We start from the raw sequence: 72,089 nt of genomic DNA on the forward strand, positions 1-72,089 counted from the left end.
AAAGGTAAGTGCCAAGCCAGTTGCTATATTACCAATGTCTATGAATAAATGTTGATATTTTCAGTCTCGGCCTAAGCAATAAAATGGATATGACAGTGTGCCACTTTGTAAGTTAGACTTAAGTTAGCCTTTACTATTTTTAGGGATCAGAATATAACACAGCCTTGGAAGTGATTCGACTATACATTTAAAAGTATATATATAACTAAACTTTCCTATCCATGTTTGGTGAATCCCAAAAGTGACAAATTAATGATAATTAAATAACTTTTTTGTTTGGGAACTGTTTGTGTAGATGCCTAATAAGAAAATTAAGATCCAATATTTTTATCCCGCCTTTCAACCAAATAAAGATCATTATTTTGGCTGTAATTTTATATATGCAAAAAACATGTAAGTGAATTTTCTTCTTACGTTGCGAAACAAAATATATTTCTTAATAATTTTTAATAACTGACTGACCTGCGAAAATGTGTTCCTTATTAGAGTTTCTATTCTAGACGTGCAGTTTTTAAATGAAACTTAGTTCAGGCCTGGCACACGACCGCCGTAATAACTTTTGTGTAAAAGAATTTACATGAAATATTTGGAAATAAAACTGAAAATTGCACCGTGGAACTTCCTTTTTGCTAGTATAAGATGCATGAGACTGAAAATTTGAGTCAAATTTAGCTGCGCAAATATTTGTATAGAAAGTGCCAAGTCGCTTGATTCATTGGGAACTCCTGTATGTGTATAGGTAGTAAGATGAATAATATAATGGAATCTAATAATGTAAAATGTATTGATTTGCTAAGATTTTTTTAGTTTTAAACTATACTTAGCTACTATGCTATGCCGTACTAGAGTTGTGATATGCCGTATTAGATATTTTTATCAACTGAGTTCCGATCTCAGTTGATAAAAATATCTAACGAACTTACCTGCTAAGTCTATTACGTTTGTTATTTTCAGAACCAAATAAACCTTTTATCTGTACTAATACTTATATAAAGATTACTAAACCGATTATGAAAATTCTTTAATAAATATAAAACTTTTCATGTTAGTCGAATTTGCAAAGTCAGTCGGAGAAAAAACGATCGAAGGAAACGCTTCTTACGAACGCTGCCTTTACGATGAGAGAAATACGATTGAGTTCTATCGAAAAGTTGTAGAGCTTGATAATGCTTACAAAAAAGTCGACAACATATGTATAACTTTTATATTTAAGTAGCATAAAGTAGTTTTTATATAAAAAATATATATTAAATCTCTAGGTCATGTTCGATTCCTTCCTATATAAATACTTTTCTTTGTTAGTGGTAGGAGCGGAGCCTAATGGATACCAAATTATATTTCAAACTTCAAAGACGGGCATCCATCCATTTACTCACCTGGGTCCACGTTGCTTACCTACCGCTATCGACTAGTATGTAGTGCTGTTGTTAAGGCACACTTTATTAATGCAGTCATTTGTTATAGAGAATTCAAAATATTTAAATAAGGCAAAAAGGGACTACGTCCTTGGGACGGACGTTAGTGTTTGACAATAGTTACGTCTTTGAAGGTTACAATAATTGGGTGATTAACGTCCTCAGTTCTTTCTTAAAATATGTTGAAATACTAAATGTACTGAATAATATACTGAATAATAGAGTTTGCATATTTGACACTTCCAGTTCGATTGAAAAAACAACGTTTGGTAGATGATTTACTGTGGTAGGTGCAGACTACGAAGCAGTACGCTGCGTCGTGTAATTTACCCCAGGGCACATCTAGTTAAATTAACTTATAGAACGCATTCGTTAACTCGTTTGATGTATAAAATAAATTTTCTTATTTTTTTAGCTTAGCCACTTCAAATCTATAGGTGCGATATATAAGAGCTGAGGCTGTGTGCTAGCCTCTGACCTCTATAATGACCACTGGTCAGGCTGCTGACATTTTTTGTTTGTCTCCAACTGTTTGGCTCTTCAAATAGAGACGAAATGTTCTATAGGGCCAACTAATCCAGTCTATCCTTACTATTATTATAAATGCAAAGGTGTGTATGTTTGTTTCTCCTGCCTTCACGCCTTAAATAAGCAGCCAACAAACTTGATTTCTGGCATAGAGTTAGTTAAAAGAGCGGAGATCACCATAAGCTACTTTGTATACTAGGGAAACTAATGTAAGTAACTATAAGGTGGAACATGATAACTGTGGAAATTCTTTCCCCTCTTTGCTGTCTTTTCGAGGTTATAACAACTAATCAAACATCTAGTAAAAGTAATATTAATGTATTTATTCAAATTATTTAATCAATTCAATTGATTATTCCATATAGGATACGCACTTAATGACGTAGTTAGCTGTATTTTGTCTGGATAAAAACTGTAGTTAAATATAGGTACCTATACAAATAGGAGAAAACTACCCCAAATCTCGTAAAATTCAATTTTGTTTTATTCTCAAAGGAAATACCACAAAAATCTGATACGAATAACTTCTATGCCGTTATACATTTTTCCTTATAAAGCCCACGCGTAGGTTAGCTGTCCCATTTCCCCTGATAAAGGTTTGACGTTATGTGTTGAGTCATATCATTAAAAATAATTCCGCTGAACTATTCGTTGAGATATGGATATAGATATCACATTGTGCCGTAAGTGATTTTTATTTGATGTATCCGCAATTTATTTTAAAAATTTACCAAAAAATTCAAAATTTAAAAAACCTCGACTCAATTTCTCCTTAAATTACATTGTTTAATATACAATACATTGTTTAATTAGTCAAGACCTTCACTTCACACCCATATTGAGGGATATGTGAAAAAAAATGTAACTCTCCCTTATGTGGTGGTATGATTTTAAAATAAAATGCTAATAAAGTCAAATCAGGAAATGCAAATCCGGGATACATTTCTAAATAATACCCTATAATCTGGTTTCTTACTGAAAATCAGCATTGCAGTATTTCTTAAAAAGAACTGAAGGGATGAGCTTTTAACTCAATTAACGGGATGCGAAATAGAATAGGCATGATGCTTATTTTGTCAAAGTTCCCTGTGATGGTCGGAAGGGTCTAGTATATACAAAAAATATCTTATTTTGAAGAAATTAAATGGTTTATTGATTAAAAAATATTTTTCGCGAAAACGCTTTCCGTGTCATGGCCGCACTCGTGACGTCATAGTAAATTTAGAGCTACATAGAAAGTCTCAGTATCATAAAGCTAAAGATTGATGACACAAAACTATTATAATAAAATACTATGTGAGCTCATTGGTGGACTCCACATACCTTTGAGAACATTATGTAGTAACTCTCAGGCATACCAGTTTCCTCACGATGTTTTCCTTCATCGTCGAAGCAAGTGATATTTTTAAAAATAATGTCTTATGTTACGAACATTTTGTGGTAGTCAGACTACCACAAAATGGCGCATTCTGATTTGCGTAGGACGGGGACAGTGACGGGTCAAAATGTCGTGATTTTACTTTGTGGAAATCTCTAAGCCATCTATCACTTTGGAATTAACAGCTATGCTTTCATTATATTTACTTTTTAATTTTTTTATCTAAATTATATTTTTAGTACAAAATTATCGCCTCCTTATATACAGGGATATACATATTATGCTCGGATATGTTATGGGATATACGCCCCTAAAAAGCATATATTTAATTTTATATATTCATTTTAAGGGTGTATATCCCTTGACGAATGTTAATATAATCTATATAAATAAAAATGTTATGTTGGTTTGTCTACGCTTCAAAAACTCAAAAAGTTCTGCACTGATCGAGCTGAAATTTTAGGATGATATATAATACGCATCAAGGATTGTTTTTATCTATTTTTCTGAACCATTCAATCACAATGTGCCTCAGCGAAACGTCACAGGGTAAAGCTAGTACGTTATAAATATGAAACACGGAATACCATCTAGAGCTTTTCGTCACTGTTTTATATACTTACTTAAAAAATTATGTTGATTATTCACTTACATACTCAAAACATATTTTGTATTCTTCCAAAGGGCCTCCTTTTCATAAATATATATCTGGAGCACATATACCACATGCGAGGCATCTATCCCGTAATGTACCTAATTTTATTTTCAACTCAAAATATATAATTTATTTAATGACTTGTCTATTAATCGCAGTAAGAAGTACATTAAATAAAGGGCCAAAGTTAAGGCACCTAAGACGAGCGTATTAATTGTATATTAGGAGGTATAAGTAAATAAAGAGGTTAGGTATATATCCCGGATTTACCCAATCAGCTAAAAGTAATAAAAATTCAGCCTTAAGGCTGGTAAAATAGGGGGTAATGGTTTTTGCTGTTTTTTTTCTTTATCAGGTCTACAAACCTGAAACTTCGAAAACTGGTTTCTTTTAATGCATATACAACAGTTCAGAAAAAAATATCAAAATCTTCCCCTAAAGGAAAAAATTTGATTTGGAAGTTTATATGAAAATCTTATGTTTTCGAGGTTAGAGACAAGGAAATTCGGAATTAGGTTAGGTATGGCTCCGTTTTTTTGGATATCATCTTTAAGGGTGGTAAAGTAGGGAAGGAAAGATTTTACTACATTTTTTAATTATTAAGTCTACAAATAGGTTTCATTTTAAGCATACAATCAGTTTTAACATATTTTATCCAAAACTAACCCTAAAGGGGTAAAACTGAGGTTGGAAGGCTAAATGAAAGTTACCTATGTTTTTGAAGTTAGAGACAACCTTCACATTTGCATTTAGATAACCATTTTTTAATACACAGAAGAAAAGTTTCAAATGCGATAACCGTCCCATTTGAAGTAGGAAAAGAGAGCGATGACTAACGATAGTAAACTTAGGACAGTAGCATACGGGACAAACACATTATTTAACACTTCCATCTAATTTACCGTATAGTATTGTATACCGTATATATTATCTACTGTTTACTATTTAACTGATATTAAGGACATTGTAATTTGACAGTAGCTTCATTTATGGAGAAAGGCATACGGCACGCGGGAGATCATCTCAAGGTCTCGAGAAATCAGGAATTCTACACAGACAGCATCCGCTTAAATTACCCTGACACTACTAATATATTTTTTTATATGCAGTGGTTTTTAACAGTATTTTTTTAAACTTCGCCTGTACAAGAATAGAGAGTTATAGAGAGTTTTAGAGCGAGCAGATTTCTTTTCATTTCGGGGCAAATGAAAATTTCATCGTGGACGACGTCGCGGGCAACTGCTACTATCTTTAGATAATGAGAATATTTTAGCGAGTCTTTGTTACTGTCATGATGCTTATTGAAAGTTCATTTTTGTATGAATTGTATTATTTTTGAAATTATTACACTTATACTATAATAATAAAGGAGCTGAGTTCACTTTTCTATTCCACAAGCGAAAATTTGCACTGCTGGCAACATTCTGCGTTTGCATTGCTTTACCAATTTACCTCACCTCGGTTCGTTGCCAGTGTTTTATCACAAATACAGAAAACGATTGGAGCAATTCCTACTAAAAGTTGGCATTTGCATATTAGCTGACCAGATTTACTCAATTCTAATATTAACCAAACAAGTAGGACCTGTCGAAAAGTATTTTTTGTAAGTAAAAATGCAGTTTAGGCGTTCGTCTTTGAAACATTTTATTAACATTGTGAGACGAAAAAACATCATCGTATATTTAATATATTTAAGTTTTTTTTTGTTTACATAACCAGGTTTGAATCTTTGAAAATTACCTATACTTTGTTACTTCAGTATCAAGACGCACGATAGTGTGTCGGCTAAGTTCCAGCCAAGAATAAAGCGAACCACGCGAACCATTGAGAGCCAATTTTGCCTTCTTAATAACTCAAATCTATTTACCATAAACACATGCAATTTTGTTTATTTATTGAAATCCTTTTACTAGATCTTCAAATTTCATCATTACTGCGCAAACGGTAATTGAGATATCAATTTAAAAATCAGCATTTTTCTATGAGTGACATATTCCGCAATCGCAAACCTTACCTGCTTCCAACGACCTAAAAAGTTGAAATTTGGCGTACAGTTGGTAGTTGTGTCAACAAATCATTAAAAAATCAATGAATTTTACGATTTAGATCTCAATTCTTTTGTCGGTGAAGCCGACAACATATTATTCTTGGCTTTAAATTTTTACATAAATTGTTTATGTATTTATACCCCGTGAAGACATCACATTTAAAGAATGTAACAACAAGTAATAATTACAACAAATTAAATTAAATTAAAACATAAAAATAAGCTATATAAAATTAAGAATTAAAATAAAAAAAACAAAACATTCAAACATATAAATAATATCTTAGATTACCTACTCTCTAATAACATTTTAATTTGCTTTTGGAGCTGAAGCGGCGGGGTGTGAAATATGTTATATATTGGTTAGCAAAGCTATGCTTTTTAATTAAATATTAACTAATTTACTCAGAAAAGGAAGAAACCAAGGGAACGCAGAAAAATTAAGAAGTTGCAAGAATTATACTAATATAACTCCTGCAATTTTACGAACGTCTGGCTTAAAGAATTATGTTTTGTTTATTTCCTATTTTGTTATTTATTATATTTTATTTTATTATTTATTGATCATATTATGTTTTTGAAGGGATCGATTATACAGTGAGATAAAAAAAAAAAAATGCGATGTATCTTCAATGTGCAGAATCAGACCTGGTACACCATTATTGTATGTAAATATATTTATTTTATCTATCGTTTAGCAATTTTTTAGCCTACTCAACTCGCCCATCGGTATTTGTGAAATTGTGCTTACCTTTCAGTATTAAATTTTACCACGGTGAAGTGAGCACTGTTTTAAACAAAGTTTTGCGAAACTATTTGTGTGCAATTTCAAGTACTTGGTACCTTGTTCTATGTTTATAAATAGTTGGACGTATAATATATAAACACACATATTATGTATATGGGGAATTTGTACTGTATGTTTGGCGATGAATAAGGTACCTGTTTACTTTCTGCATCACTGCTTGTAGCAGCTTTGACGTTAATAGCAAGACCATTGCAAACGGTTTAATAACATTAGAGTGTTTGGTATGTATTTATAATGTATGTATATATTTTAAAAATATTATTTTGTAAGTAGTTTACCTGTTTCATTAAACTAAAATTACTAACAAAGAAACCAAAACAGCAGTCTTTCTTATAGGTTTAGTCTATTTTTCTACTAATCTATATATATATAAGAGAAAGTGTGTTGGTATGTTCCGTATAGGCTCCGAAACGGCTAGACTGATTTCAATGAAACTTTCTGGGAATCTCCGGATTTACCTGGCGAGTAATCCTGTAAAGTTTGGTGACGATCGGAGCACTCCTATTTTTTAACTGTCAAACTGAAATACAGCTTTTATTTACTATGATGATGTTCTATTGTTGGGTGTACATGGGTGTAGATAATGATCTTCACCCGCTCGAGAAGAGAATGAATACGGATAGAAATAAATGAATTAATATATTATGAGACTTAAATCAAAAATTTAATGATCTTCTTCTTCTTCTTCTTCTTCTGGGCAGTTTCCGCACGTAAGCGCTTCGCTTGTTGTACGTGAAATTTCCCAATGTTGCTCGCTACTCCAGCCATCCAAGCTCGTTCCAGAATCCCAGCATGCCGCCCAGGTTGCTGAGGATTTCTGGGATAGTGGCTGGTGATCCCAGGTAGATCTCGCGTTGCTCTGTCACGCCCGTGCACTCCAGCATCACGTGCGTAGGTGTTTCATTCTTCTCCATGCATGCTCTGCAAAGAGGACTGTCGGTGACACCTATAATGGAAAGATGTCTGTTTAAGGAGCTATGTCCTGTTATGAGTCCCACCACCTTCCTAAGTTTGCTTCTATCCAGGCGGAGTAGTTTGTTAGTTAGGTGTTGGTTTAGGTTAGGGAAAGCTATTTTGGTTTGTTTACAATCTTTTGCATTGGCCCAAAGTAGGGAATGCTCCCTATGTGTTTGTTCATGTAGCCATGTTTTGTACTCACTGAACGGAATCGGTACGATCGGTTCTGGTCCTACTACCTTCAGTGTTGTGGCTTGGCGAGCTAGTGAGTCCGCCGCTTCGTTGCCTGGGTTCCCGTCATGCCCTTTGACCCACCTTAGGGTGATGTCATTAGAGGCAGCGAGTGTTTCCAGGGCGTTGTGGCAGTCGTATATGAGATTAGAGGTTGTGCTGCTGCTGGCCAGGGAACGGAGAACCGTTTGGCTGTCAGAGTTTATGATTATTTTATTGTTCATTACCTTTCTGTTTGTCATCGCTATGGCTGCGGTGGTGATGCCGACGCACTCTGCTTGGAAGACAGAATTGTTCTTACCAAGTGGGTAGCTGATCCTCATGTTTAGCTCCGGGCATACTATACCGGATCCGGATACCGGAAATTTAATGATGTAAGTTTATTGTTTAAATAAAATAAAGCAAAATCTAGCCCGGCGAAGCGTGCTGGGTACGCTAGTTTAATATAAATGTGAAAGTTTGTAAAATTGCATTGATGTATGGATGTTAACTACTCTTTAACGCTAAAATAAAAAAACTATTTTGATAACGCCATACAGTTATATACGGTACACATCATAATAACACATAGGCTATAATTTGTAATGATATTGTGTAAAAATTGGCCACCTGAGAAGTCTCTGCATAATATTAGTTACAGTTAGATGAAAATAATGTACCCACAAGGATTTTTACTCTTAAACTATTCTAAAAAATATGTGGCAGCACATATTTGTATTTTATGTTGTAGCCACTATAGCCAAAATAGTGAGCAATTAATATATTTAAATTGGCTACTCTTTAATCTATTTACAATGTACATTGTGAAAAGTCAAGTAAAAAGACAGTAAGCCAAGGCCGCTTATATTCATGTTTTGTCTGTACTTTGTCTGTACTTGTACTGTACTTGTGTACAAAAAGTAAGAAAAAAAACCCGAAAATTTGCTTAGCAATTTTTAACCAAGGCCTTGGTTAAAAATTGTTACCGTGAAATACATTGTTTAAATAACGGTATAATCAGTTAATTGGTGTATAAAATTTAATAAAACCAACTCAAACATTAATTCTTCAAAAAACCTTTATCGCTAGTGATATATTTTCTAGTACACTAACTTTGACTTTTAAACTAAGTTATTTGGACATAATATATTTAAATTTATCGATGGTGATCTTTCGCTTTAACCTGTCGGTTAACATAGAGACAGGAGGCGCACAATGCGATAAAAACATTTCTTAGTCAAGTAAGAAATCAGAAACCTAGTCCGGGCTAGTAGCTATTCTATAATATGTATGTACCTTTGCAGCATGATTATCAAAAAGAGATGTTAACGTAAATAATGTCGTCAAAATATTGTTGTCAATTTTCATTTAATTCATATTAATATGTATAATTAATTACAAGATTGGCATAATAGGTTATTTTATCAGGTAATTTTGAAAATTTATTTGTGTTTTAAAGAGTAAGGATCATTCATTAAAATATTTAAAAAAGACAGTACAACGTAAGATATACTCAAGGGGCAACGGATACATAACGACCCAACTAACAACACGGATGCCAATATTAAGCCAAGTGTAAAATTAAATTCAGGTTTGTGTTATCCTCTCGGATGTGTGTGACGGGAACAAAGCCGTGGTTGACGGCTTGGATTCCATGTTGAATAAAATAATTGTATAGGTTCCCCTGGATAAAATGTAGACATTTCATTTCTGCAATCCATTATGCGGTTTGGATGTTTTGGTCATACCACTATTACTTGGAGAACATGTAAGTCTTATTTCCTATTCTAATTCTAATTCTAAGTTTGGGTAAATGTATGAATCTCTCTTTAACATATGACGCCCAACGTACGTCCCTGTCACTTACGAGAGCCCCTGAAGAGTGTGACTGCCCCATATCAAAACCCAGAAAGAAATATTTTTTCGAAAATAGAATTTTTTGCATAGTCCTTATATTCAAATCAAGCACTATAGAATAGTAAAGATATATATACTTTTAAAGATAAAATATACCTAGTAAGTGTAACATATAAATTTCTCAAATCCAATAATATACCTAATCAGACGCTTTCAACATTTTAAAGTAAGTCCTAAATACTTCATAGTACTTAGACTTAAAGTCATTTTGCCTTACTAGGTGTTCGGTATCATCTATGAAGCAAACACTCAATACAGAATGTCAAAGGAGAATAAACGCCGTATGCAAAACAAATTCTAATTTTCTAACAAATTCGGAGTGATTAAATGGTAAAAAAACAGACATCGAACAAATATAAAGGATTACATGCACTACACTAAGAAACACAATAACCATCATCCTAAATAGCCAGATGAAAGACCGTAAGATCAAAAGGCAGAATGAAGGGAGAGGTCTCACTGACATTTATCAACTTTGGCAAAAACAAATAGCTAGACTAAGAACTCTTTCGCATACATAAAGCTATAATGGATCTCAATTCCACACCGCTGAATTTAAAAAGAAAGTTTTCATCGAAATCATCGCCATGACTCAGAGCAACCCCATATAAACACAGTTGCCTCAAATAATTGTCTAAAAATAAGAAATCTGTATCCGGAAACCAAAGGATTCATTATAGCCATACAAGATAAAATCATGAATACCAAAAACTACAGGAAATATAGCATCAAGGACTCAGCCATCACAAACGATAAATACATAAATACCACAGATGCCAATTTCAATCAGAATGTATTCAACACATTACAGGAGCATGCACAACACTTACTCAGACAGACAACTTTCACAGACATAACCAAGTCGCAAACTTCAATCATCGAAAATTGGCACTGCTCACACAAAATACTAACACACCTTACTATAAATATAGCCCTCAAACGATACTAGAAAATACCACATACGAACTTTATTATGACCGTGCTATTCTTACAAATAGGACCATAGATCGGAATAGACCGGATAAATTAAGAAAAACAACTTACCTCAAAGATATTGCAGTTCCTCATACCCATAATATACAGAAAACAGTAAGTGAATTAATTAGCAAATACACTGAACTTAAAAAACAAATTATGAGAATCTGGAAACAAGACAAAGTGTATGTGGTTTCTATCGTTATCTCTACCACAGCGATTATTCCCAATAGTTTTATAATCTTCTACGTAGTTTAAATCTCTGTACATCGGTTTACAAAAAACTGCCCTTTTAAATACATATTGAAAATACTAAGAACGTTTTGCAGGTTGACGAAAGGTCGGTTTAACATAAAAATACAAAATAAAAATGTTATAAATAAATACTTGGTCAAGTCCCGTAAATGCAGTTAAAACCAACCATGAGCTAAAAAAATACAAACACTTCCCAAATAATAATAAAAATAATATATACATAATATTTTTTTTTTTTTTTTAATTTTTAAGTGTTTTTTTTTTTCTTTTATAATATCACTGTAGAAAAAAAAATGATAGATATAATAATTATTAATTTAGAACAATTAAAACAGGTAACCAAAGCTTAACTATAAAATAAGCTAGAGGCCCTGATAACTAATGGATATAAAAGACCTACTCCGTTCGTTTACCAGATAGGTCTTATTACACTTGGCAAAGTAATCCTGATTATTGAATGATTTTTCAGTCTCTCTTGGTGTATTTACGAGGACACTCAGTTATGACGGGCTAAGTGGCAGATCTGGTAAGATATCTACACGGTTATCTTTCAACGACCCAATTAAAATAAGAGAATTGCCAACCGACCCAAATCAGAGAGTTACACCCAAGAACACTTATCTGTAAGATCCACAGCACAGTGCACTTCTGTGCTAGAGGGGTTACGTGGTATTTCATGTTCAACTACTTAGCTGTACCCAACTATATTTTCCTGTAGCTCATTAAATTTTTTGAGTGAGTACTTTACTATGATTCCAAATAGTTGTATATACATTAAAAGAATACTCTTTAAATATTGTGAAAAGGACACAAAAAATTCAGATATTTAGATTCAAACATGATATCTCTTGTTTTCTTCAAAATACTACGCAAACAACATTATAATTTTGTACTCTCCCGTTGTTATTCCGTCACACAATTGCTTATTATTCCAAACCGCAATACCACACTGGATCCTACTTAAAAAGCAATTTGCACGTACATTTCCTTTATAAATACAACATTGTATCGTAATTATTATATAAATCAACAAAATTTTAGTGTTTTTTCGGTGTTAAGTTTTAAGCTTTATATTGTTATTATTATTACTATTAAATTATTGTAATTTATCGGGAAAATAATATAATTTAATGTATTTATCTACCTGTTGTTGTTGTACTACAGTCATGATGAGTTATTTTTATAGAAATCTTTATCAACTCATTAGCCACTAAAGGGCAAGGGTATTTAAATGAGAGTTTTGGCTTACGTCTACCAAGCTGACCAAGTACGGATTAATAGACATAACACATCTTTGAGAACATTTGAGTGAAATCTCGAGTTTCGAGATTAGAAATTTTTGATTATCCTCACAATGTTTTTCTTCACCGCAAAGCAAATCTAAGTCAAAGTGGTCAGCATGTTCGACTGTATTGGGTTTTTCTTTCAAAAAAACGTTTGTACCAGCCCCGAATTTAGAAATTGTCAGTCACTCAGCCCCTACGATCGGAGAGCACGTAAAGTTTTTTTCCACTAAAAATACTACGTAAATAGGGTGTTCAGATAGTATGCATACACGTACAGATACCTGTATATACTCTGTAGAAAAAAGAATAGCTCACAAATAAAAGAAAAAGAAATAAAGTACAAATTTGGTTATCAAACTAGCAGGCAGTTTATTTCTCAGTGCCAAATAATCTGATGATTAAAAAATTCGATATTAAAATAAATAAATATACTACGAAAATACCGATATCGCCATCCAGCCCTAAAATAAGCGTAGCTTAATAATTATAATATACAGATAAACACCCAGACACTGAAAAACATTCATGTTTTTCACACAAACATGTTCCAGTTATGGGAATCGAAAGTAGGTTCGCTGCCCATTGCGCCAGTCGGCCGTCCAGTAACTTCTTATTTGTGGAGTAAATGCTATTGTATTACTTTCTGAGTATTGAAAACCAGTTTATATTTATATTGAAAATACTCTGTCCCAACGAAATCTTTTATTTCGTAGTTGTTAGAAAATTTTACTCCTATCTTTTCCCTGGCAAAACGTCGTTTAAGAATTTACGACACTACTATTTCACTCACTGAGAAAAGTGACAAGTGGAAACGTGAATGTTTTATGGCTTTGCAGATGCTTCTGACATTTTACTTTAGTCCGACACTTACACTTTACTCAGTTCAAAATTTTTCTCTTCTTGTTTTCATGTTCATCAATCATAACTGTTGTAGAATAAAATTCACCCCAGATAAATGACACATTTATTAAAGACATACTCTGCTTTCACATATTATTACATCACATAACGCCATATCAGCGAAATGGCTAACTCGAGTCTTTTTTAAGAACTTTATAAGAATGCCTAAAATGATAAAGGCTTTCAAAGCGTGTTTTAGTACTAAATTAAAATTATTAGTTATCAATCGTATCGAATCAATTGTAGAAAACATTTATTTCTTGTTATTTAAAGCAAAGTCATTTTTTTTTGACAAAAAATTTTTGTTTCTAGACTCGTATTACATTTATCAATTCAAAAAAATCTCTCCAACACTGTATATAGTTATAGACTAAATACAAAATAGAGTTCATGTATATATGATATAAAATTATTTTGTAATAAAAATTGGGTTTGTCAATCAAAATTATATTACGAAATATTTATGAAATTACCGTGCATTTTGACTTCAACAAAGCCCTTTTTTTAATTTCATTATGGAAACAACAAGGGGTTTATGATGATTGAAAAGGCATGTAGCCATCAATCACAGCCGTCGAACGTTACAATGTTCTGGGGTAGTTAAATCTAAATTAACATTACATTTAATGTTAGAAATGGCCGGTATGCTATTCAATCAATTACAGAGGATTGAGTCACGCAGTCCATTAGCCATTCTAATTTCTGCTCATCATCTGTAACGCTTAGTAAAACCCGTATCATAGGTTATTTTTTAAAATATCAGCATTAAAAATGATTAAAATGTTGTGTTTAGTTTATTCACATTTTAGTTAATAATTCACAATTTTCACGATGACCCTTGCAGAAACCATTCGGAATAAAAAATACGACAAATATTATTTAAAGCTAAGAAGAGAAGAGATCTAGCAGTTGAGCTAAAAAATATTGCGTACCTATCTGCACAGGTTGAGATTTTTTGAATTCAATCTCATTTCGAAGTCCCCCACCACACCGAAACCGGGAAAATTAAGAAATTATAAATTGCCTCTCCCGGAGATCGAACCCAGAATCTCCTTCATGCAAGGTAGGTAGTTAAAAAAGTACTTAATAGAGTCAACAATATCCAAAATAATAATATAAAGCTTTCATTACAAAATTACTTTGGTAAAAGAGAATGACCACTTTCAAAACAAAATTGTATTTTGAAAAAATATCAAAATATTATAGCTAAAATAAAAACATAATTTGTCATTTAGTTTCATGAGTAATTGTTTCGGGGTGCTTGTTTATGTAATATAAGTAATTTAAACTTCCGGATAATAAATACGCCATTTTATATATGAATGTCACGAGTGAAACTACTGAAGAGGGATGACTACTTTTTCGTAATGTTACTCCTGGAAGTGAAGAAGTGAACTCAATTGAGCATGGCCTTTGATGCGATGAGAAAATGTAAGAAATAGGCGCCTAAGCGGGTCATACCTTATTTGAAAAACAACTGTAAGTTGCTAATAATTTATGTATATTATCAACCTATATCTCCCTGCTTAACGCATCTGAATTCTGTTTGGCTCCCAGAATTACTTCTAAAACAGATCTTTAGCTGAACCTAACCTCAATATATTTATTTTATTTCGTTGATATTTTAGAAATACGAAAACCGATTTCGTGTAATTTTATCAAATGACTTTGATGTTGCCAATAAAATAATAAAACACGATTTCATTGTGATATTCATATGTTAAAGAATGTAAATTTGTTCTTACCAAGATGGGCAATGTCCTTTTAGTTTTATAAAACTAAAAGGAGAATATGATAAAAATATGAGATCCAAGTTATCATTACCCTACAATATCTTATAATATCATTTTGCTAGAGGGAAGTAGGTACTTTACTAACTGCTCAGTGTAATACCCGGCTCATAATCCGATAAGTGGTCTCAAACTAACAGCGAGGCATTTGCACGACTCTATGTCGCCTCCACTTAACTACTAAGTTTACTAAAAGAAAACAAATTTCTGGTAGCTTATGCGTCTTAATTATTATCACTTTTTAATAAACAGACATTGAAAAGTGATAATAATTAACGTGATCGATCTAACCGGGTAAGGGTTTTCAATTAGGATGCTTATTATTTTTCTACGTTACATTGTTGCATCGCTTGCATTTTTGTCGAAAGGGGTTTTTACCGAAAACTTATCCCATTAAATTTCATATACATCTAATGATGAATTTCAGAGATAGATAACGGAATTATTCAAAAACCGACAGCATATAAACCGCGAAGTCCGTCACTGCGTTGGTAAAGTCATCAAAAATGCCTATGCCCTGCAGTATTTAAAGACCATTTTCTGGGTTAAGTGATTGGAATTTGAAAATATCTTCGTATTTTTTTCAAACAAATACTTTCTATTTCAAGTGTCTATAGCAGTCGATGTATTTTCAAAGTGTATAACGTAGTCACTGGGAAGTCAGGATTCCTTGTAAACAGGCTTTGGTCTCGTATGCATTGTTCGAACTGCCACTAACTACTACACACAATATTCACTATTATTAGTTTAAAAAGTATAAAGTATGAGTAAGTGTACATGTGAACATTTATCCGGCAAATTGGCCTTTACCGATGAGAGCAAGAAAGCTGCGTCTTGTTAATAATTTAAAGCGTTGACTTCACCCGACGTGTGAGTGTTACAGGTCACACAGAACAGTCTTTGTAAAAGTAAAACCTAATGTCAACTGAAAAAAACCTTGGCCCAGACTTTCTATTACATTACACATACACACATATTTCACAAGAATAAGATACTAGGTAATGCCGAAGAACACTTCAACAAGAAGTATCTGCATAACGTTGCCCGTTTGTTGTGATACCAGTATGAGTATTTTCCATTGGTTAGATTAGTGGTACGACTAAATAACTGAACGGGAATTTGTTTACAGAGAGTATGGTTAGTTTTCAGGATAAAAATTTCATGTGTTCCAAGACGTAACATGACTTAATATTTCATAAAATTCAAGGTATTCTTGTAAGTAATTGTTCAGAATTGCATTTTAGGTATCCCTACCTTATAGAAACCGTGCATTTTCCGGGATAATGTCTCTATCAATATCACTCCCCATTCAATAAACTATCTCAATGCAAAAATTACTCTGTACTGCATAATCAAAAGAAAAACCAACAAACCAAACTAACACTTTACTATAATTTCAAATAATAGAGATTTATAAAAATTCGGGAAAATATTTGGCTAAAACTCAAGATCATAAGTAGTTTAACTATATACGAGTATATACCTACTAAAGTTGGGAGACTGTATAAAATATTACTCGCTTGTTCGTGAAAAATATACCGACCGAAAACTTCTTATAAATTTTAAAGAGAGCTTGCTGTTTTGTATTCAAGTATCCGAGGTAAGTATAACTTTTTATCCTACACACATTTACATATACATCTGTTTGTTATTAACTGCGTACAAAGTTCTAATTTGAATTTAAAAAAAAATCTGGTACGAGAGTATTGATTTTATTGTCAGAATCAATCAGCATATTTATTATATTACTGTTAGGCACTGACATCCTCACTCTTGATTTAGAGCTTAAGCCTATCATGCTTGTCTGAGACAGCTTTAACGATTATTGTCACGTGTGGTTTTAATCCACATAAAAAAGCTTTATAATGCCATTATATCTAATGATCTTATAGTAACTGTCTTTCGATTACTCTCGCCATTGCTTCTGCCTTTGTTTTATGACAAAATGCAGAAATTATATTTTATCTACCATTAATTAATATACATTTTTCAAAAATTTCAAAAAACAACTATTAATAATTTATAAAAAAAAATCCTCAGCTAGCGGGGTTTTTGGGTACCCAAGTATCCGTCGGGGCTCCAGAGTGAACCTCCTCACAACACGTTCCGTTTCAACTACTGCCTTCTTTATCCAACAACCAAGCGAAAGCTTCTTAAGAATATATTGTAATACCGAAATATTATTAAGAATGCCGTAGAACACGAACATCTAGGATGGCCATTGGTTGTGATGACACCACCATTATCTCATCTGATTGGTGATTGATAAAACTTGAAAAAAAAAACTTACTTATGTGTAGCAGGTACCTTTTCAATGTTAACAATTAGTTTTGATTTTATTACCGATCAAGTTTTAAAGCAAAAACAAAGCTTTTAGTTGAGTGTAATATTATTAATTATAACCAAAATCGAAAGGAATTTCCTTTGCGGTCACGTGACATGTCTCTGTCGATACATCGCTATCGGGAACGTGCTTAACACCGCGTTCTGAGAACAAAGAAATAGCTCCTTTTATATGCTCCCCGAGCACGCTTTGTTAGCCTCTTGTGACTTAAGATGCCACCGCCTCTTGAACTCTTCAAATTTGAAGCGATGCGCCGTATTGAATTAGAATATGAAAATATTATACCAAAAATGTAGGAAATATCAAACCATAATCATAATTTTTTTAAAGCTTGGTTGAATGGATCAAAACATGTTTAAAATCTAAAAAGGTTAATAAGATAGTTTAACACCGAAGTTACAAAACTGTCTTTTATCTTTAAAAAAGTGATAGTCTTTATTAATAAACTATATTTACTTATTACTTTCTTCTTTTAAAATAAAATTCACTGATGTTGCTACTTGATTTCAGAAGGCAGTTTCCCGAAGGTTGCTTATTCGAGTAGGATTCGGTGTATATGTGATACACTATACTTTCTCGAAATTGGACTTAGACCAACTTGACCGTGTCTTCTAGATATAAATACTCATCGGCCAAAGCAGTGTTCTCCACGATTACTAACTACGTAGTATAATAAGCATTAGACTTATTTTTCATCTTGCCCATGTTCATGTACAAACTCATTAATTTACTACAGGACAAACAACCCTTTTGTTTTTCCTTGTTCTCGTTTGAGGACAAAAAGGCAAAGCAGTATGCAGGCGAATAACATAAGGAAATGGGATGTCTGATATCTTTGAGGCAGCCTGAGTAGGCAGATAAACCAGGGAACGATTTGAATTGAGAAATCTGCGCTGGTTCGGGACGTCAAGGGTGATCGCCTGAAAATCTGTAGCAGTGAACCGCTATGCCGGAGGCCTTAATGTATTTGAGATTAAAAACACCACATATACGAGTATGTCTACATATTTTAATTTTTTTTCTTAAAACTTTCTATTACTTAATCTTGTTAAATATAAGTTATTTTGATTAAACTGGTTATTTTAAGTTTGTAGCTAAAATGTTTTCTAAAATAAATTAGTTTTAATTTCTTTTTTGTAGTGTGATTTGTGATGTTGGTGATTAAACTTCCCAATTTTTTTTTTATTCACTGGCCTAAACGTTGAGAAACTCTGCCGAGGTGGTTGAGTATCGTATAAAGGTCTTCCAGATTATTTGCCATTACGATCACACCAGCGTCAAACCGTTGAATTGAATTGCTATTGATAACAAATTCATTCCAATTCAGAAGCTTTATAAACATGATTTCGAACGCAACGGTAAATAGTTTCTAAGAGATTCGGCTCGCACTCCCCAAATGCAATCATTTATGTACGACAACGTAATAAACTATTAAAACTTCATTTATTTATTTGTTAAAAAGCTGTAACTAGCTGTTGCCCGCAACTTCTTCCGCGAAAAAATTTTGATTTGCTCTGAAATTAGAAAAAAATCCGGGACTGACTACGCCTACCTTTGGAAGAACCTAACAATCAGACAGAAATACATACTCTTAAGTTTATACTATTGTTTACAACTTAAAACCTACCTCCAGCTGAATCAGTCAGTCAGTGAATCAGTTAATGATCTTTTATATATATATAGATAGATAAAGAGAATATGAAGGGAATTCCCTGTAAAAATGACTGCATTAATAATGTGTGGCTTCGCAGCAGCACTACATATTAATGGATAGCGGTTACTTTGACCCAAGTCTGTAAATGGATGAGTGCCCGTCTTTGGAAGTTTGAAAGATAATTTGGTATCAATGAGTCTCAGCTCCTCTCACTAACAAAGATTAGTAATCGTTAAAGTTAAAATCGAAATCGCATTGTTAGTTGATTGGTATGCTAAGGTTAACCAAGAAACTTTCTAACATTTTTTATTTAGTCCTAGCACTGAAGTCCTCATAACGTCTTCGCTGAATTCGCTAAAACTATCTAAGTACCTACTGATAGTTTCAGCGAGTTGCGCGGCCCCGATACAGACAAACATGAACCAAATAAAATCAGTTTTGGGTTCAGTGTAGGTAGAGTGCGCTGCAAAAGAAAATTTTAAAATATCTTCATTGTACATAATTTGACCCATTACAGTTTTATTATAAGTATGAAAATCTCAGTAGAAACCACATTAATCATCATCACCATCATCATATCAACCCATTAGGGCACAGATCTTTATAATGAGAAGGAAAGGGGGGAAAAACCACATTAAGGCATCCAAATTCATGACGACGTTGTAAATTAAATATATCTATTATATAGGAAGCATGCAACACATAAATCCTATTCACAGGTTTATTGAAGTGCAAATATTTTATTTCTAAATTAAGCTGACTTTGTAGTTAATGGGTCAGATTTTTTAAATTCAGAACCAATAATGGATACGCTGTCTGTAACTAAGAATTGAATCGTATGTTGTAAAGCAGCTTTTTTAAGTACCTGGAGTTAGGTTCATAAAACCACCTTACTGAAATCAACGTAGTTCCTAAGGTTTTGTAACGCACATAATTGTTTGCATCCATCAGTGACTTAGATAGGAATAAAACAGGAATGTCCATGAAAGTTTGTAAAAAGGTATAGGAATCACTCAACATATCAACCTATTACCGGCCCACTACAAAGCTCGGGTCTTCTCCCACAATGAGAAGGGTTAAAGCTGTAGTTCACCACGCTAGCCCAGTGCGGATTGGTGGACTTCACACGCCTTTCTTAACGCAGGTTTCCTCACTATATTTTCCTTCACCGTTGGAGCAAGTGATGTTTAAATTACTTAAAACGCACGTGCGCGTGTGAGATGGGATTCGAAAACGCCCCCCCGAAAGTGAAGTCGAGCTCCTACCCAATGCGCTTTCACCGCTTCCACCGCTTATGTACATTAATCAAAAAAATATTCATTAGTCGTTCAAGTACCCATGAGTAGATGTCGATGTTTGTATAGTCGTACTATATTTATTTATTGCACGCCTCATAAGCGAAGCGTTGAGGTGGGTATTACTGTCAGGTTACGCACACCGAGTTATCCTCGAACTTATAATGTCACTTTCTTTATTCTTTATTGATTTCATAAGTGAATATAAATAGACAAATGTTGAGAAAAAACTCTATTTTCAACACTCGTGATATTCTTGAATCTCTTTTTATTGTTTAAACTAATTAAAATATTGTTTAAAAAAGTTCTGTCTTGGACGTCCGTATGTATGTGCGGATCCCGTATCTTGTGATCACAATAACGAGCGAAATACTTCACTTACCGAGTTGGTTTTTTTTTAAGCTTCAGTATTTTCAGGAATTACTTTTCACGGTATAATTAGATGAAGTTTAATTATTATTTACAAATAATCCCAATTTTATTGTAATGATGAATGAGATTAAGAGGCGTGCACTTTTGGATTTACCAATTTTTATTTATTTAAAAGGATTTACAAAATAAGCAGACTTAATTAAAATGAAGTTTGAGTATATTAGAAACAGGGTCCATCATAAAGGTTCGTTTTTCCCACTAACGAAACTCTAAAAAACATTTAGTTTTATATATTTATTTTTAAAATTCGTATCGCGCGTTTTCGGGGCACATCAAATAAATACCTATCTACAAATCTTCGCTAAGACAGTCTCACTCCCGGGAAATAACAGATTGCTCTTATATGAATCTCTTTGAAGGCCATCTCGATGTTTTCAAAAAGCGTGATAATCTTTTCCATTATTTCCCTTTTGGTTTGAGTAATTTGTTTCAAACGCTTACTCCGTTAAAAGTAAATGAGCTTGTACAGCGAACTTTATCTTTAAGATTAAATGCAATGCAATGCAATGCAATTACAGACAAGCCGTCTTCATATCATTGCTAATAAAAATAAATAATAATAGTTAGCATGTTATAAAATATTTATATTATTAACATTTTTCGACAACTTCTATAAATAAAAACAAAAGAGTATCTTTATTTTTTTAGATAAGTGTAATAAATAAAACATACGAACTCATACATCGGAACTATCTGTCAAGGGTTTTCAAGATTATAAGTAATTTTTGTTTTCAATCCGTATGCATACTCGTAACATACTCGTATAAGTATAGGTACAGTGTAACATATTAAATCAATGTTTTTATACATTTCGGTACGACCAAGGAGGTTTAGTTTTTTATTACGGGCGTTCATTTTGTATGCGCGATGGACTGTCGATATTTATGGATGCGTTGACCTACCTATTCAATGAGTTTTGAAAAAGTAGTGTACAAAATCGCACATAATTCGGTTTAGAAATATTCATGCAAGAATTAAAAACCTCAACTCGATTGGTTATAACTTGTCAGTAGTAACTCATTTCTAATAAATTATTTTTTTTCCGTTTAAGTAATAAAAGCAGCAGTCATTAACATCATCTTGTCATCCAATGGAAGTTCACTACTGGACATAGGTATTTTTTATAGAGTTCAACACCATAGTCTTGTACCACTTGGTTCCAGCATCACCCTACGATAAATCGTCTTAAACTAGAAAAGGTCTCTTAAGGTAGCGGCTGACGGCTGCAGTTAGCTCAGTATGTGTCTGTCTGATACTCCAGAATATCAAAACTATTTCGTCCAAAGACTCGTCACGATATGGTCACCGTGTTAAGATTGCCTCTTCTTGGTAATATTGAATGTCTATGGCCGCAATATGCCTACTCTTCCATACACATAATAATAAAGAACATAGCTATAATATCTAACCCAAAAAAAACCGCAAAAACTACTCAACATACTAAATATTTAGAACCACTAAACTGTGTACAAGTAGGCGATATAAAAAAGGTTAAAAAAGGAACTGTTTATAGCTAGTCGATCTAAGTGAAAACGTTGACTCAACGTTATAGTGAACACCAATTCAGTTAAGTCTACCGACAAATTCGAAATTCGGGCAATGTAGCGGTTATCTAGGCCAACTGGTCTTTTGGTCCCCGCCCATCGTTTACGGATTATAAGCCTAATGAGATTAAAAGTATTTCACTCTTTTGAACCCAAACAGTTTATTTCGTGTATTTTTCACATCCGTACTTGAATTATAATAAAACAAAAAAAGACAACAGTAACAGATCAACGTGATTTTTACTGTGTATATGTGAGTACCTGGACTTGACTACTAGAACGGAAAAAATGTTAGATCATTTCTTGGTTTAATTTCTGCATTTGAGTCAAGTTAGAATAAAATGTAGAGTCTTCTTCTTAATAATTAGACAGTTCACAGACTTTGAAACTGCTAGACTTGGCTATTTTGCGTATTTTCATAGTGTTATGTCATATGGGTTCTTGCTTACTTGCAAAGCAGCTGACATAGATAATGTATTTATATTGCAAAAAAGAGCTGTCCGATCAATATACAAACTTCGTGTTTAGTGAATACGCAATTATACGACAGAAAAACCATTTTTAAATGTATTTTTTCACCCTTTCGTTAATCTCTGTACCTATTTGTAGTGGATTATAAACATACTGATAGCTGAGGTACATGCGTTATTGCTATAAGATGTGATTCATCAAATTTGTTTTAAGATAGCTGTTTAATCCTGAAAGTGTTTATTTATATGAAAATTTATATATATATATATATATATATATATTAAGAGTCATAGGTATGTAACCTATCGAAAAATTTATCGAAAATGTTGTAATTGCTACTTAAGGGGCGGTCAATTATTTATGTAGAAGCGAAACTTTATTGGACGTTTGGAACCCAAGGTGCTGGAATGGCGTCTTCGCACTGGTAAACACAGCGCTGGTAGACCCCCAGGAGGTAGACCCCCACGAGGAAGACCCCCACGAGGTAGACCCCCACGAGGAAGACCCCCACGAGGTAGACCCCCACGAGGTAGACCCTCAGTAGGTAGACCCCTACGAGGAAGACCCCCACGAGGTAGACCCCCACGAGGTAGACCCTAACGAGGTAGACCCCCACGAGGTAGACCCCCACGAGGTAGACCCCCACGAGGTAGACCCCCGCGCGGTAGACCCCCGCGAGGTAGACCCCCGCGAGGTAGACCCCCGCGAGGTAGAACCCCCGCGAGGTAGACCCCCGCGAGGTAGACCCCCACGAGGTAGACCCCCAAGTGAGCCGCTGGACCCAAGGGGCACAAGACCATGGTATTTGGAACCCCCTGCCATAGACCTATGTCCAGCAATGGACGTCCATTCGTTGATATAATTTTTATGATGTTATGCGAAACTGTCAGCTCAGAAGCAACTGATTCCAGGTATGGACAAAAAAAAATTTGCTTTAGCATAAATCACAATAAATCACAATAAATTGTCTTATCGCGATTTTAGCCTGAAATTTCAATAAGCAAAACATTGAGAGGGATTCATATCTAAGCATGAAGTACTAGCGTTTTACAGCCGGGGCCTTGCTATCGTCACGTACAATCCCTAGGGTCCTGGTAAAGCGGACACGTACGCTTCGCGGTGCTGGGCATTCATAATATCTCGGGGTAGTGATTTTTGTAAAAACTTTGTAATTTTAGATTTTGCTACAAATAAAGCGGTGATTAAGACTTTGGCTTCACTTTCGGGGGCAGAGTTCGTATTCGAGCACGCAACTCTATCTTTTCCAAGTTATGTGTGTGTTTTTAAGCAATTACGGAATTTTTAAAGATTACGTCTTGCTTCAACGGTGAAGGAAACATCGTGAGGAAACCTGCATGCCTAAGAGTTCTCCATAATGTTCTCAAAGGTATTTGGAGTCTACCAATCTGCACTGGGTCAGCAGGATGGACTACGGCCTAAGCCTTTCTAAGCCTCAGGAGACTCGTGCCTTGGAGTGGGCCGATAATAAGTTTATATGATGAATATAACAGACGTGAATAAATAAAAAATTTCATGTTTTTTTTTTTATTTCTGAACAAACACATGTTCACATTACCTAACATCAGTAGTCAAACATCGATTTATTGCGTAATATCGACTTTTGATAAAGAAATACTGTTCTGAGTATAGCAAAGAAAATCTGATTGCGGTATTAAAATTCAAATTCAAATTCAAATTCAAATTCATTTATTTCAAGTAGGCCTACTTTATAAGCACTTTTGAAACGTCAAGTATGCATGTTTGAATGACTCTACCACCGGTTCGGAAAGCAGATTCTACCGAGAAGAGCCGGCAAGAAACTCAGTAGTTGCTCTTTTCCAACATCAACATTTACAATCATTTTGCTATCTTGCGGGAGATGAGAGCGAGGCTGGCTGCTGCCATTCTACCTTGTCATTGAGGAATTCATCAAATGTATAGTAACCTCGCTGTACTAGATGCGTTTTTACACATTTTTTAAATGTATGCATTGGTAGGTCAAGAATTTCCTTAGGAATCATGTTGTAAAAGCGTATACTCAACCCAAGAAAGGAGTTCTGCACCTTTCGCAGACGATATGCAGATATCACCAATTTATGACCGTTTCTGGTAAGTCGATTGTTAATTTCAGCTTTTGATTTATAAAGAGTAATATTTTGCCTCACAAAGACTATATTACTATAAATGTATTGCGAAGCTACTGTAAGAATACCTATTTGTTTAAATTTTTCACGAAGCGATTCGCGTGATCCAAGTTTATATATTGATCGTACGGCTCTTTTCTGTAGTATAAATATACTTTCAATATCTGCAGCTTTTCCCCACAGCAAGATCCCATAGGACATAATACTGTGAAAATATGCGAAATAAACAAGCCTAGCTGTTTCAACATCGGTAAGCTGTCTAATTTTCCTGATTGCATATGCAGCTGAGCTGAGTTTACTCGCTAGGCTTTCTATATGGATACCCCACTGTAGCTTACAATCTAAGGTCACTCCTAGAAAAACAGTGGAGTTTTCTATTTCAAGTGTTTCTCCATTTATTATGATGTTTTTATCAATTTTTTTTACGTTAGGCAAAACAAATTCCAAACACTTAGTTTTTTTTGCATTTAAAAGTAAGTTATTAACAGTAAACCAGTCTGACACATGTGACAAAGCACGGTTTACATCGTCAAAATTATCTTTGTTTCTATCAGTCTTAAAAATGAGAGATGTATCATCTGCGAACAGTACAATCTCACAAGTGCCCCTGACATGGTGTGGCAGATCATTTATATACACCAGAAACAATAAGGGACCCAAAATTGAGCCTTGTGGGACACCCATTAAGGCAGATGATCCCTTAGACTTTATGTCTTTTACGCATACCCTTTGAACTCTATCACTTAGATAAGAGGCAATTAAATTGAGTGCAACGTTTTTGATGCCATAGTGGCTTAGTTTTAATAACAACGTTTTGTGTTCAACGCAATCGAATGCTTTGGACAGATCACAGAAAACACCAATGGCATTCTGCGAACGTTCCCAGGCATCGTAAATATGCTTTATGAGTCTTGCGCCTGCATCCGTTGTACTACGACCTTTAGTGAAGCCGTACTGCTCCGGATGAAGTAAGTTATTTACATTAAAATGATTTAAAAGTTGATAAAGTATAATTTTTTCAAAGACCTTACTAAGAGTTGGCAAGATTGAAATAGGCCTGTAATTGTTAAGGTCATTTTTCTGACCGGATTTAAAACGGGGTATTAATTTACTACATTTCATTAGGTTCGGAAAAATACCCATATCAACACATTCATTAAAAGTTACAGCTAGATAAGGGGCAATAACGTCAATAATGTTAGAAATGACCATCACCGACATACCCCACAGATCACCGGTTTTTTTCAACTTTAATAACCTGAAATTCTTTACAATATCTATTGCAGATATATGTTTAAAATTAAATAAAACATTGCACTCTTTAACATTATCTCTCAATATACGCTGAGCTGCTATTGGTGAAGAGCTTAGAGAATCTGTTAACAAAATGGGAACATTCTGAAAGAAGTTTTCGAAAGTATTAGCAACCTCCCTGTCAGACGTCACTTTATTGTTATCAACAATAAGTTCAAAATCCACATCACGAGATTTAGTTTTTCCTGACTCGTAATTAACTATTTTCCAGGTTGTTTGTATTTTGTTATCAGATTTCATTATACTATATTTAATGTGTAGCGATTTCGCATTAGTGCAAACATTCTTAAATATTTTAGAGTATTTTTTTACGTGTTCTACGAAAGTTGGAGTATGATTAAATTGTTTTTCATCATACAGCTCATACAACTTCTCCCTACTTTTATTTATACCTACAGTAGCCCAGTCACTAAATTTTAATTTATTACTGACATTGATGTGCTTATAGTTGAATACTCTATTAAATTCGTTGTTTATAGTATTAAATAGTGCACTATAAAGACTGTCCGGATGAAAATGTTCGCACGCAATACCAGGGATTTTCGCAGTAATTTCACGTTTGAATCGCATTAATTTAGTCTTAGTTATTGGCCTACACTTTATAATTTGTCTGCTTTTATTGATAGTATTTAAAACAGTAATAAGTTGACCACAATGATCTGACCTTAAATTATTAATTATTCTTTTATCTAAAATGTCACAATTGAAAAAAATATTATCTAAGCAGGATGCTGAAGTTGCAGTTACTCTAGTAGGTTCACTAAAAGTGTGACACAAATTAAAACATTTAAATAAGTTAAGCAATCTAGCAGTTGTTGCATTTTCTAGTAAAATGTCGACATTGAAATCGCCACATACAATTACTTTTTTAGTAGAAAGACACAAACGCTTTAGTACATCCTCCATGACATTCTCGAAATCGCTAAAATCACCTGAAGGGGGTCGGTATACACTCACTATTATAAATCGCTCCAGCTCCACACAAGACAGTTCTGCAATGCGTTCAACAGAAAGACCAACTATGTCTTTTCGTTCTTTACAAATTATATTATTACGTACAAAAATTAAAGATCCACCGTGAATTGCAGTCCTTCTGAAGAACGCACTTGACAATATAAAGTTATCGATGTTTACTGCTACTTGTGTACCAGTGAGCCAGTGCTCAGTTATACACAAAATATGTACATTGAGTTTCTCCACAAACAGCTCTATTTCTAATTCTTTGCCGGTGAAGCTCTGTATATTTTGGTGTACAATGTTCATATGGCAGAGCTCCTCCGTTGTCTTATTAACTAGTTTAAATCATTATTAAATTTCTTAATAGTACTAGCGCAAGTACTAGGGTCAGTAATAGAAATAGAAGTACTTGAAGTACAATTTGTAAAAGTGTCAATAGACTTTGTTACAACAGTTGTAACAGTATCATTTAAATTATAAGCTAGTAAAAACGCTATCTGCTGCTTACACTTTTTAGGCAGATACAATTTATCTCTTGTCATTACAAATGATGACGTGAATTTATTAATGTCAAAATAAAAAATTGCGTCGCTATGACGGTATGTCAAATTATAGATTAATAAGTTTAATTTATAAATATGTTCATTTTGTTTTGAGTTTAGAGTGCCACAATAAGGAAAGGCACACATTACAAACTTACATTTAGTTTTGTTATTTAAAAGCAGTAATTTTTCAATGCATCTTATAATCTGATGCTTTTTGACATTTAAACTGTCCCCTAACAATAAGACAACATTTGTATGCCTATCTAGATTTTTTTCATTTAGGCTATTAATGACACAATCAAAACTAGCCCCCGGTGAACATATATTTGTCACTGAGTGGTTTAGGTAACAATTCATAATAGGACCTAAACCTCTACCTATTTTGTCAGATATTACTATACTTTGTTTTTTAGGTTTAGCGGATAAAGTAGAATTTAAGGATACAGGAACATGTGTTGCATTTCCAGACCTCTCTGGGCAAATATCCAAATTGTCAGTGAATATATTACTACAGTCTTGACTAGGTATAGGTATGTCATGAGTACATTGACATTTATTTGTTAAAGACTTATACTTGTTAAAGACTTTATTTGTTAATTAAAAACATAATGTCGGCTGAGTAGTAAGATGTGAAAGTTAAACTATTGTTCCCCCGGCCTCTGACCCACTTAAGCTAAGTAATAATATGCAGACAATAGACATGTGTTGGACGCTTGAAAGAAATAATCCTGAATTATCTTGTAATATAAAATCTTCATTACTTCGCATGGATAATTAAATAAGTTATGTAAATTAGACGACTGATATTAAATAATCCTACTTAATTATAAGTGTTTATTAACTGCAACGAAATTCCTTAGCACGGTTTGCATGAGTTATCAGGTAGAAACTGTCACGTTACGGAATAGCGATATGCGAGGTTTCAGGTTCGGATATTATCGTCATGCACTTGTTGTCCTCAAGACACTCGATAGTTTGTCAGGCGACGCAGCTACCGTGAGTGTTTATACACCAACCATTTAGAGCCACTTTTGCCTTCTTAATAAATCAAATTCTATTTCACATAAGTACATGACGTTCTGTCTATGTATTCAAACCCCTTAGATTAATTAGAACCAATTTTTTTTAATGATATCTCAAACGGTTATTATATATTGACGTTAACGACTTAAAATTAGCATTTTTTCTATTGAATGAAGAATGACACATTCCGCAATCACGAACCTAACCTGCTTCCAGATGGCCTAGAAAGTTTAAATTTGACGAATAGTTTGGTAGTTGTGTGTACAAAGTAAACCATCAGAAATCAATGAATTTAACAATTTCGTAAAAATATTTTCCTAGCAACTAATTTTTATTAACATCAAAGTTTTATAGCAAATACCTACTTACGTGTTCAATTATATTTTTCTTACAGTTAAGTATAATTAATAATTGTCCGATCAAAGCGAGGTTTTAGAGTTAGCTTCGGTTGAATCGAATTTTGCCCGTTCGTCCGTCTGTCCGTCGGTTTTTCAGAGCCCTTGTAACTTAATCACCAATCCAAAATCACAAATATTATGTAAATCTATGACCTAAAGCTGAAAAATAAATTATCAAATTAAATTAAAAAATTAAATCATTACGCAAAACTACTGATTTTGATACAACTTTACTTAATACTTAGTAAGTAATATAGTTGATACATAAGAATAAGCTATATTTTTTAATAATACTAATATATATTTAATGATACGCTTTGTCAATGCTATGTGCACTTGTCATTGACGTGCATATCAGTCCATGTGTTCGTGTGTGTGCTATGTTTAAAAAACGTGTAATATGCATGTTGTTAGTGCTCTTAAATAAATAAATAAATACTAGCTGATTCCTGCGTTTTTCGTCTAAGTTTATCACGGTTTTTTAAAAATCCTGTGGGAACGGTCTATTCCTGGGATAAAATGTAGCCTTTGATACTCTGCGTCCTTCAACTGACTTTATATCCAAAAATATAATTTATTGGTTGCTTAGTCACTGGGGATGGATAGAACTATGTTGGGAGTATCTCTACGTGATCAAATCAGAAATGAGGAGATCCGTAGAAGAACTAGAGTTACCGACATACTCGTAGCTCAGCGAGTCGCAAAGTTGAACTGGCAATTGGCGGGGCACATAGCTCAGAGAATCGATGAACGTCGGGGTCCCAAGGTGCTGATATAGTGATCTCAATTCTTTTGTTGGAGAAGCCAACAACAAACCATATTCTTAATATGGAACTAGATTTTAAATTTTTGTATAAATTATGTTTTTGAAGGGATTATTGTTTATAGCATGTTAGTAAAATGTGGTTTATCCGATGGCCAGGGTATGATTATGTTCAATTATTTTTCAAAGATTTTTAATGTTTTTCATAACGGGGTTCACCCGACCGCATACTTTTCTGATTTAATTATAATGATAGTATGATAACATTATATTATGATATTAAAAGGTATTAATTAATTTTGGTATCCTCTATGCTCCAATATATTAGTAATTAATCTAAGCTGAAAAGGTTGTTTTAATATCTACCATAACATAAAATCTTGTGATAGGTACACTATCACAAGTTGCAATTAAACTCTTCAGGTAACGATAAAAAAGTTATAAAGCGACAAATTTACTGCCTATTTTTGCGTCCGAACGTTCACTCGGCGTTATTTATGAGATGGTAATAACAGCGAAATTTTTGACCAATTTTTAATTTTTTGGCAGCTACCCAAACACGTAAATACTTTTTAAAACAACCATGCATCATGTATCATTTTTGGTTTTCAAGTATTATTTTTGTCAAGAATGTCTTTCGGCAGAATAATAAATTGAATAAATTGATTAGTGCGAAACAAAAAAGAGTTATTAATGTCAGTGTGTAGGTACCTAGATTGCTATTGGTAGGTGTCTACTAATTTCAACAAAACGTTTTGAGTGTGATTTGCAATCCTAGCATGTTTTCAATTTTCAAGATTTCTTTAATGCCTTACTAAATTATTAAATTCTGTTACATCATATATTATATTATGTCTTTAATAATAATTGAATGTTAGTACTTTACGAATAACATTATCTAATAAAAACGCTTATATATTGTGTTGGTCCGTTCACATTAATAAAGTTTTATTAGTATTTTTGCTCATTGTTAATATTTTTGGCAGCGGTCCCAACGCGTTAATTGATTGCTTAAATACTCCGTTATAAAGAGTTATGTTGCTTTCCATTTTCCTCATTTAGACCTCTATCTAAAAGGCTCTGACTCATTGTCAACATTGTTTGTTGTTTTGAATTTCCTGGCTGACTGTAGTCAAGTTATACTTTAATTTTAAAAAGAGTTTGTAAACTTGGAAGTAGTTATCCTACTTCATAAATAACGCGCTTCTTCAATGCGGCTTATACGAAAACCAGAATTTACCTTGAAAATATGCAAGTCTCATCATAATGCTCCTCTAGCATAGAAGGTATATAGATTTATGATCAACCAATGCAGCTTGGCGGGATTTAAAGATGTGAAGGTGTTTCAACCCGCGATCTCTGGGTATGTGAACGTTTCCTGTCTGTGTTTAAAACAAACGTAGACAAATTTTGGTGATATTTACGTATTAAAGAAAAGGGACATTTAGTTATTATCTGTGCAGGCAAACAACATCAGTTTGTTTACATTAACTATCTCTTTTCGTTGACCTTTATTTACTCATTTTGCCTTTCGTTACAGGCGCTCGTGATTTGATAATATAGATTGATGACTTCTATAATATCATCAATTGAGATTAATGCTGATTTGATATCGATACAGAAGTCAAGTTTTTATCTGCCAACAGCTGTGGACTATTCCGTGAAAATTTGGCTTCAAAATATTATTTTTTCTATTCCTATACGCCGGCCTAGTAGAGAATACAAGAATGTTGACACAGTAGACAATGGAGGCTCTGTAACAATCCTCTATTCATGAAGTTTCGTGTCAGTGGGACTAAAGAAACCGCTCATATACTTATCTTATAAATCCTACAGGCCTTATTTGTAGTTTTGAGCATATTTAAAATAAAGGTACATAATTATGATGTAGTTTCGTTTAGATTGGTTGCTTGGTCAGGGTATATAGGAAGGACAAACAAACATCCTTCTCATCTCTCCACTTCATCTTGAAGTTCGGAGGTCAGCCGGTGGAAAATCGTACGATGATGTGCCATCTTCTAAATAGGTATGTCCGGTCCGCTTTCTTATATCACGTAGTAGTAAAGTGGTAGTGGAGCTTTTTGTGACAGTCTTCCCTTCCGGGGACATAGTACTACCACCATCCTTATAGCAGCATTGCTGTCTGAAGGGCGTGGCTGCCGGTATTAATATGGGGCTTAACACTTACGGCTCATGTCGATGGACACAGGATAACACTACGTAGGACGTATCTTGCATGCCATGCAAAATGTTGACAAATTGGCAAGGCGATGGTTTTAAATTTACAATCAGGGGGGTCATCTGCCTTCCCGTCAATTATTACTATGAAAATGAAAACTGTTATATTGCGAAAGCATTGGAATTAAACAAATCATTAACCGTTGTTGAATTTAACGCTTGATGTTTAGAAGTAAATCAAATGTTTAATCGCAACTAGGTCTAAGTAATGACTTTTGATACAAGGCTGTAATGTTTTGACAAAGGCACAAAAAAATAAATCGAAAGTGACATTTCAAATAAATATTAATAGTAATTTTTTTTAAGAACTGTTGGAAGAATATAAAGAGTTAAGTCCATATTTTAAATCAAGAATTTGAAGTGTGTTAATGCTTACATTGAATATGATTCAATGGCGTTGCATTGGTGATTGGAAGGCGATAACTCAGAGCGGTAGTTTACAGGGGAAATAACTTTGGAAATCAAAAGTCGGACTAAAAAACGTTAAATGGGGTTTAAGTGGTCAGCTACTCAAAATTACCATAATACTCCAACATAATTATATTTGTTATGAAGTATTATTTTGTAGGCACTTGCTTCTAGTACTGTATGAAATTTCATGGTCCAGGAACCAGCAGAGCTCGAGTCCAACTCACAGATCGGTTACGTTAAAGGTTTCCTTCTTGGTGCATTCGATGAATTCCGTGCAGATATAATATAATATCGCTCAGTCTGTCCATCCATCTCTCACAGACTATGAAAATCAGATTTAAATATTAGCTTGCCTCTAGGCGGCTTAACCTACGCCACTGGTAGGAATTTATCTGTTCAGTGAAGTACTCGTAATCGGGTTAACTTGCGAGCTATAAACGGCTCGGCACAAAGGCTAAATAGATAACAGTTTCTTTCCAACGATTTTTGCTTTATAAGTGCATAAAACCGAGGGATAGCTATTTATAGGCATGTCGACTATTCATCGCAAATACAACCTCCTGGGTCTGCTCTCAGAAGAGTAGGTAGTCCGACAGGTTGCCAATTGCGGATTGGTGGACTTCACACGCCTTATGAGAACATTATGAAAATCTCTCATGCATGCAGGTTTCACTATTATCGCAGCCTATAACAGTCCACTGCTGGACTCTCCCAACGGGAGAATTTGTTCATAATAACCACGCTGGGCAGATGGATTGGCCTTATATATTAGATGTACAGAGGACGCTGCTGCCCATTCTTCGTTATATTCCCTTAGTCGCCTCGTACGACATCCGCAGGAAGAGGGGAGTGGTGGTGACAACTGTATTCTATTCTGCCATAGACACGATGCAAAGGTTCACCGTATGGTGAACCTTCAAATGAGAACCGATTTTTTTTTATAATTATTTTTGTCCTGGAAATGATTTCATTATAAGTTTAGTTTTTTTCTACTTTTTATGCAGATCGTGATTATGATTAGAGATAGAGGAAAGTTATGCCAGCAGACTGCAGCGAGCCAGTTGTTGGTTCACTTTTCACGTTATTTGTTGGGTTATGATAAGGATGATATATAAAAGTAGATACTTTCATAGTGACAGAAGCTAAGAAGGACGTAAGCTTAATTCTCTTCGAAACTTCCAAATTTGGTAACCCATCCATTAATCCATAAATGAATGTTGCTTAACCAGTTAACATTTTTTGGTGATGCTTCTGAGTCTCACATCATTAAATTATAAGCAGTAAATAATATTATGATAGGGTGAAACATTACAGGACGATGATGATTGCGAAGGTGTCTGTCTGTTTGTTTGGCTCAATCTTCACCGATCTTGATGAAATTTGGTGCAAATATAGAACGAGGACCTAGAATACTTTTAATCTGGAAAATTCCCAATTGCAATTTTTTACAGTATCCGATGAAACCCGTCTTTTTTGGTTTTATAGCTCGCAGGATGCAATACGATTGACATTACATTATTTTAAGCCCGGGTATACAATCCGTTCCTACGTGATTCTCTAAAAATCTGAACCAACTCTGAAGAAGTCGCGGGTGTAACTTAATTATAATATGAAATCAAATCGGTTCCGCCATTATGGCAGCCTATAATAAAGACCAGCAATGTATTTAAGTAATGCGATTCTTAGCGATAAAAGTAATAACTACTTATTTATCGCGGAGATACTATGTTGTCCGACCTCTAAACTATCTATGTATAAAAGTAAGTTTATATATAAAACCAAGAAAAACACTTTTATACTAAGAAATTTACTACTGTACTACATATAACCTACTAATAACATTTAGAATTAGTATTCACCATTCATACTATATATATACACAGTATTAACCCGTTTGTACAGGAGGCAGCGTTAATTTACGGAAACTTTATTACAAAATTCCGACGTGTGCTGCTGCCTAAAAGCTGTTAGGAGAGATCCACGCAGAGCCTAATGAACGTGCTCAAAATTTATAACACCTTTCACCTTTTAGCTATTCGTTAATGAGTAAATTACACATAAAATGCGACACCATTAAATCATAAACAAGAAATTTATTTTGTATTTGTATAGACGTATATGTTTATTTCTTCTTCTGTTCATAGTCAAAGTCAAAAATATCTTTATTCAAGAATTTTTTATTGAAAAATGTATACACGGTAGTGAGACGATAGCGATAACGATATTCGTAAACTTAAAACTAAAGCTACAAGGGATCCAATCGCACCCTGATATTTTATCACTTGCTTTAAAGGTAAAGAAAAACATTGTTAGGAAACTTGCAAAGCTGGAAGTTTTGCATAATGTCAAGCGAGTGTGAAGTCTACAAATCCGCACTGGGTCTTAGCCCTGCTCACTCTTAAACCCCCACCCTGAGCCCTGTAATGGGCAGATAATGGGATAACTAATGATAATGATGATGAATGAATGAATGAATGAATACACTTTTATTGTACACCAAAGGAAAAAAGTAGTTACAGAGATATTTATATAAATATATATCAAGAGAGTACAATTTGGAGAGAGGTAGTATAATAATATGATTACCCATTACTTGTGCTAATTTGAACAATACATCGATAAGATACATTTACGGAAAAATATCTATTTATGAAAACTCAAGGCCACTCGTTGTTGCTCCATACATTCATTGCATGTAATTTTGTAGAAATGCCAATAAAAAATGAAAAATTAATCAAAGGTTTATTTTTCATTGCCAGATGGAGTAAGTTATCGGTTCTAAAGCAACTCTGAAAATATTTCCGTTATAAACAAACGGAAGCGTTTTATAAAAATAATAGTATGGATTAAAGATATCCGTGAAGTAACGCCTGCTTATATGCAATAAATCAATCTATTTCCAACAAAAGACAGTTTCCTTAATCTGATAAATTAAGCATACATATGCCACTATTAATCATATTTACTTGTCTGATAAAAATGTAGGTAATACCTAAATATCGAGTTATTATTACTTTGTGAGTCGCTCTCCTTATCACGCCTAAAATGGTAAATACTGAAGATTATTTTATTATTGATTATTAGGTATCAAAAATTATATTTCAGATTGAGTAAACACTATGCAGAGATTTTTAGCAGTTATTTTTAAGGACTCTAACGTTCACTTCGTTTTTTTTGACCGAGTCTTTACTATCAATTTTTTTTAATATAAAACTCAAAAGTAAATCTGATTGAACCATAGCCATTATATTTAAGTCTCTCTTTATCTCTATAAATAAAAATACCGTCATAGTCATTGTCAACACATAACCGGTCAACCACTACAGGGAACGGGTCTCCTCTCAATAAGAAGGGGTTTAGTTCCACCACACTGGGCAGGTACCCACCGGTTTGGTAGACTTGAGAGTTTCATGAAGAAATATCAGACATGCGGGGGATCTCACATTGCTTCGTTTATCGTAAAAGCAAGTGATATTAAATTTCTTAAATTAAATTTAAAACGCACATATCAAATAAGTAAAAAGAGAACACTAGGCAATAGAGTTATTTTTGAACACTAGGCAATCCTTGCTCTTCTTACCTATAATTTATTACATACGATTACATAAATATTGAGACAAAAACAAAGACTGTGTCGTATCATTCTAAGTTTATAAGTGTCAACTGAGTCCATGCCTAAGCCTGATAGGTTATGAAACCTAAGTTTCCCGTTGAAGACCTCATTATCTTATAATAAAAATACGCCGAGGATCGCTACCTAAAACCATATTTCCAATATGCTTAAAACATAAAAAATTGCCTACCTTTTGCCACTGTTAGTGCGCAAGAAATAAATTAAACCTCAAATACGATTACAGTAATGGTCCTTCACATTTCGCCGTAAAAAATCACTTGCTTACGTAGTCGCGCCGCTCCGTTTATAAAACGCTTCTAGATAGATACTTACTTGAGGAAATTTTATTGTGGCATTTTTGGGATAAGAATATTTCGTTCGCATTTTGTCTCGTGACCCGATTCGTTTATTTGAATGTTATAGTAGGTAAGCTATAGAAATTCTCTGAAAACCACTGACTTATGCATTGAATATAACAACACTCATACACATTATCAACTCAGTATCGGCCCACTACTAAAAAGGCTTAGACCAGAGCCCCAGTCCGGATTTGAATACTACACAGACCCTTGAGGAGATCTATTGAGAACTCTAAAGTATGCCGGTTTCCTCACCGATTCCGATGAAGCAAGTGATATTTTATTGCTTAAAACGCACATAACTTTGATAAGTTAGAAGGAGGGTGTGCCAAGGATAGAACTTAGTCTCCCCGAACAGGACGCCGAAGCCTCACCCACGTTGCTATCCAGGTTCCATTGTACATATATTGCGTCTTAACTATTTCATAGACAAGATTTTTGAATGGGAATTGTAACAAACATTTGACCATATGTGGTTTAAAAATTTACCATTCTTTTAAGAGCGGTGTAAATTTACGTCGTATAATTTACGCGCAATTAATATTTTAGTGCTATAGACGAATACAAAACAAATATATGCATACGGTTCTACATTAAAAAAATAAATAAATGTTCGTCATACATTAAAAAAATTCACATTGTTATTACAACGGAATTACCAATTTGGTGTGGCATCTATACCACACAACGCATTAAGTGAACTTGTATCATTATATGTTTCGTATAAAAATAATAACCCAAAAGATTTTTTGCTTTATGAGTATGCACTCTCCAAAAAAACTATATCACTAGTGTTAGTAATTTCACTGTAATGTTTAAGAAGGATATCATAGCTTACAGGTCAGTAGGCATGAAGTTTTATAGTAAAACAAAATTTACGAAGTGAATTATTATATTCATGAGATGTAATTGTTTTAAATATATATAGGAACAATAATAAAAAATCAAATAATATATTAATAGTAAAGCTTGAGATGAGTTACAGATAAACTTGAATTGATTTCAATTACGTAGTAAAGAAAATTTGTATGAAAGAGAACAACGCAATTGTAACAAAAAAGCCTGGACCGTATATCGTAGAGGATCCAGACACACTCCTTAACCAGTTTGTGTGGTTGGATATTCTGGTATAAACTTCGGGGAATGAAGATCTGCTACAATCATCTGATTGGGATAGTACACCAGTTAGAGTCCCTGCGCAAACCAACGCATTGCCTTCATCACCCTGTAATAAAAGGAAAAATTAAAATATAAATAATCATAGATTATCTATTTGTTTTAATGTAATTATCCAAACAAATTTTTTTTTTTTTTCGTTAAAAGATCTGTAAGATACGTTTTTTTACAGTAAAATTTGGCGGATCAAGATGTGACATCTGTTGTTAAATGGATAACAACTAAAAACCGAACAACACTTCCTATGTGTCCAACAACTAAGACCTAGTTGTTATTGCCTGTTCCTATGCCTCATATGCCTGTCAATTACATCATCAAACATCCTTCAGACCGAAACACAGCCACTACTGTTACTAAATTACTTGTAGTTAGAAATAAGCATCGCGGTACTTCCAGGGACGAGCTCTGTCACAAAAAGCTCTAAATCTACGTAATAAATATAATATTAATTTATTTTTTAATTATATACTTTCTTAAAATAGTAAATGATGCTTTTTATTGCCATGTATAAGCATCTACATCATTTGTTTACTTTTTTTCAACAAAAGTAAAACCAAGTGGATAATTGAATTATTACACCTGTGTATAAAGCGTCATGATTTGGTATATAGCTCAATAAAAGTCTTACTATACTACCAAATATCATAATATTGAAACATACAAATTATGTAAACTCCTTTGCCTTCCGTATGTGCCTAGCCTTATGCCAGTGTTTATTCAAGAGGTTTAAAAACAAAGACGGAAACGTACCCGTGTTTGCAGTTATTCAGATTTTTTTTATGGGTGACGGTAATCACATATCGTCAAAGGTCCATTATTCAAACATGAGATGTAAAATCGTATGTGAAGTATTAAACAAAAAAACATTAATTTTCTTATCATTTAATCGAAATATTTTATAATGTGATTGAATAATTTATCATGGGTATGACATGATTAAAGACATCATGAGGAATGTAAAATGTAGATATTAATTAACAGATAAGTGTGAGATATTATTAAAAACTCGTATCTATAAAAAGAAAAATAGTAAAAATAAAAATATACCACCATAACAAATAAAAAAACACAAGAAACTGTGCTAAACTACATAATTTTTTTTTTTGCGCTGCTAAGGGATGAATTTGAAATTTTTATTTGCGTTGATTGATTTTGTACAAATTTTTGTACATTAGTATCGTCATCGGACAGCAAATTGAAAAATGCACCACAATCCACATGTGACCACATCAATAATAATTAATGTTCCATGCAAAATATTTATATTCACTAAAGCCTTTAAGCACTTAATTATATTTCTTCCTTATAAATTGATTTTACTTTTAATAAATTTTCCTCGTAGATGTAACTCGCAAATAGTTATTTTCTGGTCTATATTGTGCGGCATCTAACGTTTAGGTACTACCTTTAAGAATTATCATTGCTTGACTACTACCATTTGGTGAATCAGAGATTTTATCGGCATATGAACGAATGAATGAATACACTTTTATTGTACACCACATAAACATGTAGAAAAATTGTAGATAAAAATTTAATTGTTTTCAATTTGGCGGCCTTATCTCTACCTATCGATCTTAAGCCAAACATCTCTACTGCGGTGCAGCGTGTATTATTTATCCTTACACCTACTCAAGTAAGGGCCACACCTCCAACCAAAACCTTGCGTTAAGTGGCGTTTTAGTTTGCGTCTTCGCTTTGGGGTCTTATTCTCTTAACAATTTGAGACTAAAGTTTACACTTATAAAAAGATCATTTACATTACAAGACAGGTAAGAAAAAGTTGACTATAAGTAGGTACTTACCAAACAATTTGAAGATAGAAGATCCCAAGACACAGCACATACCATTGATGGCAAAATATTTCTCTGCATGGCTATCGGATTATATATAGTCATACACAAATTTTGGTTGTAAATGTACTTATTTGCAAATCTCAATTGCACACTACCCTGAAAGGTAATTATAAAGTTTTAGTTTCGTGCATTTTTAATATGATTGTAATTCTAAACTTGTCGCTGCAGTTGGCATACTCTGTGAATTCGTTTGACAAACCAGTAGGTGTTCCAAGTTACTAACTATTTGAAAACCACTACGTGCCATAACGCTATTTTAATATCGTAGATTTTGTTTCAGCTTTGAAAATGTTTCGAAACATTAGTCTTTAGCAAATCTAAAATAAGCTCTTAAAGTAAATACTAATATTATGACTATGTCACAATACCAGATTATATGAAAAAAATTGTTAGACTTATCATGTTATTATCAATAAAAATACATTTTGTTTTCACATCAATCTTACGTAAATAAACTTGCTCTTTACAGCACCATTTTGGACATGTATAATTAGTTACTTTAGGAGATATTAAACAAATAAAATTAAGTTCGTTTTAAATCTGAGGCGCTCGCGTAGTTTACACTAGGCATCAAGGTCGAGTAGTGAGTTTACTTCTATGGGCGGTTCTTAAACTATAATATTACCACATCATAACTAAGCTATGTCAACTGTTTTATATATCAAACTAACAAATTTCTGGAACGTATTCGTTCAGTGGCGAGTGTATACTAACGAATAAGAAAATTATTTTTAAATACTTAGATGAAACTTACCATTGAATTCATATCATTTCCACCCCAACCAGCAACAGTACAAGTAGTGAAGTCGGGAAGGTTTTGGTTCGAACTTGGTAAAGTTGCGGGAGACACAACAGTTGCAAGAAACGGGCTTGACAGCTGTAAAAATATTCGTACGTTACCTCTAGTTACACACGATGACTATTTTATGTTTGGCAGCCGCTTGACGCCGAAATTAATATATACTAAGAATAATCCAAAATCCGTACTATCTTTTTTTAACTTTCCTCTGTAGATAAATAGTATAATCACTAAAGAATTAAATCTGCTATCTGAAAATTTTGAATTAAATTTATAACTTACCTATTGAGATATAGAAACTTTGGGTGTTAATATTTAAAAAAAAATGATAAAAACATGTTTATGTACTGTTAATGATTTTGTTGATAATATCGAACATCCCAAATATAATCGGTTTCTCTACCATATTTATCTGCTTTGTTTAGCTTGATAAATATAAATTTATATTAAGTTATTTATTTTTATAGTAACAATTGACGGACCAAGCATCTGACCTACTTGATAGTAAAGGGACAAACTCCCCGGACAAGCTCTGTTACAAATCATACTACGATTATAAAGAAATTGCCCCTAAATTCCGTCGGTAAAAACGGTGGTCTTCAGAATGCTTGAGATTTTATCAAGATTGCGTTAGCGGTTTATCCGTGAAAATATATCAGTCTCATAACTTATCCATAGTGCTTTTATACTTTCGCAATTCTTAACATATAGATAATAAAATTGTAGATTAGTTTGAGTATGAGTAAAACCACTTACACGAAGAACACTTATGTCGTTGACAAAAGCCGGTGCGCCAGTGTATTGTGGGTGGATAGTGATGTTTGACACAGCTCTAACGTGATCAGCGGATGTATCATTTGTAAGGAGTACAGAACCGGCAAACACTCTTAATTCAGACCCACTTAGAGGTTCCAGGACACTGCAACAAATATAGACGTTAAAAAAGATTCTACGCGTCTGAAGATCGTGTGCCGTCACTTCCTTAGCCGTCTAATAACTCTTGATTCGAAATTCGAAATTGTGATGGGGCAAAGTTGAGTTTATTCCAGACTTTTGTGGCGTATATCAGGATGCTAAACATTCAATGACTCGAAGTTTTGATGGTAAAAAAAATTCAGAAATCAAAATATCACCCAACTGGCACGAGCTTTTCACTTGCAGTTTATATCGGTGTATGCGAAGAACTGACAGCGAAACTTGTTTTTATTATATCACTACAAGTTTGCCCTTGACTGCCATCTGAAACTTCTTTTACACTATAGCCAAGCATTTCACTGATTTACCAACTCCGAATCATTTGTTAGTTTAATATACTGAACAAGACGTGCCGCTAAGCGATTTAGTGTTCCTGTGCGATGACGCGTTAAAACCGTTTAGGGGTATGACTACCATACAACCTAACAGGTTAGCCCGCTACCATCTTAGACTGCATCATCACTTACCACCAGGTGATTGCAGTCAAGGGCTAACTTGTAGTGGAAAAAAAAAATACCCATCGGAAATAAAAATCTTTTCCATTTTTTAAAGAAACAAAATATTATATCCTTGGAGAAATATCTTGGAAAAGTAATGTGTTTAGTGTCAGACGTTGTTTACACGGACTGTTTACAGTGCCTTAGGATTTATACCTAAATTAATGTTCGCCGTGGTGGAGAAATGTTAAAATGTGTATGTTTTATCAACAGGGAAAGTAAAATTATAAGTAATATAATTATTATGTTATTTTATTTCAGAAATATGGCTATTACGCGCCATTTTGGAATGACAAAATTAGTGAAGTGTTCGGCATGCATGTCTTTTTTTTTAATTACATACCTACTTGTTTTATTTTGTAAATTAAGAGCAAATTTACTTACCACTTCACTGGCTTTAGTTTCGTCTGCTGCCAAATAAATATTTGTTTTTAAAAAGCTGTGAAGTTTCATAGTTAATGGAGAGGTACTTTCCAAAAAGTACTTCGAAGGCAAAATAGGACGAAACTTAAGCCAGTGAAGTGTGTGTAAATACTTTCGATAAGCAGTACCTACTTCTTCGTTAAGCAAATAATGGAACCATAAAAGTTTAAAAAAAAATTCCCCTGTGTGAAATTTCAACTTGAATAGTTTCACACTAAGACCGCAAATGGAGAACGGTAGAGCGTGCAGCGAAGCGTCAAGCGTTTTACTGAACGTGCACTGTCGATGAAAATCGTCAACAAAGGCACCTCAAGACTGTGGACTATGTCTGAATATTAATTGCAGCGTGCAGTTGCAAACTCAAAACGAGGATACTCTGCAGTATAACGAATATGTGCGGTATTAGTTTAAGCATAGGTTTCAACGGACAGTTACCGTTTTCACTGGACAAATCACTGGTGTTTGGGCATATGCATAATTTCGTTTAAGCAGCTACTACTCGTAAGCCGACAAAGCATAAGTCTATTTAGGCCATTTAATTAAAACAACAAACTTGAATGTATTTTTAATTAAAAATTAAAATACGGATCATAATACTAAGGTTTTAGCTTTTGTGGCATATTTAAACGGGTGTGGGTAGTTTTTAAAAATTACATTTTTTATTTAACTGCATCTCTTAAAATAACTATTTTGTTTAAGTGTATTAAACTTAAATTTGAAGCATGTTAATTCATAGTTTAAATTTTTATCTCTTGAGGTTATGAATCAAAGGTTTTCGTTACGTCCCTGAGTTTATTATTATTGCAAATCTCGGTGTCTTTAATTTAAGAACATACGATTTTCATACACACTTCCAACCCCTCTCCCCCCTCGCCAATGCCTCCCACCAGACCAGACCAGAGAAAATTCAGAAATTATAAATTCCCAAATTACTCCTGCCGTCGAACCCGGGACCTCCACACCGACAACCGTACTCCATTCATTGCCACTTTAGCACTATTTAAAAACGTGAACGTGCGTAGAGAGTACATTGCAGAATTGTTTGGTGTGGCGTATAAAGATTGAAGAATGAATTATTTACTACACCGTGCACATTCCGCGGAAGCTCGTTGTAAATTATATGTATGAAAATATGTACTTACTTATTTACTTCTACAAACAGACAACTAGCTACGGTCACCACGTATTCGAGCGTGATGAGTACACCACCGCACTTATGTCCTCTTATATCGTGCGTTTGATTTTGCCCTCCCAACAGTTGTATGGAGACCTTTAAAAAAAATAGATATAATATAAACATACCTATATACAGTCGAATTGAGAACCTCCTCTATTAAGTCGGTTAAAAAGTCAAACGATTTAGGTACAATTATGAAATAATGCATAAATATGTGCAAATAGTATAAAAATTTGAAATTTTTAATGTAATTACTTTGTCTTTTTATAATAGGTAAGTAACATAGAAAGCCAATAATGCTTATTGCTTGAAATTAACTTTTTATTACGAATACTTGCGTGGACTGAATAACTTAACGTACGGACCTGCACGGTGCACACCCTAAACCTCTGACAAAGGTGCACCGCCAAAAAGCGACCGACATATTCACTTAGTAGCAATTGCCCAATAGCATGCGTAGCAATATTTAGCATGCTTAAAAATAAGCTTGCTTTTGAATCAATTAACCTTTGCAAGCATGAATTTGGACATGGTTTCTAACTAAACAGTATAATGATATTATTACCGCGTAGGGAAATTGTCCTTGAGATGCAAACTGCCCATCTAGAATTCTGTTACTTGACACTTCCGCCTCCACATCGGCCCCATCTGTAAATATGGTATAGCAAAACTGTGATGTGTATTAAAGTTATAAAATGCTAATAGTTTGTAGGCTTAAAAACTAGATCAAAACTTATTTATTCCAATAGATCACGATCGTAAAACATTCATGATTCATACGTTTTTTGAATTACTTATGATCTATCATCATTCTCCCACCACCCTACCTACACTTTTATCAGAAGAAACGAAAGAAGTAGTTGTTTTTCAACGGAAATCAAAACAATGGTTAATACAAAATAGCTTTTACGATATCCAAGAATTCCTAGCTGAATAGACCTCAATACCACGACATGCCGGCTTATATTATTATTATAAATATTTTTAATCTTTATCTTTATATACATTATTTATATTTAATGGTAAACAAAATTTTAATAATTACAATCTGACGTTTAACAATAACTTTTAATAATTCTATTTTGTATAACATGAAATTATTTAATATTATAATATTGTAATCATTTAGTGTAACTATGAATGAAGAAAAGTATTTATGTTTGTAACGCCCTAACTAGATCTCATGTACCTACATAATAGCAAACTATATGAAATAAATAAATAGGTCGTGGAATAAAAAAAAGAACTCTTCTTTATATAAACCTTAGCATATAATAACCTAACCACGCTGTTGCTACGCTGGTTGGGTCCGCTTAGGTAACACGTTACTTAAGCGGACCCAACCAGCGTAGCAACAACAACAACAACTCTAAGTCGTAGTAAAAATTATCAATTATCATTATCATTATCATTATCATTATCATATCAACCAATCACCCCCTACGATGCACGCCTCTCCCCCCACACTAAAAAGGGTTAAGCCCGTAGTGAATCAAGCTAGACAAGTGCGGATTAGTGTACTTCAGACACCTTTGCGAACATGATCAGCTCTCAGACTTGCAGATTTCCTCACGATGTTTTCTTTCACCATTAAACCATGAAATATTATTAATATTTAATAGCTTAAAACGCACTTAACTTAGGGAAGTTAGAGGAGCGTGCCGGGGTTCGAACTCGGCCCTCCGGCAAGAGAAAGCAAAGTGAAAGAAGACTAGGCTATCACTTCTCCCAATTATTATAAATGAAAAATATAAACTAGCTCTTTCAATAAATCACATAAATAGGTATTTTAATATACTGAAGTCCGCAATAGAATTCGTTACTTTTAATTGAGCGTGTGTGAGTAACATTCATTCATAGTATAAAGCTTTGGCTTTTACCGTAATTAGAGACCTATGCGCATACTTTTTATAACATCCAGTTCCCATTATGAAAGCAACTGCAGTTTTGAGGCAACTAACTGCATTATATCGACGCCGCGCTGATGTAATTTAATAAGCAAAAGGTGGGCTCTTATATTTAAACATCCGCCCGGTGAAGTACACGCTGATGTGCTGAATTATGCCTGCATCCGGGACGTAACTAGGCATATTAAAATGTATTTAAGACATAAGTACATTACAAAAATAGCTGAGATGAGCTCCTGTGTAACTTAACAATTCAGCAAACTTAAATTTTGAGTGAAGTCAATCGATCAAGTAGGTACGGTGTAGTCAAATCAAACCTTTGTTACGATGTTGCTTTCATGGCCTTATAAAATAACAGATGAAGTTAATTAACATGAAACCTCACATTATAGGTTAATGGATACCTAGTCTTGATTATTATTACAAAAACTAGATCTACCAGCGGCTTCGCTCGTATGAGGCTACATTCGTAATCTACAATAAAAAATAGGGTGTCTACTTCCCCAATAATGCTATAAATGAGAAAGTTGCTGCAAAAAAAAGGTGTTGTTGCAGCAAATAAAAAAACTAAACGTCGCTTTTACATTATTACCATTGACCAGATTTCTATAAAAGGTGCTTCTCTCAGTTGGTCACATAAAACAATAATAAACTTTGAAAAATATTCATCATCATCATCATATCAACCGATAGACGTCCACTGCTGGACATAGGTCTTCTGCAGGGAGTTCCGAATTCCACAGTTTTGTGCCGCTTGAATCCAGCGGCTACCTGCGACGCGCCTAATGTCGTCCGTCCACCTCGTTGGGGGTCGACCAACGCTGCGTTTACCGAAAAATATTGTTTAACGATAATTAACATACAATTTAGCGCAGGTATTGTTTAATCATAAGTTGATCTAATGACATGGTTTTATAGGTAATCTTTCGTTAGACGGGCAAACCAACAGTAAATAAACCATATCCTAAAGCAATGCCACTTCAAAGTTACATAGTCCAATCGGTCACGACCTGTCGGAAACGGATTATTTCGGCCAATCTATGTCGTCGGTTGTGTGAATAAAATGTATCCAGTATCCTGTTTACACAATTGCAAGATTGAAAATACCAAGTTTCAAATAACAGAATCGAATATTTTGAATATATATTTTCGGGATAAAAAAGCAAGCATTTCAAGGTCCATAAATTTTTTCACGTAATTGTAAGTCAACTTGAACTTGCCTTTGTGCTTAATAGAAGGATAAACCGACGAACTTATGAAAATATTTATTAAGTAGAAATTTACGCGTAGGTACTACTCTTTATAGCTCTACAAAGTATAATATAAATAAGCGTATGAAGCATTTTTTGCCTTGCAAATACTATTTCAATACAAAAGGTCTACAGGTCTACCACTGCGGATTAAAAATTACTGGATTTTTATACAGTGGAACATTGCATTTAGTTAAATTAGATCTGTTGGATTTTTAAACTGAATTCGGTAAAATCACTACACTACTTTTTTTATTTTTTTTTTATTTAACCTCAAGAAATCATATTTGTTATGAACTTAATAAAGCTCAATTTATCTGTAATGAAATAGAAAATGAAACTATGAAAGGTGTTCTGTATACATTACCGGCTCCAAACATTAACATTGTTATTATCACTGATCAGGTTATAAAAAAGTCAAACTTACTACAAATTGCTAATCCAGCCAAACACAGAAATAAAATACTTTTGGGTCCCATTATCAAACGATTTCAACTTTTCACTACTAGCACCACTACTAAATAACTTATCACCCGTTTAGGGTTGGTACTTATATTTCGCGATTAGGTACTCATTTGAAATCTTATCATAAATTTTTATCTTTATTTTTTATCTTTTTTGGTTATTGATTGTTCTACGTACAGCATATTTATCGAACCAGTCATGATATGTGCAATAATTTATGATTATGATTCATATATTGTGAGGCTTTCGCGTAAAAAACTTGAATAAAACATTAGGACAGTGCAGGCTGTCATCCTCTATAACTAACATCAGCATGTTCGGAAAATTTCGGAAAGATTTTAATTTCTAATTCTTAGTATGCTTACAAATATACCAATCCTATACCTAATTTAATATTATGAATGCGAAAGTGTGGTTGGTGTTGTACGTTATTAAGGAAGGACTTCTTCAACCAATCAAATCTAAGTAACTTGAATTTTGGCAAAGAATTATATAATATAAAACTTTTTATTGCACAAAAACTGACAGTTTTAAAAATTAAATAATAATTATTTAAAATAGAGTTCATAACGCGTAAAACATCCGTCAGTCACTGGTAGACCTATAATGCGAATAAATTACATTCTATACAAGAACGGAATCTAGAGGGATCCCCCTTTATCTAAACTTGTGCAATTATACCTTACAATCCCATATACCACGGAATAAACCCATTTACCTGAAATGATTTGAAATTCAAATGAGTTGCTTGTCTCATGAATTTCGGCGAATATCGATTAAACAAATGAAAGATTCCTGTTAATTTGGGAATTCTCGTAATCATGAATTTTCTTAAATTATATACCGTGGATATAATTTAATCATTAATGATAAACTGCAATATAATAAACATCTTTATTTTTTTTCTAATTTGTGGTGAACTTTTCAAATAGTTTCATAGTTAAGCAAATTGATAAATCATATTACCCGTCGGCTTCAAAATTATTTTCTATGCAATCCACATTTGAGTAGGAACACCTACAAAAATCAATTATCTCACTCAATCAACAAAAATTCTTTTGTGAATTAGTAAGAGCTACTGAGAAAAGGAATCTTTTTCATTTAAATTTTTGTTTAAGGACAAAGTATGGCAAAGTATATTGCATATAAAAAAAACTATTTCTACACACAAAAGTACAATGCAGAACAACAAATATATAATAATGTATTCAACCCTAAAATATAAACAAAATTTCACCTAGTACTAGCAAAAGAACATTAATATTATTACCTACTAAAGTCCTTACCGTTGTAATAGGACAATTTACTCTTAAAACAAATGTATGTAATTTTATGCTTGTTAAGTTTTGAACAAAGAATGTCTTTTATGTCGGGACCCCGACAATTTACTTTCAGTATGATTTTATGTAATTTTGGCCCTTAATTTAGTTCATCTACATGTGATGCTTTAAGTAATTTTTGCGATATTTTTGTCAATAATTTAATAACAAATAAACCCTACAAGTAATTTTATGAATTTAATCCCTTACATCCACAAAATGGCGGATTAATATTTTATTTAGAACCCCAATTATATGTAGTACAGTGAAAAAATCAATAATTCTAAATAAAGGATCATGGAATTTAGACAGTCTACACACTTAAACTGAAATCTACATATTCAATCAAATCGTGTTTCAAGCATGAATCTACTCAAGTCGAGCTATATAAAAAATAGTTTTAGTACTTTATAATTCACAGGGCTTACCGTAGGTCGTCAAAATTATCAATATTTTATTTCTTTACAATAAAACAATTTTTTTATATTTTATTTTATTCTATTCTGGCATAGTCGCGAGCATCTGCTACCTTGAAATAACCATTCAGTTTGATCATTATACTTTGTCTTCTTTTAGTCCTACAGTAATGTTAGCGAATGCGACATTTATTAGCGCTCGTTATTGCGGTTCGCATTTATTTTAACTTTAATTGCCAACCGAGGTAAAGTAATTTTCGGTACAAAGCCCCATCCCATATTTACATTCGTTGTTGAGCACTTAATTTTATTGATAAAGTATTTACAACATTGGTATTCATTGAATAAATGAACTCAAGAAAATCTTTGATGTAGGTAATCCTTTTGATCCTACAACAGCAAGTAAGTAACCATTTTACTTACAACGCAGGAAACAAATAGAATCTTTATATACTATTACACCGTTAGCCGTTACTAAGGTAATTTACCAAACGCTAAAGGTTTAGCGTTTCGTAAATTACCTTAGTAGATTAAGTTGACGAAAAATAGTATTTTATAGATAATAGACCATAGTTTTTTCATTTTATTGACCCATATTTAAATTAGCCCAACAAACCTCATTCGAGGAGCATGACGGGCCCAATCTCTTTATCTTACTCCCTGTGGTAGAGAAGGCTTGTGTGGCCAGAAGCTAAACATAAAAGAGTACGGTAATGATGATTAAATTTTATAATGACCCGAACATTGTGGTAAGTTTATTACGAAATAAAAAGTTCAGTAAGTACCTACCGACTACGGGGATTTTGATTAAGCCCAACCCTCATTCAACGTTAATTAATATTTGATGAGGATAACCTAATTTGTCAAGTAATGAAAAACAAAGCCTTGAGCTTTTAAGCATAGATGATGTAAATGAAGCTCGATATAATAATATGCATTTTTTTTTCATTAATACAATATTAATAATTTAAATTTGCGCAGGAAATCAATATGCACACGAACAATATTTCGCAGGAGGGACTTTGGAGTATGTTTATTAAATAAAACTAAACGAGGTATAAGTACCCAATATGTAGTGAGCAAATAAATTTAAGAATTTTTTTAAAAGTAAAATTTAAAAACCCCCGACATAAAAATTATACTTAAATTATTATTTTTAAATTATTATGAGAATTATTATTATTATTATACTCTAAAAAGACACAAACAAAATTCGAATCGAAAATTGGACATACGGAAGTTAGTCCGCTCATCGACAAGAAAAAATCTGATGATCTTCAAAAATCTTAACAGGTATAAATGAAACATGGCTAAGAACACTCTGTATAAAATTATCAATGACACAAAAAAACTAAACGAAAATCGGTTCATCTGATGGGACAGACAGATCTAAGATACACATAGATATATAATTTAAATTAACCAATTTATATTTTTTTTTATATTTTAAGTCCCTAATTGGTGCTTACGAATGTTCGAACCCAGTATCAAGGATCAATTTAAATAGAGACATTGTTAAAAGTACAATGAAAATATGACATATTATTATTTACACATCATCCAAACTATTGTTATCCAAACAGCCTTTTTTACTTCTTTTTCCATTAAAATTATATTATTTTTATTAATTATACAATTATTTTCGATGGTTTTTATTTAACGTTAGCATAGTAGTCGTACATCTCTTTGTATTAGAGCCCACCCAGGAGAAAACTATTGTACCATATTTAGCCACCAAGTAGCATTGGTCATGTCTAAGGGATGTTGCCAGTTTTATTAAAGGCACATGACGCTTAACACCTAAGCTTCAGGTCGATGGACACAGGGAGGACGCTATAGGACATGTTCCTTGCATGCCCTGCGAAGTGTTGATCTCTTAACCGTAAAAAATAAACTTTAAATTAATATTAAATAGTAAAATATTTTGGAAAAAAACCACGTTTTTAATGGATACGTTTGCAATTATCTAAGTTATAATAACCAAATGACCTATACTAAACTAACCTTAATTCCGATTTCCACGCCACCTCAAAAACATAGGACTTTCATAGAAACTTCCAATACCTATTTCATTCCCTTAGTGGCAATTTCTCATAACGGGTTTTTAGCTGACACCTACGTCTTAGAAGGAACCTTTCAAAGTTCCTTTGATTTCGTCAGTCAGTCACAGACACGACCTTTCGCAATTATATAATAATATAGATTCAAAGTCCTGGCTGACTTTGATATAAAGCCTAGACCGCTGGGGTTAGAAACAGGAGAATCTTAAATATCGACAGAGAACCCAAAATACAATACATGCCATATTTTTTTAAGCCAGGTAGATCATTTTTTCCTATGGGATTCTTTTAACCCTTAACAAACGAGGACGAAGTTGCGGGCAAAAGCTTGTACAGGATTATTATCAACATCATACTATCATTTAAGTGGTATTATCACTACAGGAGACCCGTGCGGTCTCCTCTCACAATGTGCACAACGCTGGCCCAGTGCGGTTTCTAATTGATGGACTCAACACACCTTTGAGAACATTATGGAGAACTTTCAGGCATACAGGTTTCCTCACGATGTTTTCCTTTACCGTTGAAGTAAGTGATATTTTAATGGCTTAAAAAGCACATAACTTACAACAGTTAGAGGTTTGGAGGCTGGGACTCGAACTCGGCCCCCTGAAAGTACAGTCGAAGTCCTACCACTGGGCTATCACCGCACAATAGAACACGCCGAACGGAACATTTACTTAACTAGGTGTTTGAGGATTGTATTCTGCCTCGAGCGCAGTCTTTTACAAGCTGAAAACGAAGAAATTGTTTCAATGTACCCCGCAACCTCTGCTCGCTCGTGTAGACACATTTTGATCTGCCAATGTTATTTACGGTATTCCTTTCACTAAGGTCTCCGATATTTTATTTGAGTTCCAGTAGTAATAAAATGGATATAAAGATATTTCTATTATCTCTTAAAGTCTTGCAGCTATTTAAAAAGTTATTTTTTTTATTTTATTAATGGGAAGCCAAAGATTTACAATGAATACACATTCATAAAACAAAAAAGAAAACTAAGGACTAACATGTACACACATTATAGGCTCACTCAAGATGTGTTCTCGAGGTAATAAATAAAACTTAAAACTACATCAGTCTCTGCTGATACCAAGTAAAATCATCCTTATATAAAATGAAAAAAAACAACACATCACTTACAAAAAAGAAAACAAAATACTTAACAATGGACTCTTATTCCAACTCTATGATAGTTTAGTGCTAAGGTATCTGCATTTTTAGCGATGGTAAGTGAGAATATATTAAATAAATGCGCGCTAATCTGGCAAATTTCTTGCAGGTAGCACCAGATTTTCACGAAATATAGACCCTTACGGAATAAATGACTAAATATAGGTGCACCGTTCAATTATAATCTTATTATTTGTTATTTATGTTCTGAGAACGTTGCCGTTATGTTCACTGAAGCCCAAAGATCAGCGATGCCGAGATAATACAACCTTTCCGGTTTAATAAACTGGGCGGTCATAGGGGATTCATTGTGTTACTATTAAAATAACAGCTCTATCTTACAGCTAGGTGGTTTAATTTCTAGCATTAGAATAACCATCTCCTTGATATTACGATAATTTTTAATATCTGGGCTAAAACTAAATACGCTTTATAGGTCTTAGGTCTTAAATGATTCTATAAGTAAACAATTATTAATAAGATAATAATAATAATCGTATTTTAAAGAACTTATAAATAACGTTTGCAGCTTTACACTGTTTGGTAAAGTTGCTACCAGTTATTATCGGAAATATTCGCTTGGCCCTAACAGAACTCCTACGTCCAGATATTAACAAGTTATGAACGCATGTTTATCTCACTATGAACCCTTATCAGAGAACATGTCTCTTCCATTACAAATCTGTTGTTAACATGTTCCGGCTGACTTTGATCCATATTATGATTAGTGAGTCTAATGTTTATTTAACATTTTTATTTACATTCACATTTTTACATAATATATATACATTATGTATATATATATATATATATATAGAATAGAGTTGCAACTGTTCTTTTCTTCAGCAACTCTGATTCAGATTAAAATAAATGAAAAAGTAATTTAACCTAATTATCTGAAGATCACTTAAGATGCCGATCTTGAGTTAACAATGATCCAATTAGAGGATTGTTATCGGTTTTGTGAAAACTGACAATCCTAACCCAACCTTCGTCAAAGTAAGAGAACGCTGTGTAGAACGGACATCACAGTCTACAATTTGAGGCCCTGGGAAACGGCCATTTTCACCTAACGATTACTCTCATAAATGTTCACAATCCCCTAGAGACCACTAAAATACAATAATTCTAAAACTAAAATTTCTCTTGCTCAATCTCTTCTTTTATACTGGACTATTATATTTTTTATTTTATATGTGTACGCATATGTAGTAAGTACATTTTATTTAATTTATTATTATTATTACTTATTTATTTTTGTAATTTATGTTTATTATTTAAGTATTATTTTGTCTACACCTTAACCCTTCTTCTTAACTTCATTTACTCTATTTGATTTGGTAGGTTGCCTGGTAAAGATCGCTTTTAAGCGATAAGGCCGCCTATTGTACCTTTTCTTTTTTATTTTAATTGTCTATTTATTTTTGAATTTTTTTAATGCTTGTTTTTTTAATTTGGTTTACAATAAAGTGTATTTGATTTGATTTGGATTATGCCGACTCGTGTTATCTTGACCTTACCGAAGAACTTCTTAACAAACTCGAGCGCCTTCAAAATTTATGCATCCGGTTTGTGTTTGGACTGTGTAAATTTGACCACATCTCGGAGTACCGAGCTAGGCGAACGTAGTTGCCTATCCGTTTCCGAACTTTATCTTTTGTCATTCTTTTATTTAATTCTTAGTTAAATTCTTAATAGTCAATTATCTCCCTCTTATTTAAAATATCGTTTTCGCTTTACTTTACTTCTCATTCCATCCTTCGATCCCGCCTTGGTAATCGAATCGTCTGGTACTCCTATTTTGTAAAACGTAGTTTTTCGGTTATTCTTTCACCTTTAAGGCAATTATGCTCTAGAACAATCTGCCTATTGAAATCTGACGAAGTAATTCCCTTTCTATATTTAAGAGTCATCTGAAGGACTATTACCTCTCTTCTACAAAGGTTGCCTGTAAAAGATTGCTTGCAGCAATAAGAGCGGCTTTGCATGTCTACATTGTTTACTGTATACTGCTTACTGTTTCTTTTCCTGTATGTTTTCGTGCAATAAAGTGTTTCTTCTTCTTCTTAATTCCACATTATTACTTGCGTGGTAAATAATTTAATCTTAAAGATCACTATCTTTAAGATTAAATTATTTAATTTAATTTTATTAAATTATTAGAGCTACATTATTTTAAGTTGTAGATAAATGGTCAGTAAAGAAATATCACCAGGTTTCTTCCTTCCATGGAGTTTGTTAACCGACAGGTACTTTAACAGAAGTTGAAGTTTGTTCGGAGCAAGATAAAAATTAAATAAAAACCAGCCAAGTGCGATTCCAATTACCGTTCCGAGGATACCTTAGTAGTTAAAGCTTGAAAATAAATACGAGTTGATGATAATGTTTTTTCTTAATATTAAATAGAGAAAAGAAAACCTCGATCTACTAGATTCCAGTAAAAATTGAACTAGAATTAAAACAGGTTTTTATCGGCCTAATTTGTGAGCCAACTAGAATGGCTTGACTGATTTGTATTAATAAAGGGCCCGCTTTCGGACTCGACACAGTTCTCATGCAGTGCTTTCGCTGAGGTCGTACAAACGTACCCTTAGCACTGACTAATGTGAATTCATATTTTTGAAAATACATGTAATCAGCACGCTAGTTGCGAACTTATCTGGAGACACTCGAAACTCTTGCGCTTGCACCTGGGATATTTTTTACAAGTGGCTTAGATATTGACTCAATTGCAAGTGAGAATACAGCATATTTCTAGTATAGGATCAAACCTTTTTTATTCAAGAATTCCTCTTTCAATAGGTTAAAGTAGGCTAAATTAATCCACAACTGGTTTGGAATGTTCTTTTACAAACTCAGTCTACCCCTTAAGCTGTTATTGAGACTTTAAAATATTATCTGAAGTAGAACTTTCATAACAAAGCGTCTTAAGAAAATACTCCGGGACTTCTGACGAGGCGTGAAGTTAAATGGCTCGAACAAAGTTTTATTTGTACATTTATCTTCAACCTTGTTCCTTGTCAAATTTGTTTAGTCATGTAATGCCATCAACAGTAATTTGTGTTGGTGGTCTGAAATCTAAATCTGAATTGACGGTTAAAGCGGTTTCTCTAAGTTTTGTATGTTATAGGGTATGGTGATGCAGAAGACCGAGACTACTTTTTTTAACTAGATCTATCCTAATAAACCACTCGGTTAAGCGTTAAACAGGATAAGCTGATTGACTGAAGAGACCTTCAGGATAATCCAGATGATACTTGTTACTTCATGAAAGATCTTCAATTCGGACTCAAAACTGAGGAACATTGCGAAGGGACCCAGTGCTTTCCCGTCGCGGGTATCGTACGAGGCGACTAAGGGAACTCTGTGCTACTACTACTGATATCTACTGCGATCACCAACCCTCTGCCCAGCGTAGTGATGATAAGCAAAACGTTAGAAGAGGATTTTATTTCAGCACTGTTATAGGCTATCGATGATATTTTTGGCTTAGACTTAAATTGGAAGAAAGTTTAGACAAAGCCCGTACTTATAAAGTTATCATGTAAAAGCAAATTCTGTCAAAGTGCGAGCTTCGTTAACAAAATATATCTCAACTCAATTGAAACATATATACTCAATTAAAACATAGAATACCTTCTATAGATAGAATAACTTAATTGTAAAAGTTTTAAAACACTTGAGCAGACGAGAAATTAAACAAGATAGTTTATGCTCAGCATAATCTAAGCGTGTTAAGTCTATATTGTAATTTACAAGATTTTGCTAAGAGCAAGCTTAACCAAAGTCTCACAGCCTGAGAGACTTTGGTTAAGTACTAGTAACAGACAAAGAATTACCAGAGGGTCAACTTCTTTCGAGGCTATATCAATACTAGTATAGTGTGAAACGTTTAACAAACTTAATATATTCTTCAGAACTTAGGTTCACCTCAAGATTCAACGAAGCTTTTTTTTAAAATAATATTTTTATATAAGAACTTGCTCGGTTCCTAATACTCACTTGAAACGATGTCATATGGAGAGAGGTTGACATAAAATCTATGTTGAAATGTGCAAATACAGAACTTTTTTGCGTTCCTATTATGTTTTTCTTTCTCTTTATTAGAAATGATTCATCATTCTTATATTTTATGTTAAATTTAGATTAAATAAACAAAAACATGTTTTCTTTTCCAATGAACGTCATTTTCTATTCAGGTCACCCACATTCTGTCAAGCAAAACTTTTATAATAGAAGCCGGAAAATGGCCATAAAGAGCGTAAAAAGTGAAATCAAGGAAACTGTTTTAAAAAGTTAAACGGCCTCCTTGCGAATATCTTTCGCAAAAATATCTAATGTTGTAAAATAACTTTCTTTTTAAATAATATCCTCAGGCGAAAGGCAAATCTTATCATAAGTAAAAATTTACCCAAACAGTTGTCGGTGAGAATTGTAACGAGGCTTCGTCACGTCTGCTAGAATGGTTCAGGTAATAACCTGGAATGGTCCAAGAATAGATGTAATTCCTGCATCGGAGGTAGTTATAGGTAAGTAAGTTAATGACTGTCTAGCAACCTGTCTTTAAATGACTGTGCTGGATGGTGGCTAGTGAACTCAGACTTCAAGATGATCAGATTGTATATTAGTACTATAGAAAAAGTTTATGTTATAAAAAGCAATGTTTGCAAGGAATAGCATTTTTGTTTCTTATCTTTTCTAGATTTATAGATGCATAATAAATTATATCGCAGAATGTAAAAATGTTTTAAAATGTTTAGAGCACTTTTGCTCTATGGGCCTCATAAGAAGGCTCAGAACCACTCAGAGTGCGATTGAAAGAGCAATATTGGGAGTATCTCTACGTAATCAAATCAGAAATGAGGAGATCCGTAGAAGAACCAGAGTTACCGACATAGCTCAGCGAGTTGCTAAGCTGAAGTGGAAATGGGCGGGGCACATAGCTCGGCGAACCGATGGACGTTGGGGTTCCAAGGTGTTAGAATGGCGACCCCGCACAGGTAAACGCAGTGTTGGTTGGCCCCCAACGAGCTAGACAGACGACATCAAACGAGTTACTGGGAGCCGCTTGAAACAAGCGGCCCAGGACCGTGGATTTTGGAACTCTCTACAAAAGACCTTTGTCTAGCAGTGGACTTCAATCGGTTAAAGTGATGATGATGAGAGCACTTTTGCTTTTGATTTGTGGAATAGTTGATATAGGCTGGATTTATTTCCCGGCAAATCATTTTAATCAAAAAATGCACAAAATGCTATAACAAATTTTATCTAGAACGCCCTTGATCATGAAACGTCGTCGTGCCTTCAAGTAAACACGTATTTAAAGACTTCGCTGCTTTACCCTCGTGTGAAACCTTTTCCTGGTAAAGATTATTTTGTATATATAAATGCAAAAGAGTGTTTGTTTGTTTGTCCTTAGTTAATGCGCTAACTAATACACTAATCGTTACTTGAAACTTTTCATTCCAGGAAAAGAAACGGTTCTCACGGGATTTGAGATTTTAAAAAACCGCAATAAACGCGGACGAAGTATGCGGCGACAGCTAATAATACTATAAATGTGAAAGTGTGTTTGTTTATTTGTCCTACCTTTACGCCTTAAGTAAGCAAACCAATCAACTTGATTTTAAGTATTAAGTTTATTGAAAGGACTGATAGTGAATTAATACCTATTTAAATCATATGCTGTAACTAAAAAACTGCTGGACGTCTTAGGATTGAAATAATATGAAAAACTCTACACAATCACACACCCCCACACAATCATACACTTAATAATCGATTCAAATGTAAAAGAGTGTTTGTTTGTCTTTTCTTTTAACCTTTACTAAGCAACCCATCAACTGATTTTTGAAAGGATGGAGAACGCAGTCACAAGCTACTTATAGAATAATAAATGTTATTTTGTGGAAAACAACTGTGTGAACATTGACAGCGGTTTCTTAATATCAATGTAACATATTATGTACTAGCTGACCTGCAGTGTTTATTTGCTAACTTTACGCAGTGATATCTTAATTTACAAAAGCGAGTGGTCACTGACAGACTGATTCAACACGAAATCTGAAAACTGGAACTGAAAACTGGAAACTTGAAACTTATCCGTCGGTTTCATTTCAGACCTAAGTGACATCTTAGAAACACTTTTGAGGATTTACCCTCTTAAGGGGTACAACAAAGTTTAAAATGCGGAAACCGGCCCAGTAGAAGTAGGAAAAGAGAGGAATGAAATTAGGACAGCGCGGGAAAAAGGGAATCTTAATATCTTTGCTTATGTAACAATAAAATGTGTGTCTGTTTGTATATAACTTCTGTCTGTATGTAGCCGTATTAACTTTCGAACAGATCTTAAGGAAATTTATAATTTTCCGGTACCTTTCTTTCTAGAAAGCTTAGGCACCACAGGGAATCTTCCCAAGCTCACGGGAAATCGGGAATCCCACGCAGGCGAAGTCTCGGGCATCTACTAAAATCCGCCTGAGGTGCAATTATTTAAATCTTTTTTTTTATACGCAAGGTCTTTAATAGTATTTTTTTACTTTTAATAATAAGATGTAATATTATAAATTTTTTCGCGTATTTCTTTTTGATTTGGACCTGATAACGTATAAGTCATGTAAATGATTTTTCTGGGATTTCTTTTAATTTTATGGCAAATCGTAATTTCATCGCGGACAAAGTCGCGGGCAACAGCTTTTAATAATATAAGTCATTTTTCTATGTTCCTGTTCATAGTATTGATACATTAAATAGAAGGAGGTTCAGAAAAATTCGACTTAAGAATATCTTGTTTAATTTAACAGAAATATCCTTTTCAGTAAGCATGAACTCTACTTCAAAGAATTTCATTATTAACAATCCAATAGTCAAAAAGTAATAATTTTCATGTTTTTACGAGTATAGCTCAATATTGTCTTAAAATACTATACTACTGTTATACTTATTTACTACGTCGAGTGTTTGTTTCGTCATCAGAATTTAGTAACGAATAGCACCGTTATAATACATCATCATCATCATCATCATAATATCGACGGCCGATTGGCGCAGTTTGCAGCGACCCTACTTTCTGAGCCGAAGGCCGCGGGTTCGATTCCCACAACTGGAAAATGTTTGTGTGATGAGCATGAATGTTTGCCAGTGTCTGGGTGTTACATGTATATTCTAAGTATTTATGTATATTATTCATCAGTTATCTTAGTACCCATAACACAAGCTACGCTTGCTTTGGGGCTAGGTGGCGATGTGTGTAATGTCGTAGTATATTTATATTACTTAATATTAATTAATTAATTAATATCAACCCATGACCGACCTACAGGACACAAGGGAAAGGGTTAAGGACGTATTCCACCACGCTGGTTCAGTGCAGATTGGTGGACTCCACTCGCCTTTGAGAACATAATTGAGAACTCTCAGGCGATCGATGACTCTCAGGTTTCCTCGCGATGCTTTTCTTCACCGTTGAAACAAGTGACATTTTAACGCTTACAAAAGTTAGAGGTGCGTGCTAACATTCGAACTCGGTTCCCCGATAGTGAAGTCGAAATCCTACCCACTGGGCTATCACCGCTTCGCTAAAATACATAGTTGATAAAATATAGTGTATATTATATTAGATTATTGTACACTAGCACACTGAAACACACATTTTACTCTACAGACAGACTTCTATACAAAACATAACTAAAATACCATTTAGAATCATTTATAATTTTTTTTTTTTGAAATTTCCCCTTCAAAGTTGCCGAAAGATCAACAAAACTGATCTAATACAACCTTTCTGCTTAAATCAACAATAGGGTCACACAAAAAATATAGCGTTAATAAAAAGAAACACGCGGGATGATACTGAACTTTTTATAATATATTCAAATAGTACCTATTTTAATTCCTGCGTCGTAATTAATTCAGATTTATTCATCGCAATATGATATTAACGAATTTAAATTTATTGGAGAAGCAGGCGTTACTTTGCGGAAATCCAAGATATATTATGAAAATTAAGCTTAATTTGCTATACTCCGCGAAAGGCTGAGTCATTTATAATTTCTTCAGTCCTTATAACACCAAACAGATCTTCGGCGATGTATTCTCTACGCACGTTTCGCTCCGAAAATGGAGCTAAACATTTAAATTATATTTTAAAATAGAAGACTTCCTTTCCGCTTTTCTTTTCCGAGAAAATAAAATCAAAAATATAAATCTACCTATCCGTTGCAAATTGCTGTTATTGGATGTAGACAGTCTGTTTTGTCTGAATTTCAGAAATTAAAGTCTGCATCCAAGAGAATTATCAGAGTTAATAGAATAAACACAGATATATATTTTTGATTTAATGATATGATCTATCATCAAATAGAGGGATTAACTATGGGATCTCCACTAAGTCCCTTGTTGGCTGAAATATTATGGCGGATAGACAACTAGATGTCTTTGTGGAAAAACTAAATAAAATTCTTCCAAAAATTTTATTCCAATCATATCTGGAACAAAACAATTTATGAAATTTCTAAGATTTGGTAATAACTCATTGTAACAATAAGATTCGAGATTTATCGTAAGGCTACATATATATAGAAAACACTATACCAGCTTCATCGTGTCATCCTTGGCAGCATAAACATGCAGCATTTCATAATTATATTCTTAGATTATTATCCATACTATTAACTAAGGAGAATTATAGGAAAGAGTTAAATATCATTAATCACATGGCACATGCAAATGGTTAAAATACAAGTTTGATAAAATTATAAAACATACACAACACAGGCTGATTGCTAAGTCTGACTTACTTCGAATTAGTATCAGAGCGTGTATCAAGGATAAGAAGATCACATGGCGTTCAAGTGGCTTTTATAACAAATAACCAACTGAGAGCTATTTGTAACGGTAAGGACACATTGGACAATAAGCAGAGATCAGGGGTATATAAACTCCAATGTTCTGAATGCCACGCCACAAAGAGCATAAGGCAGCCTTCAATCATAACCATCCTGACAAATCTCCTTTTGCAAAACATCTTTTAGACAGTGGCCATAAAGTAGCCGTAATCATTCATATGAAATATTGCATTCTTGCGACAAAGGGTTGATACTTGATTTGAGGGAAAAATTGGAAATTATTAAACATAAGAATGCCTGGTTCGAATTGCTAAACGGCCAAAAAAATTATCAATTTCACCTTTATTGAACATATTCAGAGGCACTTATGAGGTGAGAGGGGCTAAGATAGATAAGATGGGGGTAAGAAAGATATGAAAGGCGATACATTTGGTGAATTTTTCTTTAATTTAAATATGACTTTGGGATATGAAAACATAATAAGAGCATCATAAACTCTGTAGTCTATATGACGATTATAACGCAATAACATCATTTGGAGCACTTTTTATTTGCCTCAAATATTTGTCCTTTCTGTGTGTAAGCAGACAGCTTGGTACAATAATGTAACGAGCTGCAAAAAGGTGATAGGTGACCTTCCACACGCTCAAGTGCCTTCTACGATGCCTTGCACAGAAACAAACAACAACACACCTTTATTGCAGGGAGCAACCAATCAGCTTGACGGCGAGATACATAGGCTACTTTTTAATTTAGGAAAACTAACGGTTCCCACAGGATTTGTAAAAAAACCCGTTATAAACACTGGCAACAGCTGGTTCACCAATAAAAAGAAAGGAGGGTTAAACAGGTGGTCTGTCCGAAAACATATCCCAAATCCTAATCGACAAGTATTGTCTTCAAGTATGAAGAAGTTATTTTGTGCCAGCTGGTGCCAGGTCGAAAAAATAGAAATAGCAAGATATATTGTAACTTTGCAGAATTTCAATATATACAATGAAAATCAAGCTTAATACACACATTAGCACGCACGTTTTGCTCCGACGTTGTTACAATTTAACAATTATTCATTGTTAAGTCAACATCTCCTGAGGATGCTTCGAAACGTGTTTAGAGAGAACATTGTCGAAGATCTTGTTGATGGACTGAGGTTGTGGCAATCGGAATCAGTAAAATAAACTGAAGAAGACATTTTGTTGTAAAATTGTAGCTAGCAGTAAATAAATTAACCTAAATGACTTTTTCGAATTAATCTTTCTGACTATATAACTTAAATTCCATTTCGCTACGTAAAATTCATTATTCTTTTAAAGCATTAATCACGGTTTATCGGATAAGTTATAAGGCAGCTCGGAACTCAATGCGTTTAGAGAATTCTTTAATTTATCTTTTGCACTCGTGACTGTTATCAGAATGCTCGCTGCACTGAATGTAATTTATTATTTTAAAACCAAGTTACGAATTTAATGCTCAAGGTGTAATTTATGGGATGTTGACCGCGAAATCATCCAAGGATATATGTCACTATTATGGACTTTACTACATATAGTGGGACATAACATAACATAGCCTAGTAGCATAACTAAACTCTAGTATAGTTAGAAACGTTTGTTTTCATCTGTACACCTCGTCGGGGGTCTACCAACGCTGCGTTTATCGGTGCGAGGTCACCATTCCAGCACCTTAGGTCCCCAATGTACTCTATTGTCACTTCAGCATCGTAACTCGGGGTGTAAGGGGGAAGCTAGTACTAGGCAGCCTCCCAAATTGCTAACCAGCTGTGCAACCTGCCGTTTTACCAATGGCTCTGGCGACTGAACAAGTTGCACATATGGGTGACGCAGCATTGACCCCGGTGCGATTAGTTTAACTTATTGGAAATAGCTTTTGTAATTTGTGGGCAGCAAAAATAAAAATTAAAACATTAATTTCTGCATTTAGAAATTTAAAAGCAGCTGATAAAATTCTGCATAAATTAGTATGTCCAATTTCATAGTGAAGTGAGAATTTGACATTTTACATTTTCGCTTATTTTTAATTTAGCTTTACTTGTTTTCTATTTTATTTGATTCCTATGGATATTAATATAGTATAATATGAATATAACATTGTTGGTATCCTAAATGATAATACTTTTACGACGGGACCACGATCCATGCAACTGGGCCGAAATATCGCCGAATCCAAAATATTACCGTGGTATGTACCCGTTGAACTATGTTTAAGCAATGTTGATTAACCACGAAAATCTTAGTTTAAAATGCTTAATGATACTTAAGGCTTTGAAATAGACTCAGTACATAGAACACATTCACACCCATGTGAAGGAGTTGCCTGAAGACGAAAATCTGCGAACAGTGCGTGATGCTAGTGATTACTCAGCGATTGATATAGCGATAAAGCTAAGCTTGGAATATCTCTATGGAGGAGAACCTTAATATCCGTATTACCGATATAGCTCTACGATTCGTACAGCCAAAGTGACATTGGGCATGCCACATGGCTTGAAGAACTGATGGGATGGTGAAATGGTTGTAAAATGGTGACCCTGCACCTATAAAAGTAGCGTTGGTAGACTCCTTACAAGGTAGATAGGTCTAAAAATTTGGAAGCCTATACCAATGTCCAGAGATGGACATCTGTCAGTTGATTTGGTGACAATGATAACTGATGATGAAAATACACTTCAATAATACATTTTTAATAACGTTCTATGGTGAATAGTAATTGTAATCCGCTTAGGACACATATACTTTTGTGTGTTTTATGTGTTCATGAAAGGATTATCTTTTTGTTACAAAATAAACTTTAAATATTTCATTGAAAGCGGATTTGAAAGTCATAGCTCGCCTTCATTTCTAACAAATGTAAAAGTAATAATGTAATGGATTCCACGATCTCACGGTTTTATGAGAAAGAATGTTCAAATTTTATTCGCTTTATGAAAAAAGTTTTTAACATTATTAGAAGCTTTTATTTCGGTTTTACGCCTGTAATGAATAGCTACATGAGTCTTACTTATTTCAAAATGAGAATTCTTGGAAATATACTCTTTGTTTTTATAAAATAAAGTAATCGCCAAATGGTATACATAATTCTCACCCGTATTCAAACATTACTACCTTATGTATGAGGGCAATGCTATGATCAGAACGACATATTTGATTTATTAATTTATTTATTTATACTCTTTATTTGTACACAAATTAAAATACGGAAGAAGAATTTATCTTTTCGCTTCGTAGCAACCCTCAAGCAACTTTAGGATAAGGATAAAAATAAAAAGGATAACATACTGCAGATTGTGCATATTAAAAAATACATACTAATACTTGAACTTGATTACACAAATAAAATAATACATGCCTTCTATAATATTATAAATGTCAATGTAAGTTTGTTTGTTAAACTTTCACGCAAAAACTACTTAACCGATCCACATGAAACTTTGTACACATATTCTTGGAAGTGTTAGAAGTAATATAAGATACTTTTCATCCCGACATTAAGCTCAGTTCCTTTGGGAGAGGGGATGAAAGTGTTTGACGATTTTACCTCATAGCTCCGACAAATTATAACCGATTTAAATAATTATTTTTTGTACTATAGAGGTCATAATATGTATTTAATTTTGCCCAAACTTTGTCTAGATCTGATGAATGTGGTTGGAGATAGAGGACATAACTCCTCAGCGGACAGCAGCAAACCCCTCATTTAAGGCTTAGCTATACTGAATACTTTTTTTTTTTTAGAACTACAACTAAATTGAATGCCACATAAAAAAACAAAATCAAACGCAGACGAAGTCGCGGGCAACAGCTAGTAATATAATAAATATTGAAAAAAAAAAATAATAAACTAATATATACTTTAACATATCATAAAAACATTAATAACAATAAATACTATTACAAGTCGTCTTTAAACTGTAGTGGTTTTTGACAGCTTTCTTCTTCAATCTTAGTGCATTAAGTATGGTCAGCCAATATTTTCGTAAGCAATACTTACGCAATCTTTGATGTGTTTACTCATAGCAATGTACGTTATAAGGTGATTTTATCATATGCAATAGTCAAATTAAACTAAAAAATCTAATAAAAAGTATCCTTTTTTATCATTTTACTATGTGAAGCAGCCAAACTTTCAAAACAAAGAAATAAGTGAAAGTAATGGCACTTTTAATCCTTCGTAGTTTATCAACAACAAAGTTGGGACCAGTATCTAAGGATCATTAAATTCAATAGACGAAAAATTGTTTAATATTTCATCAGCAACATACGAAGGTATATCTAAATGGTCGATTACTCGGTGCGCCAAACTGGAAAACCGAAATTACAGTGATGCTTCATTGAATTTTCCTATAACGCGCCCTCTACCCTAGGGCGTCAGACATATTGATATCGTTCAACTCGTTGCTTTAGGGTACGTTTATTTGAAAATATAAACCATATCACCACACCGCATCAAAATTCATACCTAAATAAAAAATCCAAATTAAAAATAAAGATAACTTAAAATTAATTTAAGTACGTTTATTTATCTACATTTCCCAGATTATCTGAAGCCGTTCGAAGAAAACATTAGGTATTACGATCCGTGTAAATGTGTGTTCAACACAATTATAACAGTTCAAGATGACAGAATGATTGACTGAACGAGTTTGAGACAGTTAATTTTTGGGTAAAACTGAACCAGTAAAAATAACAGGACGCAGCATACTGTTTTATAGTTTACAACTTTCACCAATAAATCCAAAACGTAACATAACATTTTTTGAATCGTACTTCTGTTAGTGCTGTGATATTTTAAGCACACACATAAAAGATGGCGATAAAACTTCTTTCAACAAATTTAACAAAACGACTCAAGTGTAAGCTTATATTTGTATTGTCTTGTTTATATCTATATCTATATATATATACATATATACACATCTGTTCTTGCTCTTGGAGCTTTAAACTCCCACTATTTGATATCTATTAAATATTGACAATAGAAAATGATCGTCACGGGGACAAAACTTCCGTTTTGCTTTATTTAAATACTTTTAATTCCCTTTAATAAATGATACACCTACATAATATGTATATATGCATTTCATATTAATAGCACCAGAACATATGAACGTCGATAGCACTGGGGAAGATCCAAGTCAGTAAATTTGCCAGCGGGTGCCCGAGTTTGAAAGTGTACATAAGAGAATTAGGTATACATAAGTCTTGCCTCCTATCACTTACAAAGAATTGTAATCATAAATGGAAGAATAATTGAAATCGCATTGGTGAAAGTTAATCCGGAAAATTTCTATCATTTTTAAATCAATTCTAGCATTGATGTCCCCATAAAAGTGGCAATGTAATGCTTTTTTAGTTAAGCCTTATGTGAACTTTAAGTGAGTGCTGCTGTCCGCCGAGGAATTCTATCCTATTTCCAATCAGCAAAAGATCAACAGATCTGCACGAAATTTTGCCAGAGCTAAATTTACATTAGGGACAACCTATCCCGTACGAAAAAAAAATATTTAAATCGGTTTCCATTTGACGCAGTTATGGTGCAAAACCATACAAAACTATAACTCGTCTCCCAAAAGAACTGTGCTGAATTTTGAGATAAAAAGTATCCTTTGTCCTACGTCATACTATGAGGTACCTCTAATCATGCAAAGTTTGATTTGAATTCATTCTGTAGTTCCAGCATGATGCGCGGGCAAGATACAGACAGTCAGAAAGATAGACAGACAACAATGAAAAAAATTCGATTCATCGAGTGCCTTCTAAAAATGTTTCCTAATTTCCAAATATGAATAGTCTTCAAGGTGCAAAATTTTCCCAGTTACAGTTCTATTCAAATTACACAGTAAAGGAAACTCTAATTTGGAAGTACTTCATTAGAATTAGTAGAGCTTTCAGTTACAAGGCTCGCCAAGTAGATGATGGTTCGTAGAAGGAGATGAGGCAATTTTCACTTTCTATCATCCATCCAACAGATCATCTGCTTGGTCTGTTAGTTATTACTATAAAAATAAAAGCTCCGTACAAAGTAAAAATTAATATCTCGGGCATATGTTTTGAGGTGTTAACAAAGTGAACAATCTAAATTATTACTGTCATTAATGTTAAGTTAATGGAGATTAATTTCAATATAATAAAATGTAAACTATTTTTTCTTTAACAAAAAAACTATTTTGTTTTCCCGATTGTGCAATAAATTCCTAAACCTTACCTTTTAAGGGACTGAACCCTCCCTCACTGTGTACCGATTCTGACTCGCTTCTCACCTTTAGCCAGTGTTTAATCCAACTACCTGTGCGATGTGCAAACTAAGTTATATATAATTAACAAGGGGATTTTGGGCAAGGGTCGGTAATGAACAAGGTAACTATACCATATTATCGATATTATTGATACATATATTGATATAAGACCCATGATGTCATGCTTCCTAGGTAAAAAATAAATTATCAGGTTTTCAAGGAAGGATAAATATTTCCGACATAGCATACACAGCTCAAGAATGCAAACGCAAATGTATCTGAGTATATATTAAATGTATGTATATAGAAGCTGTAAGAAATAATTGTTGTGTAAAGATATGCTCTGTGCAATAAAAGTGATAACTTAGATTTAGACCTGTCAGGAAAACCGATTTTTCTTAATTATATGATATATTTCAGTTAAAAAATTTATTGATGAATTTTTTAACGTCTAAGTTTAATTCTCGATCTGTATGTCAATTTTGGGAAACCTTTAAGCTGAACTGATATGTTATGAAAATAAAGCTTATTTTGCTTTACTCCGCGTACAGCAGCAGAATCTGTATGGTGTAATTTATAATTACTTCAATCCTTATACTCCACACCAAACAGATCCTCGGCATTGTACCCTCTACGCACGTTTCGCTCCGAAACCGGAGCATCCTTAGAAGAAGTTGACTTTACAATGAATAATTGTTAAGTAACATTCAATCAGAAACTATTTACCTCTTAGCATTAGCCCACCAATCCGCACTGGTCCAGCGTGGTGGACTACAGCCTTAACCCCTTCTCATTGTGAAAGGATGATGACGCGACGGTTAGCGTAGAAGTTTTATATATTTTAATTTATTCTAATTCAACGTTTCCAGTGGCAACAGATTTTTTTTTTCTTTTTAGTCTTCGAGTTAAAATTTAACCTCCAAATATTATATTATGTAGTAGGTAGGAACAAGTATAATGTATTATGTACGGTCGCAGCACCATTCATTTTAATATACCTAACATGCCGCATTAAAAGCGTTCGCTAATTTGCCGTACTAATTCATTTAAGGGGTTGTTTTTGCTCTTGACATGAACAACACAAATGCTCTTTGTTGTAATAACGCTCTATTTATTCAACACATTTCAATCCGCGTAGGCTAAGGCAAATCCAAAAAGCTGATTTAATGAATGTATGAACAAACATTTGCAATCCGTGTTCATATGGCATCTTAGAAAATTATTATGTTTCGCAAATTATAATTACAGAAAAACGTTTGTTTAAAGCAAATTATTTTTATATTCCACTGGCTTACTAGGCATTGTTGCAAAAATAGCATCATATAAATTATTATGGTATTTATTTTTTCAGATTACTCGAACGAACGACGGTGACCGAAACGAGCCGAAGGTAAAAAATAAATGGGGCATACCTGAAGTCAAAATTGAAAAAGTTTAACCATATGAAATTTTTTATACGTATGAAAAAGTGCATTTATGCTTATTTTATAAACAGAGAATATTTTGAACTTCAATTAACTCATTTTAGACTATTCAAACAGTTTACTAATTTTTGATGAATATTTTCTTATTATATCCGGTAATTTATGGTACAAGTTCGCGTCACGTAGGTACAGCTATTGGGGAAAGAGCTCCTAGTTTTGATAACCATATTTATTAAAGAGGCTCAAGATTTTCGCTATAAAATCGACTCCGTCACTATTTAAGAATGGAAGTGCCTGATGTTCAAAGTAGCAATTACTAAGTCAGTATGAACTTTTTTAAGGGATACAGTATAGTAGAAGTCGAAACAAATACCATTGCCAACATTATTGTGGAAACCCAAATCTGACGAAGGTTAGCTTTGAATAACCATCTATCTCAAAGTTGACTGTCGTAGTGCAATCGGTTTTCCTGTTAGCGTGCTTTGGCTGATGGATAAGTCAATTTTATCCCTTGTCATCATCATCACCATTGACGGCCGACTGGCCCAGAGGGCGACAACCCTACTTTCTAAGTCCAAGGCCGTGGGTTCGATTTCCACAACTGGAAAATGTTTGTGTGATGAACATGAATGTTTTTAGTGTCTGGGTGTTTATCTGTATATTATAAGTATCTATGTATATTATTCATCAGTCATCTTAGTAACAAACCAAAAGATACGCTTACTTTGGAGCTAGATGGCGATGTGTGTATTGTCGTAGTACATATTTTATTTATCATAACAACCCATACCAGTTCTCTACAGGGCACGAGTTTTTTTTTTATATAAACTATAACTTTTCAGTATATTCTTTTCCTATATTCTTCAAAAAAGACTAGAAACAAAATCATAATTTATTGAGAACTCAATTGACTAGTCTTAATAATATTATAATCTTTGAGCTGGACAGAGATTGGCGCTGTTTTTTCCTGTGCTGTACCACCCTCAGAAAAAGATATTATATTATGTATGTAATACATAAATAAACAAAGTTCCGGTTTGCCACAAGTTTACTTTCTGAAAATTTATTCAAGCAATCAATAAATGTGAAAATAAAGAATTGTGATTTTTCTCGGATACAGATAAAATTAATTTTAATAGTGTAAAAAAGTTAATAAAACTACGAGGGATACATGCAACGTTCTAATCTTAATTTCGAGTGTGCGTGCTAGCGTTTATGTGTTTTAAGTGTAAGCGTGTGTTTTATGACTGTGTGTGTGTGTGTGTTTGCTTGCATTTGTGCGTGTGTGTGAGTTAATCTTTCAATTGAATTTATTTTAAAATAATCAAAATCTTTTCCGTCTCGTCCTAAGATAATGATTGATGATTAAATATTTTAACTTACGGGAGTGTCTTGCTAAAGGGTAGATATTAATTTTTTGTTTAGTCTGTTGTACAGTGAGCAACTTAAAAACGGGGAGTGGCGTCTTTAGATTGCAGTGCGGGTAGCCTCCATCCTACATACTATATACGGTCTATGCTTCGTATTTGCTAAGTTAGTAGGGTCACAGCGCAGCTGGCGATGTTTACGAAGAATTGCAGATAGGGCAAATAGTTGCCTCACCGTTAACACTCCAGTGATTGAGTACAGCTTACACTACGTTAAGCACTTCCAACCGCAATATATTTATTTCCTGGCTTTATTTAAAAGTGAACCTTAAAAAGATAATGTTTAGGAATGCATACTCAAAACAACTACAAATTTTTCATTAGTAATTGAAAAAAAAGCAAAACTTATTTGGGAGTTTGCCATTGTTCCATTACCTAATTGATCAATATGGTAGAGGGCTAACCTGTTTGGTTCATGCCAGTTATATAAAGCACAAGCTTATGCGTAATCGGTTTTTACAAGGTTTTGTATCGTAACGCTTAATCGCTCGGCGGCATGTCGCTGTCGGAAGGGTGGTGACTAGACCAGACCAGAGTTAATTCAGAAATTATAAATTTTCAAACTGTCCGACCTTCCATGTATAAATTAAAGCGCTTACCACCGCATCATGGAAATGTCAAGAATTCTGTCCGAAACCTGAGTCGAAGGATTAGCTCATAAATGGCTAGAGGAGGCTAAATGACGAAGGCTGAAAATCTTGTGTAGTAAAGCGTTTCCGGATAGGACTAAGACCAAAAGTTAACGCATAAATCCTGTAGATTGATAGAACAATAACGAATCGTTATATCGGAGGGTAAGTAAACGATATATGAAGCTGTCATAGCCTAGTGGGTAAGACTTTGGCCCTCTTTAGTGGGAGACCGATCTCAGGCACGCCTTTAACTTTTCGGAGCTATGTCAGTCTTATAAGCAATTAAATATCACTTTTGTAATTTTTACAGGGGTTTTAAATTCAAAACGCATATAAAAATTCTCAGAAACGACAGGATTTGAACCTGAGACTTTCTGCCAATCGCGCATCAATCGCTAAGATACAGCGCTCCAACAGCTGCCGATGCCGAAATTAGTAAATGCATTTGTTAAAAAAAGCCCTTGAAGGTAGAGGTAAAGAGAGATACAGAGCTAGACTCTCACATCTAAGTTGTCAGGTAAATAAGACTTAATAAAAAGGTGTGGTTTTCCTACATGGAAAATAAATAAAAGATGGTGATTTCATAAAACCAAACTGTTTCATTTCTCTTTAAAGGTTATTGTAGAAAGCAGTTACTGATTTGTCTGTTACTTTTATTCTATTTAAAATAAATAGAATAAAAGTAACAGACAAATCAGTATTTAATTATTTATTCGACCACCAATTTGAAAACCTAATTCGAGGAAGAATTTGGCAAGAAACCTCTTAGAACTGCTGTAAATCTTTCGATACACAAAAGCTCAGAGTTTGTCTCTAACAATCAATCACACAGAGATATATTATTATATCTTTCATTAAAACATCATACTAAGAAATAACATCAAATAGCAAATTATCTAAAGTACAATAAGATCTGGGATCTTATACACAACAATAAAATAACTTCTCAAATAGTTCACTAAAAATTTAAAGACATGTTTACACATTATTAATAAATATAAAATACACAATTGGGTACACACAAAGATTTAAACATAAATTACACCATAGTAACATTTAGAAAACACTAAGAATACTATCTTTATTCTAGCAGCATGGAGACATAGCTCACCCAATGATAACACAAGACTCGATCCCTTTTTAGATTTGCACCGTGTTTTATAACTTTAAAGGTAGGTGCGAATCTACGTCCCACCACCTTCCCATCGAATATATTTTATTATACAAGGTGGTAACCTAAGAACTACAATAACAAGCCCACAATAAAAGTCAATTGTTTAATATTATAATAACTTTACCAGAGATATGATTTTACGATAAATCATAATTAAATATGATATGAATTATCAAATAGTTACTTTAACTATTATCCTTAAATCTTACTTAAC

At 33.6% G+C, this 72,089-nt stretch overlaps 1 protein-coding gene across 1 annotated transcript; it reads right to left on the reverse strand.

The window, feature by feature from the left end:
* Positions 1-23,237: 23,237 nt before the first annotated feature.
* Positions 23,238-45,457, reverse strand: LOC120626466 (serine protease 30-like). The gene is made up of 9 exons (XM_039893994.1): positions 45,410-45,457; positions 44,095-44,199; positions 43,495-43,622; positions 41,214-41,376; positions 40,413-40,535; positions 39,608-39,754; positions 37,637-37,851; positions 29,926-30,076; positions 23,238-23,636 (listed from the first exon to the last, which is right to left on the reverse strand). Exons 1-9 carry the CDS (start codon positions 45,455-45,457, stop codon positions 23,238-23,240), a joined length of 1,479 nt encoding a protein of 492 aa, XP_039749928.1.
* Between the last annotated feature and the right edge of the window lie 26,632 nt (positions 45,458-72,089).

The sequence above is a fragment of the Pararge aegeria genome, chromosome 9, assembly GCF_905163445.1.
Source record: "Pararge aegeria chromosome 9, ilParAegt1.1, whole genome shotgun sequence".
In the NCBI taxonomy this organism is placed as follows: domain Eukaryota; kingdom Metazoa; phylum Arthropoda; class Insecta; order Lepidoptera; family Nymphalidae; genus Pararge; species Pararge aegeria.

Coding starts and splice junctions, on each gene's coding strand:
- LOC120626466 (XM_039893994.1), bottom strand. CDS start 45,457: ATGGGAACTGGATGTTATAAAAAGTATGCGCATAGGTCTCTAATTACG. Junction 43,623..44,094: donor AAGGACAATTTCCCTACGCG/GTAATAATATCA, acceptor TTTTTTTTAAAG/GTCTCCATACAACTGTTGGG. Junction 30,077..37,636: donor ATACAAATTTTCTTTACTAC/GTAATTGAAATC, acceptor TTTAAAATCTAG/TTCCATATTAAGAATATGGT.